The following is a 57094-nucleotide window of genomic DNA, read 5'->3' on the forward strand; positions in this document are numbered from 1 at the left end:
ACCACCGATCCTGACCACCTTCTATAGAGGAACTATCGAGAGCATCCTGAGCAGCTGTATCACTGCCTGGTTTGGGAACTGTGCCATATCGGACCGCAAGACCCTACAGCGGATAGCGGGAACAGCGGAGAAGATCATCGGGGTCTCTCTCCCCCCTATTAAGGACATCTACAACACACGCTGCATTCGCAAAGCCACCAGCATTGTGGCTGATTGGACACACCCCTCTCACACACTCTTCACACTCCTGCCATCTGGAAAAAGGTACCGAAGCATTCGGGCACACACATCCCGACTGTGCAACAGCTTTTTTCCACAAGCCATCCGTCTCCTCAACAAAAAGGGACTGGACTGATAAACACCCCCCCCCCCCCCCCCCCCCCCCCACACACACACACACACACACACACACACACACACACACTCTATCACTCAGCTCAACTCAACTACCTCAAAGCATCAACCTGTAAATGCTCTTTTTGCACAATATTATTATGTTTACTGTCCAACACTACCTACATACCAAGTATGTTTACTGTTACCTTTGCACTACCTACCTAGTTAGATAGTTAGTTTTAGTTAGATAGTTTTTGTTTTTTGTTAATTTATGTTGTAATTTATGTTAGGTCAGTCTGTCCTGTCTCTAGTTAGCTAGTTTAGTGTTTTTCTGTTAATTTATGTTGTAAATTTATTTATGTTGCATGTAGCACCTTGGTCCTGGAGGAACGTTGTTTCGCTTCACTGTGTACAAACTGTATATGGTTGAAGTGACAATAAAGCCAACTTGACTTGACTTGACTTGAAAACAATGTTGTTTTGTGCATAACAAAGAGCTCACAATTGTGCAGTCAAAATGTAAACTAACAGACGCTGAGCATAATAACAAAGACAGATTTCACAGCTGCTCTGTTCCCAACTTCTACTGCGTGACTGACAGCCTGGAGTTTGAAATCCTCTTCGTAACCATGTCTCTGAACAGGTGCCATTTATGGTCCTTATACACACACAATACGGTAATATTACGTTGAAGCACAGTACGTATCACTCCGCGAGGCTCCTCGGTAGCCGTAATGCTCCGACAATCCATCAAGCGGTGCAGCTCCGTAGCTTACCAAAGTCGTACTCAAACATTTATTGACAGATTGCTGAGCGCTGTGTATCACATAAAATCGGCTCGCGGTCATCAAGCACAACCAGAATTCATACAAAAGGCGCACAGTCAACTTTTGAGAAAATGAAAGGATTTTAGGCCGTGCAGCCCCTGTGGGCTGCATAGCGTTAGCGTGGTTAGCTCGTTAACACGTTGACAGCGTCCAGCCCCACGCAGGGGGTGATGCACAGTAACTCGATAACGGAGATTTGCCGTGTCCATCTTGTCGCTGCCTGCAGGTGGGGGAGGAGGGGGAGTTGTGTTCAGTGAAGGAGAGGCGAGGTCGAGTAACGTTGCGTAGAGACAAAAGTGGACGAAAGAGAGGCAAACTTGTGGTATAATTAGTATAATTATAACGTAACATAGACTATATCAGTATTGTCACATCTTATATCTCGTATAAAAATATATCGATATTTTAAAAAAACTCGATATATCGCCCAGCCCTAGGGTGATGATATCTCCCCCCTGACCTGGCGTCCTGGCTCTCCCTATGTTGGAGTGCTGCACAGCAGCTGTGGTGCTCATGGTCAGATGCAGGTACATCAACTGTAGCAGAGATGAATTTGCATTTACGATGTTTAGAGTGGTTTAAATTTAGGTTTAAATTCACTGCTTGTCTCCTACATAAGAGATTCAAACTAAATACATTCATTAGAATTTAATAATAATATTTGTATCCTCATCAAATTAATTTAGCACAAGGTTCAGTTACCTTTGTACAAACGTAGTGAGCAGAATCGTCCTTGAGCTTTTTACTTTCTTACTTTGAGTACATTTCAGAGCCTGTACTTTTTTACTTTTACTTGAGTAAAAAAGTTGCTTCAGTACTTTTACTGGAGTATTTTTTTAACACAGGTATCTGTACTTCTGCTTCAGTAAAGGAAGTCTGTACGTATTCTGTTGATCGTCCTGTTCCTATAAAGGTCATTATTAGACCTCTGTGAGTCATACCTCTGATACTTTTAATAAATATACCGTCTTATAAACATGGAACAGAGATAAATAGTAATATACAAGCATCAGACTTTGGAGATCACTACACACTGAGACATTTGACTTTTTTATACCCATTTAGAACTTATTTATTTATTACTACTGAATTTAGTTTAGTGACTGAGTATCAGTAGTTCTGATTGAATGATGTATATGCTGTGTTTTTACTCGGTGTTATATATTTAAAATTTCTGTGTTAATATATTTTGTTTTCTGTAGATTTATGATTCTCTGTAACTGATTTTAATTTTATTTCTGGCTTTTCTTTTGCGGTGCTCTGGAGCCAGCACATAGACGAGCTGCATTAATGTGTATGCACGTGCTCCGTCCAGGGAATTTAAATGAATTGAAGTCTTTGAAGAGAAATATAAATGTTATCTTATGGCACATTATTACCTTGTGCAGCCACAGACGCTATGTGGCTGCACTTTGATATGTTTGTGTTATATTTGGTGTGAATTAAGAAAACTGTTCATAAAAAGGTTCCTTTGATGTGCTTTTCCTGTAGTTTTCCTGTAGTTTATAGCGTTTGACCTTTTGCGTTGCTGAGTCCTCCTCCAACAACAGTCTAGGGCTGAGACTTTGACCTGAGCCCTCATTAATGCCCTAATAAGAGCTGGAGACAGTTTCATTGGTAATAATTAAAGTTTGGTTCATTTCAGGCATCGTTGCTGGGGCTTTGGCCCCAGTGGGCCCCCGTAGAGTTCGGAGACATCCTGGCCTGGTTGAAGGTTAAATAAAGGTGCTCTTGTCACCCTCTCACCCCCGACAAACCAGCAGGATCTCGTCCTGCTTTGGCTCCGTTGTCCTGGCTTAAGCAAACAAATACCTCGCTTAATTGCGCGTTGGGATTTGTGATTTGTCGGGGACGCAGAGGTCTTTGTTCGTCTGTGGGTGTCACGCTCGCAGACGCCGCCGTAGTATCTGTATCCTGGCATATGATGCACGCTGAGGGCGACACATTTGTAAATCTTAAAGCTGTTTGGTACAATGGAGCATGTGTGGATTAGGCCTATTTAATAATGCAAGCACAAAGGCTCTCTGTTATTTTAAGTCTTTATGGGATTTCATCGTGTGTGTGTATACAGCGGTATCGACAGGAAAGGGTGTCTCACACTCACGCACACACACACACACTCCCAGTTCCTTTCCCATTGTAATTCCTTTAATTAAAGTGATTTTATTCATAGGCACACAGCTGGCACCGGCTACTTTCCATTAGCCATCTGAGTGGCCGCTCGGTTCGGTGGGAGGACGCGCGCTGGGGCCGCTTCCTATGGAGCGCACAGTACTATTTTCATCTCCCAGCTGAGTTTGTTGTGTGTTTTGAATTTATTAATCATTGATTTTAATGTGCCGCCTCTTGACAGTGGCAGCTACCCACGCATTAATTAATTCCCGCTTCCCAGCCTTACAAAATGGCATTTAAAAAACAATGAGAGGTCGGCCGGTGTTTCCTCTGACCTATAAATGGAAGCCGTCAAAAAGCAAAATGTCAAAATTTGCTTTTATTTGTTCTTCTCTTGGCACATTTTTATTGCCTGCCTTTTATTTGATAGAGCGAGATAGAAACGAGGTTATTTTAGGTGTGCGGGAAACGATGTGTAAATACAGTTGTGTCACCTTTAATATTCTGCTCGTCTTTTTGGGAGGTTGCGAAATGCAATAATGTCTCTTTTGTTAGGCACGTTTTCCCCGCGTGCACCTGCTTTGCATACGGCATCTGCCAGCAGCGCTCTCAAAGGAGCCCGGGGTCTTAAGTTGAGGATAAAGGTGCATTGCCATCGACAATAGGTAGTGTGTGTTTATCCTTTGAGGTCTTAAACAAGTACGTGTACAAAGATTTCCCTTCGCTGAATTGGCGGAAATAGAAAAAGGCAGATTAGATCTTAAATGAAGCATATGGTTGGTGGAATTTGAATAGAGTTGGGATTTGAATGTATTTACGGAACTATATTCTGTTTTTATTTATTGAGCAGACCTGAATTGTTCATCCATTTAAATGAGTGACTGGTCTGCGTGTTTGAAGAGATAAAAGCTCGCTCTCATAATCCTTATTGACACTGCGGGAGGCGTAAAGACAGCTATTGGTAAGTCCCCGCAGCGCCCTGCCCCACAGAAAGGGCCTCATCCGCGGTTACAGCTAAAGATTTCCTGACAGATTGCTCTCCGCAGATTGATTAGCACACGTTGGGAGAGAGCAACTTCCCAAACTGCGTGTCTCCACAAGGGAGGGGGCGCTGGATGCGCAGGGCTTATCGCGCACTTTGAAAAGCGTTCCCGCTCTCAGTTAAAGGGAGAAAAGGCTGTAACCCGACGGGGCCCCCGCCGAGCTGCGGCACGAAACCGCGAACGGTGCTGCCAGCTGCACGAGATAATTCGCGTCACCTCTGTCGTGCTGCAAACAGCTGGAGCGCGGGGAGAAAGAACCCGGAGCCCGGCGAGGCCGGGAGGCGGGTTTACCAGCAGCCATGTTGGTTTGAGACGGACTTCTGAGCAGCAAAGCACGGATAATCGTTCCCGTGCAAACGCTCTGTTTGACACGTTCAATTAGAAAACAATCGGCGCTTTGAAGAGAGACCGTCCCCGCTGTTAGTGCACCTACGAAGCCCCGAAGCCGCCGGCCTTCCTCCCCCTCCTCCCCTTCCTGCTCCTGGCCTCTGAAGGGGGAGAGAGAGAGAGAGAGACATCGATCAACGAGCGCCCGCCCCGCCTCCTGTCTCCTGCCTCCTGCCTCGCATTGTTTTTATCTCATCTCGCAACCCTGTTGCCATGGCACTGAAGATGGCACTTCAACCCTTGTGCTTAATGATCTCTTGGATGATAGCCTACTCGTCAGACATTCATGCCCTGCTCTGTTGAAACGCTCGACAGAGAGGAATGAGCCGCGCTGGTGGAGGGAGGGCTGCTTATTTGAACATTTTATTCCGAGCCTAACTGGTAGTGAACACGGTGTTATGGGTTATTTACCAAATGAGCTGTCTTAAACAGCTCTTTGTGCGCCCTTCCTGGCCGGCTCAGATGGACGCAGACAGACAGAGAGCTGCGTTGCTTTTGTTTCCCAGCGTTACTTTGAAAGCTGTCCCTCTTTTCTGGCAGTTCGGAGCTGGCTGAGAGATTAACGCTCATATAAATAGCTGTCACTGATTTGACTAAGAGAACACTTTGTGTCATTATGAAGGCAGAAAATCCTAATTGGGGAAATTGGAACACAAAAAAGAGCCGAGCGTTCAATTCATATCCGTAATCCGCCACGTTGCATGAAATCGAGGGTGTCACGTTACAATGCTCGATTTTAGTCATCGCTGCGATTGAGACAAAGGTGGCGCCTGGAGCCATCACGCGGTGCTGCTAAGTGTGGGAATGTGCCATTTTCCGATGGCGCGTTTGGCATCCCGTCTGCGCTGCTGTGTGAGGAAGGCCTGCAGAGGGAGGCGCAGGAAGCCGCTCTGAATCTGCCCAAGGAAACGCTCGCCGCCCCTCCCCCGTTATTTAAATATGGATTCGTGCGTCGCGCTCAGTCAGACGCATTAGCGACTGCTTATTGATTGAGATTCCTGGAAAAGAGAAGATCTGCTGCTCGGCTCTTTGATCACAGCCGACCTGTTACTCGTCCGTCTGCGTGGCGAGGTGGCCCTCTGCGTGCTTCACCGGGTTGCGCTCCCATCTTGACAGGTGTATTGTGACCCAAGCCTAAACAGGTAGGCTTTAGTAGCTGAAGAGAAGCAGTGAGAGCAGAGCACAGAGATCCTACCTGCCTCCGGTGGTGATGTTTAGGCACTAAAACTGCTCGGGCAGGTTTAGGAGCAGGTGGATCTTTGGGTTCATAACAGCAGCCGGGCCGTCCACGTGAGTCTGGAGATCAGTTAAGAACACGAGATGATCTGGGTAAAACCTTCATACCTTGACTATGACGCTCTCAGTCCTCTGCTGCTTTTATTTTGACAGCGACTCAAGCCAAAGCTGAAATGTTTGCCCAGTTTTCTTCCTGGTGCGACTCTCTGCATGTGTACAGAATATCTGCATCACCTTCCTGCTCCTCTAAACTCTCAGATTAAATGATTTAAGGACATGTTGATGGATGAGTTAAACTCTGATGGAAGAGTGCGGCGACTTCTCTAAAGTTCGGTGAGAGGAGAAGTCAAAAATAGCGGCGTTTAGTTAAACGTCTTTAGTCTCCTGAATGCAGACAGGCGGTGATATGAAGCGACTTAATCCTCTCCTCCCTCACAATGAAAAACACACTCCTCTTTTTATCTGCTTTTATCTCCTTTTGTGCCGGAGAGCTTTAAAGAATCAGCATCTTTATCTCTCCCCTCCTCCCATAATGCAATAGGGCGAATGCTTCCTGCGTGTCATAAATATGGTATTGAAAGGTCCAATTGAATTAAACTAAAAGATCTGGGAAGAAAATGGGAAGTACTCTCACTTTTCCCCTTCTCATTTTTGACGGCGGGAATTTCTGTAAATTGACACTGAAATGGTCTGTCTCGCCTTCCTCGCCCTCGCCTCCTCTCGCAGCTCCTCCCGCCCCCTCGGCGCTGTCGGATAACGCGTATATTAAGAGGCTCTGGGCAAAGCATGCTGAAATGGGACGAAATGGGAATACAGTAAATGAGATGCCCATTGTCTGGCAGATAACATTTCTCCTCATCATAGTGCCTCGCTGATTTTTCTCCACATCTGACGCCTGATTGGTGGATAGACACCTCAGATTACCTGACCTTGGCTTTCCCGTGTCACACACACACACACACACACACATGCACGCGCAGTGTATAAAATCTGAATTTCTACCAAGTGTTGGCAAGCGCTCCCCCCTAACATGGAGAGGAATGCTTGGATGGATGAAGGCCTCAGACTTGGAGGTGATAACGGTCATCTTCACTGCTTCATGCTGCAGACCGCCCTGGTTCCAGCTGGAGGTCATCGCTCACTGAAGCCAACAGAACCACGTCATCTGCAAAAAGCAGAGTGGAGAGCCTGAAACCTCTGAACAGGAGAGCCTCCGCCGCTTGATGTGTAGAAATTCTGACCATGTTGAACAACAGTGGTGACCAAGGGCGGGCCTGACGAAGCCTAACTTACTTCCTTCAGCACCGTCAGAGGGGTCGGCAGTGATTACTCATCTGTTATCTAACTACAGTCCTCCCAAAAAGTCGATCGCGTTCACCTGGACGTGGCTTTTTTAGTGGGAGTAACGTTTTGTCACTGAATCCAAGAGACTCAGTCTCAAACGCTGCATCCAGATGAACGGGTTCGACTTTTTGGGATTTACTTACCTGGATGGTTGAGCATGCATTGAGACATTGTAACTACAGTCCTGTTTGCATTTATTAATGATCTGGTTATAACAGCCTTTACTTCAAAGTGTATGAAACGTGACGCACTGGCGGTCTTACCTCATTTCTTTGGGGTCAAAATGACTCCAGGTAAAAGTGGTCAAAAGCGAATTTTAGGAAACGTCATCAATCATGAGACGATGCGGGTTTAATTTTTACAGAGTTACACAATTTTGAAATGTTCCAGTTTCAATGCAGTCCAAGCTGGTGCTGCGGTTGTACCCCATCCTCCCTGACAGGATCCCCCGAGGACTGTGCTCAAACACCCTCTCCGAGATCTCTTGTCCTTGAGAGGATGAAGATCCGATCCAGTCCGAGGTTCGACTACCGGGATTCTCCGCTCCGCTGGCATTGAGCTCCATTGGTGATCTTATTAAAAACGGGAAACACTATTCCAGTCTGCCAATCCCAAATCCGTATCTGTTTTCTCACAATCTTGTAGAGGCAGGTCAACATCCCCACACCCACCCGAGCACCCTGCCACTGCCTCGGTGAACACCCCCATCCCATCCAGTCTAAAACAAGGTGAGAATATAAAACTACAGTAAGTCTGTGGAAAAGCTCAGTGCAGCTGTGTGAGTGGAACAGAAGGAGCTGGCTGTTAGTGCGCAGACGAGCTGAGGTAAACTGTTCAGCGCTCTGAACGGAAACCTCGGAAATGAATTCAAACGTGCTTAAAAAAAATAATTTTCATGCTAATTTCTCACATATGTGGCCGTTTGCTGCTTTCGAGCGCGCTCTGTAAATGTGGCGAGCGCGTGGGATGTTCGGCAGCCGAGGAAGAAACACGAATTTCCCACTGATACCTGTGAAATGTAGGTTAGATGTTTCATGGAACTTGCATCAGTGTTTAGTGATTGTCATTTCTGCGGCAGCGCGGCATTATGGGGATTCTCTTCCTTCGAGTGGCAACTGTCAGGGAATATTTTGGTGTGTGTGAAAAAAGGGAGATGCCTTGAATACACATGCTATTAATAATTAACTCTGTGCTTTATTCCCCTTTGAAAGTTATTATGCAGAATTAATATTTCATACGGGTACAGGCCCTACATGACAACTGTGCTAAGACAAAGGATAGTAAAGGCGCAAAGTTTGACAAGTCTGTCTGGGCTTGCTCTAAAATTATTGGCCTTCATCTTATATTTAGCATTCAAGAGATGCCATGAGATGAATCTCTATTTTTGTTCCCTCTCTTATTCACCAATTCTTCTTTCCCACCCCTATGTGCTCCATTTTGAATGAACACTCGCAGCGGCAGGCCTCCTCTTTGGAGATGGGGGACTGTCATTAGCCCTTCAGGCTCTTGTGATCCACATCGGTCCTTAACACTTGGACCCTGCAGCCACTTGGAGATCTCCGGAGAGATGGCAGTGCTCCACCTTTCCTCCGCGATGCTTCGGGGACGTGTCATCGAAGTGTGTCTGATGGCATCTCTCGCACTGATGCATTTTCCGTTCTTTACAGCTTTTTATCATCTTTGCATTTAAGTGCGAGGCAGAGGGAGGATGTATGCCGTCAGTCGCTTCCTGAATCGTCAGGGCTTCGAGTTAATGTCGAGCTCACGGCACGCAGAAAATCTGGTCTCATTTAAGCAGTGAATTAGATATAAAATTGTGCCGTGTTGGTAGCGTGTGGGATTTGACCCGTAGTGTCGTAGCTCTTTGAGAGTCACGTGACTATTATCACCAAATCTTTTAACCAGGAAGATAACAAAGGTTCAAAGTCCAGAAATGATCACAACGTTATCATAATAAGCTAGAAATATCCTAAAATAAGAGTGGAAAATAATCAAACACGTTAGCAGCAGCTGTGCTGTTACAGGCCGACTGAAGCTCATTCCAAACGTGTGGTCACACCAGAACTTTCATATTAAAAAAGGTAATACGTTTTAGCCCAAACTTCAGAGTTTTTCTACTCTTAGATCTGAGTCACAGAGAAAGGATAGAAGCCCCGCCCATCTGCAGCCAGGAGACAGCTGGCCTGCAAGGGGGAGGAGCTAAAACGGCCCAGGATCAGGTACAGAAGGATCATTATGATCTTTGAATCATGCAGAGCTGCCCTGTGACAGATCTGATTTGTTTTTAAGGGAAAAGCTGTGATTTTTCTGAGACGTTGTTAATTATGAGACCCGCAGTCATGCTTTCTGCTGCAGCGCTCTGACCTGTGGCTCACACACCGGGCCTCAAACGTCGCATCTCCCCCTTTAAATTTCAAACATCTCTCTGTCTCTACACGCCCCCTCCCCCCTCGTCTCCGTCCTCCCCTCTCGTCTGACTCTCTTGTCTCATGATATGCCACAGAGAGACACAATTATCCACTTCATTTGAGTCGTGGTGCTAATGGCGGCCTCTTGGGGAGTTGGGTGATAGGTAGCAGTAATTGTAAATGGTGTAATGAGTGTGGAACGGCCACAATGTAGCGCTCCGCCATTACAGGTGACCCCCTCCTGCCCACCTCGCCGACGTCGCACCAACAACAAGTGAGCCCCCCTCCCCCCGCGGTCCTCCCACCTCTCCTTCAGGGTTCAGCAGAGACAGAGGAAACATTAGCCTCACAGACCATTACTCCCAAGTGGTTTGGCTGCTGCTCCTTCTCGCCTCGTTGTGCGGGCGGCCCCCTCACCTCCCCTTTCACTTCTCACATAATCGGACTTTTTTTTTGGTTTTTCTTCTAACTTTTGAATTTTTGCTGATGGATGAAATTAACCCCGTCCCTCCTGGATTCATTTTGACGTTCTCCATGTCTCCGCATGTTTAGACTTGAATTTTGTGGATGTGGATGGAGAGAGCACATCTGGAAGGGAAACCCTTCCTGCTCTGTGGATGTTTGAATGAGTCTGCATGTGGGTGACCAGGTGTGTCTCTTTATGCAAACCACTTTCAATCCTTGAAAGAATCAAAGTTATCTTTGTTTTTGCATGCAATAAAATAATGTGTTTTTTTAAATAGGCAGTATATAACTTACAGAAGTCAAACTGTGAGTTTGGCCTAAAACGAGCTGTGCTGATCTACAGCTCATCCCAGACCAAATCAATCAAACCTGAATCCCACCTGACATCCTCAGAATCAGCTCATAAAACATTTTTTACAGCATTTTTGATCCACATAAGTGCTGCATATGCTCATATTACCCAGCTGATATTAGCATGTGCAATAGTTAGCGAGTCAGAACAGGTGGAAACAGGTGAAAGGTCTCATTTCCTCCTATTTTTGATCCCAGAACCATCTTCTAGCTGTAATTTTGTCCAGATTTAACCACCAGTAACTTTGCATGTCTTTGTTAAACAGTCGTTTTAGACCTTAAAGTTTAAAGGAACTGATTCTGAGAGCTCATTCTTCTCAGAATGAAACTTTAACTGTGGTTTGTGCTTTTAAAATAATACTCAGATAAAATGAGAACTCATCCTTCACACAACCGATACCAAACCTGTGACCTTCAGACAAACTCAGCATCAGTCCCACGCAGACAGACGCTCTGATTCTTCAAAACACCAACATAACAAATCAGTGCAGTGATTTGGCGACGGTTGGACTGACGGAGAGTTCAGACACAAAGTTTTTGAGCTGCTTAGATGATGCAGATTTTACCAAGAGATAAAAACAGAGGTGAATATGTGGCTTTGACTATGCAGGAATCCAGGAATAATGCCTGGATTTGAGCGTGTACACATGAGATACACCAATCAGGTTTAACGTTCTGAGCACTGACAGGTGAACACTGATTATCTCACCTGTTAGTGGGCGGGATATATCAGGGAACAGGTGAACATTTTTTAATAGAATAGAAGTAGTGCAAACAGAAGACTTGGTCTGAGTGTAGAGTCCATGTGTGAGCAGTCAGAGTGCCCATGCTGACCCCGTCCACCACCAAAAAGCCAACAATGTGAGCATGAACTGGACCACAGAGCATGGAAGGAGGTGAACTCGTCTCACGTGGATGGCCAGGTGTGTGTGTGCATCGCTTACCTGGGGAACACCTGACACCAGGAAGAAGGCGAGCCGATGGGGGCAGTCTGATGGTCTGGGGGATGTTCTGCTGGGAAACCTTGGATCCTGCACTGTTGCAGACAGTGTACACCCTTTCATGGAAACGGTGCTCCCTGATGGCTGTAGTCTCTTTCAGCAGGATAATGCACTAATGCACAGAAACGGTTCAGGAACGGTTTGAGGAGCACAACAACCAGTTTGAGGTGTTGACTTGGCCTCCAGATTCCCCGGATCTCGGTCCAGTGGAGCATCTGTGGGATGTGCTGGACACACAGACCGATCCACGGAGGCCAACCTCACAGCTTACAGGACTGACAGGACCTGCTGCTGACACGTTGGTGCAGATACCACAGCACGCCTTCAGGGGTCGAACGGAGGCCACGCCTTGACGGGTCAGGGGGACCGACGCAGGTGATCATAATGTTATGTCTGCTAAAAGTTTATATCTGTATAAACGTTTGTTGTTACTCCCCAGCCACAGCCTGATCCTTCCCTCCCTCCATACTGAATCTCAGTTTAACTGTCTGTAACCTGTTGCAGTTCCACCACTAACAGGCAGGGGGCAGCGCAGGCGATAAACGAGCAAACGCATCTTTAAACGAGCAGCTTTGTTGTTGCTTAGAGAAGGAAAGAGGAGTGGTTCCTCTCCACTGGGTGATGACATCACCCAGAGGAGTGGTTCCTCTCCACTGGGTGATGACATCACCGCACCTGTGAGGAGACAGGTGAGCGAACGTGCCGACGCTCCCCAATTATCACAAGTGACACCGTGTCAGCAAATTAGATCGTTGCTCAACGACGCCTGGAGTGTCGGTGAGCAGCGGGAGGCCCGGCAGACCTCCAGCAGCATCCATCTGACACACACACACACACACACACACACACACACACACACACCTTCCCTGCTATTCCTTTTATGTCTCTCACGCACACGAACACACACTCATGGACATTACCTGCCTCTCAGCCCAAGTTACCTTCATGTGATTTATGACTTATTGCTGTCATTAATCAGCACACATGTGGCTCTGCTGGCTGTCTGAAATATTACACAACTTGTGCGAGGCCTTTAAATGTCTGATGTGAAGCAGGTCGACTCGTTTGGTGCTGCAGACAATTAAAGAATAAAGGAAACACACCTAGCTCGCTGCATGATGGAAAAGCTGTGCTCACTGGAAACGCTGAAAGCGTGCTCAGGGCTCCTTAAACTAAATCCAAATGAGTTTTATATGATTGCACTTCAGTGGGAATAAAAGCAGCTCTGTGTTTGTGTGCTGCAGGTTTGTCACACTCTGAAGATTGGTGAAATTATGGAGACACACAGTTTGGTCCAATCTTGAAGCAGTGGATCGACTGATCTGATCTGTTGTCTTAGGTTACTGTGCAGAAGTCTGAACTCTGACCTGTGAATCATTCAAGCATAAAAAGGCTCCTCACCTGTGGCACAAACCTGTGTTGTGTCTGCAGATAACAGACAGCTGAGCACAGAGCTAGTTTTAAATTTCATCTGTTATTTTTTGTTCCCAGCAGCAGTCGCACAAACACATCGTTTGTTCACATTTCTTTAGTCGAATCTATGAAATATAGCAAAGAAAAGACAGTTTGACATAAAAAGAGCTGTTAGCATATCTCAGCATGGTGTCCTTAAAAAAATCTGAGGACACAGGACAGAAGAAAAACTGTGAAACCATCTACAGCAGATGAACAGAATCTGAAAGTCACCTAACAGAAAAAGACCTGACGCAGGACCTGAGAGGTCCAGCAGCCATCTGTGAAACACGGTTTCAGCTGCAGGTCAGTCAGTGCTGATGGAGATCTCTGTTAAACTGATGAACTCAGAGAAAGTCCATCGGAGTTTGAGCCACCATCCAGGAACATCTGGAAACATCTGGGTGTTTTATGTTTCATGGCAGTGATCCCAAACACACTGCCACTCATGGATCGCTCTCCCCAGAGCCAGACCTCAGCATCACTAAAGCAGTGTGGGATCATCCTGACAGAGAACACAACATCCAGAGAAGAGCTTTGAGTGTCCTTCAGGGAGCCTGGAAACTATTCCTGAAGATCCTCTCAGAGCTGACAGAGAGCTGCTCACACCAAAGATTCACCTTTCAGAACATACAAACTCTGTTTTTGTCTTATATGCTGTGTTTTCATGAATGTTTGCATGTTTCAATAAATCGCTGCAGTTATTTCTAACAAAATATAAAGAGGTGAGGGCTGGCTTAAGACTTTTGCACAGCATTGTGTCTCCTGAAGGTTCATATTAAACGTGGCCCAGGTTTCTAGTGATAAGGTTAGTGCTCTGAACACTCAGTTTGGCACAGTAGTTTGGTCGTTAGACGGAGCGTGTGCGTACACATGAAGTGTGTCTGTGTGTCCAGAGTGTAACGCTAATGGAGACGCCACCTTCAAAGTAAAAGCTGTGGCTTTGGAGACGAACGGCTCCGTTTATGATTTGTCTCTCAAATTTCTTCGCCACTCGGAGAGCAGTTGGCGAGCGACTGCAGGCAAGTGTGATTTTTGTGTTGGTTTTTGTTTTTGTTTTAATTTCTTTTTGTTTCTTGTGGGGTTTTTTTAAAAAAATTTTAAATTTTTTTTTGTTTTTTTATGTTTATGTTTTTTATGGGTTTTTTTAAAAAACATTTTTTGTGGTTTTAATTTTGTGGTTTTTTTGTGTTTTTTGTGTTTTTTATGTTTTATGTTTTTTGTGTTTAATTTTTCTTACATTTTTTTAAAATCTTATTTATGTTTTTGTGTTTTTATGTTTCTTATGGGGTTTTTAATTTTTTAATTTTTATTTATTTTATTTTTTTGTGTTTTTGTGTGTTTTGTGTGTTTTGGCACTGACGTGCGCCGTTTCATGTTTGGTTTTGTAAACAAACTGAACCAAATGATATTTTGGTTATTTAATAAAATGTAACTAATATCTAAACACACCAACATTTAAATTCTCCATCTTCAAAGTGATGACATCATTTCCTCTTATCGATGTCGCTGACATCTACTCTGGTGCAGAGATGCATTAAAGTTTTGGTGGAACAGCAGATTTTTAACCCTGAGTCTTTCCTTCCCCCTGAGCAGAGACGTGTCTGTCTGAGCGGACGTGAGAAATGACGTCAGATTAAAGCAGAAAATATGAAAATATATTTGTTCTATTAACACATTTGAGAAGACCTGTCAGATGGAGAAGCTGCTGCAGAGCTTCTTTCCTCCCATCAGATAAATGTTTGACTAAAGCTGCACGTCAGATTATTGTCTGATAATTATAATTAATAATTTTATGTGTCTTGTTTTCTTTGAACTGCTGAAAATGTCTGAAACACGTTTCAGTGGTCGGGCCGTCGTCCTTTCCTCTGTTTCCTTTAAACTCTGTTCAGCTGGGATTTTATTTCAGCCAATCTCTTTTGTTTTGAGCTGTTTTGTGAGTTTTGCGCCGTATCAGGATTTTTACTTATTGAGCTGCTTTGTTTTCTTTGGTTTTATTGAGCTTTGGCTGAGTTTACCTTATTGAGCCTTTTTGTTTTCACATGCTCTGATTTTATTTTGGTATTATATTCAGAATCAGAGCATCTCGCCTTCCTGCAGCACGATCTGTTCAGACTAAAACATTTATGCATGTTTGAAACATGTCACATGTATTTATTTTTTTTACTTGCGTCTCAGTCTTTGGTAACAGCAGCATTACAGCTTTTTTCCGACTCCTCTCTTAAACTCCAGTTTAAGTGTAATTTTCTTTCACCGCACCGTGGGGTGTTCACATTATTCTGTCCACCTCCTGTCCTTGTTGTGCTGGACAGGGCGTGAGGTTGTGGTGCGCTTCATCCAGCAGGGGGTGCTATTAGCACTCGTTTGCGAGCCGAGGCCTTCGGGGAAAGACGGCTGAAATGCCAGCACTGCCTACAGAGACAGAAGGATGGGGGACGGGGGGCGGCGTTGGAGGGGTGGCGGTGGTCTGTGGAGCCGTAGCATCAGACATGTAGCGTTAACAGAGTCGGGAGAAGCTGATTGTTATTCAAAGTTCTGTATGTCAGGGTCGTTAAACGAGTCGATGACGGGGATTTGAGCTGCAGCTCGATCCCACGCCGCCGTTCCCGCGCTATTCCCTCAACATATGTGTCTGAATGGGAAATAAATCACGGTTCATCATCGGCGTCTCCAAACACTCCGTCACACTTCCATCTCCTCCATTCTCTTCTATTTTTAGGTTTCATGCAGACATTAAATCAGCCGTCCCTAACATCACCCCCTCCTCAGAATATTCTGGCTCTGGTCAAGTGGAAGAAAAAAAAACACCCCCCACTGATGTACAGTTAAAGAAACGAGCCCCCCCACCCCCCTCCATCTCCCTTTTATTTAAAGTGAGCAAGGAACATTATCAGGCTGGGCCCAGCCGAGCAGAAACATTCCCTAACCCCAACCTTCCTGCTGACCCCTCCCTCGCTTTTAACAACTGCCGACATAGTTTGGCTCTGTTATGTGATCATGCTTGGATGAAATCTGTCAAACAGCTCCCTGAGTTATTAGGCTGTCTGCGCCTGACCTTTCCGCAATCAAAGATATATGACTTAAGGGCTCGGATTTGCCATGGCAACGGCTCCAATTTGCCGCCGTGAGAAAAGGTCTAATTGTTGCAGAAATTTAATGATCTAGCCCCGACATCAGGGGCTGTGAGATTTTATGAACTGTTTACGCTATAATTTTCTTTTGTTAATGCATTCCGCCTTAACCCCTTCCCCGCTGGCTGCCTGCAGGGAGGGGAGGAGTGTGTGTGTGTGTGTGTGTGTGTGCAAGGGGGGTCGGGTTAGGGAGGGCGGCGGTGATGAGGAGGAGGAGGAGGAGGAGGGGGGCGTTTTCTGCCCCCAACCTGTTAGCTTATGTGTCTGGCGCCTCTTTAAAAAGGGCAGTTTTGTCTTTAAGAAAAGCAGCTGCCTGCCGCATTATCTGCTCTCAGCAATGTAGACATCAGTAATATATTCTACAAGGTCAAAGACAACTGAGATTAAAATGTCTAATCAGTTAATTTGTTTTATTGAGAAGGACTGCCGTGTGATTGGACACACAGAGAGATAGAGGGAGATGTGGAGGAGGGGTGGAGGAATATGGAGAGATGGAAAGATGGAGGGGAAGAGGGTATTTTGACTGAGCTTGATGCTGGAAAATATGGCCGTGCCACTCAGTTAGAGCATGTTGATGAAGCTCTGACACCCTTTGTTTTTCTCCCTCGTCTCCCCCCCCCCTCCTCCTCCTCCTCCTCCTCCCGTCTCGCCCTCTCCCCTCTCTCTCCACTCATTTTCAATCTATGGCACATTCATACAAGACTGATTTTATTAGTTGCTGAAATAGACTTATATTTTATATCTCATTAAATATTCAAAATAAATTCAGCATATTTGAGCTGTTCATACATATTCAGTTTCTGTAACTAGGATCAGAATATTTTGATTGAGCCCGTACAGCAGAGACACTTTGAATTTCTTTTTGTGTGCAGATAATTCCATTCAGAGGAATGAGTTGAATCACAATTGATCTCATTGTTTTCTTTTCCCCCCCACTTACAATTAAATGAGCAGGAATATATTTCTGTGGATGAAGTGGCTGCAGAAGGTGTGTGTTTGTGCAGGACGTCTCAGAAACGGCGAAAAATCTCGGCCGCCGTACGAACGCACGACACCACCGCGATGACCCTTAATGCCTCGTTATGACCTGTGCCGGCCTGTGATGGAGAGCTTTCTGATTATTTCACCGAACGAGCGACACGCCGAGTCAGGATGCCGAGCGGTCAGTCTGACAGTTTTTATCGTTCGAATAAAGAGTGTTCGGTGATTTCTGCCGGCCGACTGAAAACGAATCTGCTCTAAATGCTGAAGTCGTTTCCGTTTCAAGCTTTTACACGATTCACACGAAACATCTGACCCGAGGATGCCGCGCTGGCGTCGGGGTGTAAAAACCATCAGATTTTATTATTTAAATCAGCAAACGACAGGATAGAATAAAATGTTTTTACTGACAACAGTCAGGAGTTCCTCTTTCAGCTGCAGGATCTTTACACAAAGAACTGAAAGTAAAGAAATGAAAAAATATTGAATGGATGTTAAAAATCAAATTATTGTCTTTGATTAAAAAAACACCACCATTGCTTTTTTATTTTTATTTATCTGTTACAGTTTTCTGAATGTAGAGGTTTCAAACATGTGGTCCACGGGGCAAAACCGGCCCGCCCAGTGAGTGAAAACTGCAGATCAATAACTGGAGTTTATGAACTCAGGGCTGTTCCAGCTGTGCTGTTTGCAGAATGTATGAAGAGCTCTGTGGATGATGATGAAGAAGAAATCATCAATAATCACAAGTTTATGAATAATCACAGAGACTAAATGTGCAAAAACATTATCACCATTAATCATCTGTGTTCTACATGGATGCTTCGTTAAATGTGAACAATGGCTTTAACAGTCTGAGATCAGACTGAGGCGTCACATGACAGTAAGGTCATGTGACTGTACGGAAACTCCACGGCTCTGAATTCCTGCGCGAGGAAAACTGGAATGTTTCTAACTGCTCATGAGTGATGCTGGTGAGGCGTGCACATGCACAGTCTGATGTCACATATCAACATGATGTCATTGCAACTGACCAATCAGGTTTGGGATGTCATGACTCATTTAATGATATTTTTCTAAAGCTAATGAGACCAGTGTAGTGTGCTAACCTCGACGAACGTTTGGTTTACGGCGGGACACAAACGTGTCACTCGTTCCTGTTTGTTATTCTCGGACTCTCCCAGAGCAGCTTTGCATGATTCACAGTTCAAAATGATCCTTCTTTATATGATGCCAGGCCGCGGTGCAGCCCCTCCGCTCATCCTCGGAAACAAGCTCCTTTAGCTTCTCCCACTTTAAAATAAACTTAAAGTACACAATAAACAGGTGGGTGGAGCTTCTGTCCCTCTCTGTGACATCATCCAGATCAAGGAATAGAAAAAGTTGGGATAAACTGAGTGTTCTGGAAACTGGTCATGTTTAATCCGAGCCGTGTTTCATACGTGTGTGGATGCGGCTCAGACACGTTAAAGACTTTTCAGTGAAGTGGGATCATTAAAACGTCTCCTCTCCTGCTTCATGCTTACACTTTGAGACAAATGTGTTTGCTGCTTTTTCCTCGTGAGTAAATGTGTGTCTGTGAATGTGACCTCCATTAGGAGCAGCTGAGGAGATCCATCCAGGGGCAGTTTGTTTTCCAGAGAGGAGCAGCAATGGCGGACGGCCCTTGATTTATTAGAACCATGCGCCCGGTGACCATGATGAAGTGCATTTCCATTTTAAAAGACTATACGGCTTCATCTGGGGGGGGGGAGTTAAAGAGCAGAGTACGGCTGATGATGAGAGAGCTGAAGACGAGCGGGGAAGTCGGCTCCAGATAAATTCTAAAAACATATTTTCTGGGTGAAACGGTGTTTTTAGGAGGACGCCGATGTTAGATATTTAATCCTGTGTAAGTTGTTAGCAGAGAGTAATGCCGCATTCATAAGCATGAAAACATTTCGGGACAGTCGCTGCCAAACCTTTGCAATCATGCAAGGCTTGTGTAATGAAAGGAGGCGTGCACAGCGTGGACTTTACTTTTAAAACGAGCAACGCGGCGCACGTGGACACCTTCACACGGAGGCTGACAAACTGGCTCTCATCTGCGCAGTGATGGAGTGTTTCTTAAATGAAAATACACCTGTCTTTAGGACAAATATGTGCCACTAATTACCTGTCTAACCTAAATCTCTGGCTGCCAGATGTTGCAAAAACACAGAGAGACAGAGACAAATTGCAGCATGCTGTCGTAGCGCTGCACGTAAATATAGTAGTGGCTTAAATCATCTTTTCCTTGACCCTGTTTGGCTGCTTGTTCAATGTGATTCTGCAGTGTGCTGAGCCAGTAGGAACCTAATTGTAAAGATAGGCTAAGGTATCACAGGATCACATAATCTCTCTCCTTCTGTCGCAGCGCCTCTCTCTCCTTGGCCTGACCGAGCCATAAGCAGGATTACATTTTGATCTCTATCCTTGTTTCTAATTCAGATTTCTATTTCAGTTATGTTGACTTCTCCTCCTCCTCCGTTGAACACACGAGTAGATGATGATCTGCTGAAGACCTTGAAAAACTTTCCATCCCGGAGATAAAGCAGGGCTCCTGCGGCTTCACGCGAGTTACATTCAGGACTCTTTGAAGCTGCTTAGAAAGACGTTTGAGATTAACTCAACAACCCAAACCAAAGGAAACGCTGTTGCTTCCTGACGGCTCGAGTTGAAGTGAAACCTCTGTGGGTCCCGCTGCCTTCATTCCCGCCATGAACAGTTGGAAATATTTTTTTATTAGAGATGTTTTCTTCCCTAATGAAGCTCTGCAGCTCGTTCACATTTACAGCTCTGCAGGTCGGAGCTCTGAACGCGTGAAGGACGTCTGTAAAAAGCTTTACAGCGTAGACTGTAAATAAAAGATGTACACCGCCACTATGACATCACCAGCTGGTTTGTGAAGCTTGGACCTCCAAACTTCAGAGACTGAGACCATGAACTCATCAGGAAGGTGTTCACAGAGCTCAGAGGGGCGTGACTACAAATGTGCAAAATGATCCCTGTGAGCGCCGCCTGGTCCAATCAGAGACGGGATCAGAGGATGAGGATAAAAATATAAGGAACATAAAAAGAAATCTGATTTAGCACAGAGCGGTAAAATATACATTTGAGCTCATTATTTTATTCCATTGTACGTTACAAAGAATTCAGCGCTGCCCATCTTTTATATACACACTGTAGTTATGCTCCTGGTTCTGTCTCTGTGTTAGAGAAGCAGTCTGACCCCTGACCTCTGACATCAGGAGTCTGACCCCTGACCTGTGACATCACCAAAACTCTTGTATGAGGTCTGCAATAATATTACCAAGAGGAAGACGTGCACAGTAATTTTCTGCTTTTAGAAAACCTCCCCCTCGTCCCTGCCTCAGTGAAGTAGTAGTAATAACAGCACAAACAGCCATGTTCAGCTTTTACTTAAAGGACAGGATAATGAGACGGAGGATCTATTTGCTCAGTGTAATGTGTGTGTCTCCAGACGCTGTTAATACGTGTGGACCTCTCTCTGTCAGCCTGGAGAGAGGTGGGAGGGCTCGTCTTTATATCCTCTCCACCGATTCACTGAAACGACTTCTGACCGCTGCAGGAATTTGGGAGCGTGTTGAGCTGGATGTTTCGGGGTTAAGAGGCGCCCACTTATTGGTGCACCAACCTGCCAATCTTAATCACAGATACCCAACATGCAGCAAAGGTAAATATGTCCATTAAAGGCCCCGAGGGGGCGGATTATGAGCGGCCAGCGGCCTATGAAATGCAGATTCTGCCGCTCAGGATGCTGCACACACCGCTCTCCTGTGTGATATCAGCCATGAGCGCTCATTCTAATTATTTGGGCAAATGTACTAATTAGCTATCAGGTGACCCTCCCTCACCACCACCACCCCCATCCTCACTTATCATCCTCCCCCGACATCTTTTGTATTCAAAATAGCTTCCAAGCATGGTTGGAATTTTTTAGGCCATCAGCAAATATTTACCAGTTCCATCTCATTATGTTTCAGGCTAAAATGCTGGCTGTGAATATCTTAAGGCCCCGAGTACACGCCATCTAAACTTTGCCTTGACCTTTTGTTGCTGCCTGCACTGGCAATTGAGCTGCAGCGTCCGTCTGCACACACACACACACACACACACACACACTAATGTGCACACACACATGCACACACACACTCTCTCTCTCTCCCTCACACACACACACACACACATGTCTGGTTTGCTGTCCTCGTGGGGACATCTCATTGACATAATGCTTCCCTAAACCTAACCTAACTGTAACCCTGACACTAAAACCACATTTTGAAATTCCTTCAAACTCGTGGGGACAGGGATAGCATTCCAGCTTTTGGTCCTCACAAAGATATGTAAACAGGCACACACACACACACACTCTGTGTCATCGTGTCTCGCTGCTGCTTCGCAGTGGACTTGAGACCAAAGCAAACTGATGATTATGCATATGCACCTTCCTCTGCACGGTTAGCCCTGCCACCGCTGCCTCCCGCTCTGATCAATGCATTAACTTACATCGTGTTCCATATATCTGCTTTAGCACGGCCGGCGGAAATGCTGACAGCCCTCCTTTCTTTGGATTTGGCGATTAGCAGCTCGGGCCTTGTCAATACAATAGTAATGAATGGGCCAGATAAATGTGATTTGGGGGCATAATCATTTTTTTGTGATAGTATGATATTGCTGGTGTGCATTTTTTGCTTAAAAAGCAGAGTGATTAATCAATAATTAATTTTGAAGCAGGGGCACTGATAGAGGCAAAACGATGAAAACATTCGCCATAAATCTGCACTTTATCGCCGCTATTATCGAAGGATTCGTGACAACAGCTCGTCAGTCTTGGTAAGTATGTTGTGAGCGCTGCACGCTTCACAGAATGTCTGAGAGAAAATACTCACGTGTCTTATTTACTGCCTAATGTCTCTTTATGCAGCAGATATTTGTGTACTTATCAATGTCTTTTAAGCCGAGCCGCTCCGAGATCACGGAGGAGACTGATCCTCTTTCATCGAAGCTTTGGGACGCCGTCCCGAGCTTCCTTTTGTGAGCTGCTCACGTCAAACTCTCCACGTACGGTGAAATGTGTGTGTGGGTGATTCTCGAGGGAATGGTTTCGTAGTTTCACGCCTGTTTGTGAGTGCAGCGCTTTCACCTGTGTGAACGGCAGCACGGCCTCTTTCAAAAACAGCCCAAACGATGCAAACTTTAAACCTTATACGAGTAATACTCAGTAACGGGTTATAAGGGCGTCATGGAGGGAGACGTGACCCACAGAGACCGAAGAGTTGTAAACACGTTTATTTCTGCTGCAAAGTTTAAGCGCGGACTGACTCACTGCTGCCTCTGCTGGACGACAGAGGAACTGCAGGTCTGGGCTGCTTTTTGGGGGTTTGACGCCTCATGGCGCTAGCGTAAGTCTAATAATCGGCTGTCTTACAGTAAGTTGGATTGCAGGGATGTTCCCTGAAACGCTGAGTCCAGTATCAGCCCTGATCCATCTCCGTGCTTCGCTGCAGCGTCTCCGACTCGTAATCCACATTGGAAAAACAAAAAGACCCCAAAATATCCCAGCACATCATCATTTTAGATGTATAGAGCTGTGTGTATGTGTGTGTTGGGGGACAATGGTGTGAATTTAAAGACAATGCCGTGTTCTTGGCAGGACTTTGATGCTGAGCCAAGTCCCGTCGTTCCCAGAGGTATTTACCCTCGTCTCTTCCTACCGCATTGTTAAACACTACCTCTGTACGTTTTTATAACACTATTGTTAAGCTCAATAGACTTTTATTTGGCTGCTGCGCCCCTCCCTCCCTCCCTGCACTCCTTCTGTCTGGCTAGCTGTGCTTGTGTGTTTGCATTGCCCCGTCCTTTCACCTGGAAGTGTCTAGGTGTGTATTTATAGTTCCTTAGACAGTAGACATGAGACCCAAGACCAAACATCCTCTTCCTCTCTGGAAGCTGCAGAGACCGCAGAAGAAAAACGTTGACTCTGAGATGTCGTCCGCCTCTTCTCGCTGCGCTTTTTTTAGAGAAAAATGCAGATTTGTGTCGCTTCGGTGGTGCAGTTATTATAAAAGGATTAAACCACAGTAACCCAGCAGAGCATCTTCGCTGTTTCTCACTGTTTCCATGACCCGTTTCTAATACTCACATTCTTAATCATCTGCACAGATTAACACGTGAAAGCAGAAGATCGATAAAAACAGAGTTTCATTTAATCTAAGAAAGTTTTTCACACGTTACTCCCTGATTTTTGTTCAGACCCAAACATGTCGGGCAGGTTTCTGCTGCTCACAATGGGCCGCACACGGTTAAGGTAACAAGAAGTCACCACGTTTATTTCTGATTATTTTATAAATGAAATCACATTTGTTTGTTTGGTGTGTTTGAGGTCAACAGGACCAAAAGAGTTCGGCTTCATGTGAGCGCCGACTGCCTCGTGTAGACCCGAGGTGTCCGAGGCTTCTCTGTTTTTTAAGGTGATTTGATAGAAAAGGAGGAACGCGGCTGAGTTTGTGCAAGAGTTGCTGTTTTATGTTTGTGGCGGCGACAGCGTGTCCTCGACAGCTCGCTTCAGTGTGACTGTGAGCGTCTCTGACTCTTCGACTCGTATCGGACACGGCACGCTCACAGCCTACGCTCATACAGATGAACTACAGAGTTTTTTAGGGGACTTGGGGGTAAATTTTTTAGTTAAATTAATTTATACAGCGACAAATCACAACAACAGTCTCCTCAAGGTGCTTTATTTTGTAAGGTACACCCTACAATAATACATACAGAGAAAAAGCCAACAATCATATGACCCTCTATGAGCAAGCACTTTGGCGACAGTGGGAAGGAAAAACTCCCTTTTAACAGGAAGAAACCTCTGGCAGAACCAGGCTCAGGGAGGGGCGGGGCCATCTGAGAGATGGAAGACGGGATAAAGACATGCTGTGGACACAGAAAACACCACAAATTATTTAACTGGCACGTGTTTATATTTTGTCCATGAATGTGGATCCATGACCTATAATTTTGTTGTGCACGTACAACGACAATAAAGGGCTATTGTATTCTGTTCTATTGTATTTATTGCAAAGTCTTGATATTATTTAATATGTTAAAATAGAGGGTGTTTAAAAATTGATTTTTTACACAAACATTAGTTTAACTCAGTTTAAACTGAATGTTTTTGATCTGGCTGTAGCTCCGATTGGGACGGGTCATAAAACAGAACCTTACTGACATCTAGTGGTGAGACTTTGCAGACGGTACCTTTAGTATCAAACAGCGCTTTGTTTCTGCCTGAAGACCGCCATCACCTGATCAGATCCTTCATGCAGCCCAACAAACAGAGCTCAGGCATCTTGCATGGTCTGTGAGTCTGTATTGAGCTGCAGTTAATAAAGTTATAAGGATTTGTATGAATAAATCTGAGTTGTTGGTAACTCCTAGTGAAGACTTAAAGTTTGGTTTAAAGTTGGCTGAGACAGTGAGACGGGCTGCTGTGAGCATCAGCAGTGACACGTCTGGATCAGTGTGTCCTCGTCTTTAAATGCTTTCACATAAAAGCCGCAGACATGAGTTTGTAAGCAGAGTTCGAGCCGCGGCGTCGGTCGGTGGCGTTTCAGTGATTAACAGCCGTCAGCGAAACATTCTGAGCAAACCTGAATGACCGAGCCGAGTGAGAGAATAAAAGATGGAAGAGGAACCCGAGTCGGCGAGAACATGTGAAAAGATCTCAGCTGAAAGAGTGGACGGCAACTTAATTACACACACACAGAAAAACACATTCCCACTGTGACAGGAGGCGTTCAAATACCTGTGCAGACGTGCAGCAGAGCTTATGGCACCCCGTCTGCAGGACTGCATCGTTGGAGCTGCCCCCGCGTTAGTGTATAACCGTTTTTCTGTTTTTAAGGCTTCTTTCATTTTGAAAAAACACGATAAGTTCAGGAAGCCAGCGTCTGATTAATGAAACACTACAAAGGATACGTTTTACCTTTCCACTTTGAATCTTAAGGCCTACATTAAAAACATTTTTTGGCTGCGTAATTTTGCAGGGTTGAATTCATAGATCTGAACAAACAGATCAAAGCGACCAATCAGATCGCTGCATTTGGCAACAAGTGAGCTCGTAGCTCAAGTCGTGGACCTCATTGAATCAGACGCCTCGTGAGATGTGGTCCCAGCTCTGCTAACAGGAGCTCAGACTGACTGAAATCCTGAAATATGGACAAAAAGCTCCGACTCTGGGATCGAACCAGGAAATCCTCCCTGCTGCTCCTGAGAAACACGTGATCTCCGTTTCTCGGTCCAGAAACATCAGGACCAGCTCATCTTTGCTTCATGTCCACTTCTGTCACAGTGGGTTCAGTGGGTTTTTGAGGATAACTTTTGTGTTTACATATGTTACCCGACAAGTTTGGAACCAAAAAACTGGAATTTTGTGTTGTTTTTTTGCTTGTCGTGTAAAGGTCTTTATTCTGAGCTGTCCTTTGTTTCTTACGTCTTTCTCCATCTGAGAGCGAACTCGTTGCACACTCATGAGCCCTCCGTGCCTTCAGCTTGAACGCTGATTGTATTTGTTCAAACGCTGATTTTGAAATGAGCTGAAACGTAAAAATAAAGCACCTCTGCTTGAGTTCACGCTCCTTCTGTGTTATAGTTAGACGCTGAACTTCCACGACCCCAGCTTTATTGACATCTGCAGAGTGAACACATAGCAGGGAGGAGAAGGAAAAAGGAAGTGTGCACGTGGACCTCGGGGTGACTTTAGCATCTGATTCAGTGAACGAGGGTCAGCTGGGCCCAACACCGAGTTGCAGCGCACGAAAAACAAATGTAAACCAGATTTAAGGATTCAGCGACTGCCGAGGTTTATTAGAACCCCGACAGCCTCACTCGGTCGAGATAGATAAATATACAGATAGATGAGGAAGGAAGGAAGGAAGGAAGAAAGGAAGTGAGTGTAGAGGAGAGGGGGTGAGGACAGTTGTGCTTCAGCCATCTGCTGTTTCTCAGCAGCAGCCGAAGAAGAAGAAGGTGAAGTCTGTCTGCATCTCCTCTGGCTGCACATCACAGGCCCACGGCTGGCCCACGGTCGGCCCGCTGTCACACTGAGTGTGTGTGTACGAGCGTGTGTGTGTGCATTATGTGGCCAGCGTGGACCCCAGACACGAGCTGGTCTGCCTGATTTAATGAGAAGGGCCGGGCAGGCGCTCTCACTCTCGCACACACAGAGTCTCACAAACATAGCCTCACACACACACACACACTCTCACACAGACACACACTCTCTCACACACACACACACACACACACACACACACACACACACTCTCTCACACACACTCACTCACTCACACACACACACACACACACTCTCTCACACACACTCTCTCACACACACACACACACACACACACACACACACTCTCTCTCACACACACACACACACACACACACACTCTCTCACTCACACACACACACACACACACAGACACACACTCTCACACAGACACACACTCTCACACACACACACACACACACACACACACACACAGACACACACTCTCACACACACACACACAGACACACACTCTCACACACACACACACACACACACACACAGACACACACACAGACACACTCTCACACACACACACACACACACACACTCTCTCACTCACACACACACACTCACACACTCTGCCCGCCGTGCCCAACCTATTTCCCGCCGCCAAAATCACACACGCTCGCTGAAACTCACACGACTCTCCTGGAAAACGTGGAAAAATGCGCCCCGTCCTGTCCTGCGAGCTTTCTGCACGTCTTTGAGGAATTTGGGGGCGGGTTGAAAGAAACGGGGGCAGAAAATGTCGACGTGCGTTCGAGCGGCTGGCCGGCGAGCGCCGCGGCGGCGTTTTAATGATGCATCTGCTTGTGTCAAATGATTCTGGGCACATGGCGACACCCAGGGCTGCTGGCCCTCTTTGATAGCACGCACACGCCTTCTTGAAAATGCCCACTTCTGTCCTCGTGCACGCGCTCAGAGCGGTGCAGCGGGCAGCGGTTCACTCGGGCCCCCTCTGGTGCTGCGGTGGCTGGTTTTAATGTCCCTGCCTAATGATCTGGCACACGTCAAAAGGTAAATGATAATTTGCTTTAAGTGGACCGTTTAGGCGGAAAAGCCTTGTAGGGCTTAGCTGTCTGTTTACCTCGAGCAGGCCGACAGATTTCATTTCAAACCCGAGAGCAACCACGAGCGCGCTGACTGTCGCGCCGATGGGTCCATGAAGGCGTCCAGGAGAGGACTGAAGGCGGTTCAGCTGGATGCCGGCGCGCGGACACAACAGAGGAGAAAATCTCTTCTTTTGTTTTTTTCTGCGGCTGTGAAAGCACGTTCTGAGGAGACGGCGTGAGCATCCAGCTTTGGCGTCTCTTTGTAGGAGAAATGTGCGCGGTTTCAAATGAGTGTCTCATCAGTGAAAAGGCCTCATTATCACGTTTGTATACTGTCTCCATTCAGCCCTCGTCAGGCTTTGTAAGCACAAAAAGTGCTAAAGCAGTGTGTTTTTTCTTCAGGAGTTCCTCGTGTGACGATGTGACGAGCGAGCTGAAAGTAAACGTCTCAACACGATGACACGTCAGGACTGAAGTGGCGAAAACACAGCTGATTGCATTTTGGTGGCGCCACAAACAGAGAACATCACGCGGCCGACGGCTTCTGCTTAAACTCAGACTGGCGGGGGGGCGGCGGGGGTTGGAAGCCCTTCACAATGTGAATGAAGTGAGGAAGGAAGGCAGCGTAACAGCAGCGCAGAACAAAGTCGACGAGCTGAGACTAAACATGAAAGAAAGGTGAGGAAAAGAGACGACAGCAGATTAGATCCACCTGACAGCTGATCACAACACGTGGCTGAAGGCTGGATGTCTTGTCCCCTCTCCTCTCTCTCCTGCCTCCCTCTCGCTTTCATCCTGCCTCCTTTTCATCCCCTCTTTTTCTCCTCAGCTCAAATATTGTTCACAATCATCGCTCACACATCCGCACCTTCAGCCTCTCTCTCCTGTTTCTACTGAACAAAACATAAAAGTTTTACCTCATTCGGAGGAAATCTGACATTAAGGAAAAAGCGTTTAAACACGTTTGGATTCCTGGCTGTAAAAATGGAATTTAGCCTGGGGGGGGGGGGCTCTGGAAGGAGTGCGAGGAATGACTTTGTGTATGCGAGCATTCCTGTGTATGCCGATTTTACACTTCAAATGTTATTTTGCAGTTTGCAGCAGAAGGAAATGTCACCAAACCGAACGTCCACATTTCTGACTGAGTTTGTCGACTACAGCGAGCGTTTCACTCTGTCAAGGGTCAGAATAAACGTGTTTAGAAGTGTTTGATACATCCATCTGTTTTCTGCTGTCTGGGTCGTGTGGGCAGCAGAGAAGCTCAATCCTCCCTTCTCCATGTCCACCCCTCCCAGCTCATGCAGGACAGGTAATCTCTCCAGGTGTCCTGGGTCTGCCTCCTGGTACAACGTGTGAAACACCTCGCCTAGGAGGCGTTCAGGAGGGATCCAGGTCAAGCGGCAGCTCTACTCAGCCCTTCACGAATGACCAAGTCCAGACACCCGTCAGAGGAAGCTTCCAGAGCTCGTGGTCGTCGGTTAGGGTGGGAACGCAAATCGACGGGTACATGAGCAGCTCTCCCCTCACGCTCACACACAAAACCCTGACGTACCTGCACTCCTAGAGGTCACCGCCTGATGAAGCCAGGAGAACCACATCATCTGCAAAAGGCAGAAAATATCCTGAGTCAACAAACGGTCCTGGTGTTACTGTCGCTTCTCATGGCGACAGCAGCAACACTGAACTCAGGCTCACTGCTTTTCTTCTTCAGCGTTGACCGAAGCCACGTCAGACCTAGATTGTCTGAGCTCACGTCTAATATGAGAAAATCAACGTGACAAAGGGACAGCGTGGAAACAACAACCTGTGACATCACAGCACGCCAGAGCAGCCATCTTTACAGCAGCCTCTGTGTTATCCTCTTTATCTCTTACTTGGCCTAAACTGGTGGGAAATGGCATGCTTTTAAAAAGCGATGGTGCTAAAGTGATGGGGAAATGTGATTTCCAGGCATAAGTGGTACATGTGTGTGGTTGGAGTAGCCGTGGGGGAAAGGAGAAGCTGTTGCTTTAGCTGATGATTTCTTCCTGCGAGGAGAGGGGAGGCCCTGGGGGCACGAAGCCTCAGGAAACGCATGGATATCTCTTAAGAGGCTGTAATGGAGTGTGCAAGATGGAAAAAGTGTATTTGTAGCATAAAGTTCACTTCATGATCACTTAACTGAGCAGATCAGGGCGAAGAGGAGGATGTTACTGTGTTCACACACTCCTCTTAAAGCTTTCAGCATATTACAAGAAAAGCTTCATGCTGATCCTGATCCTGCACAGAGCAGCTTTAAGGGAGGTTGGAGGCTGTCCCGGGCCCCCAAAGACCCCAGAGACCCCAGAGACCCGATCTGAAGTATCCGAATCTCTGTCGTGGAAGATGATGCAAATATTAGAGCTGCAGCTGCTGATTGTTTTAATGTAAACTCACATTTTTGCTTAATATTCTACAAATGACATGAATTTACAACCGTGTTAATCTAGAGCGCTGACATGACTAGTGTCTGTGGCTCCGCCCACAAATGTCATGTTACTTCCTGTTATTGATCCAGAGGAAAAAGTAACGAGGTAGATATGTTTGAAACCACACCGCTCAGACTGCCCTCAGCTCTGCTCTTAATGTCCTGATTGGCTCATACGCTTCCTGTTAGCCTGCTGATTGGCTCTTTTAGATTTTAGAGGACCCAGGTGATCTGCACGAGAGTCCTGACCCCACAGCCGAGGTTCAGCCTGGACGAGCCTGCACAGCAGGAGGGCTGTGCCGTATCGTCCGGCATGTCTGAGAGCGAGCACACGCTTCTTCAGCATCCGCCCAGAATGCAAAGTATGCAGGAAAACTGGGAAGCTGGGAATGACCTGAGTACGGCCAAGCTAGCAGGAGATGCTAGCAGCTGGTGAGGTGTCACCCGAAGGTAAAGGCACGGATCCACCGAGTGAGGATCTATGTGACAGGAAGGAAATGTTGGTGGAGGTTAGTGGTGTGTTTAGGTGGTGAAAGTGTGGTGGCCCGACCGACCACGCAACATCCCAGGTAGGAAATGTTTTTCAGGTTCGTTCTGTGACAGTGCGCCGCAGATTTCAGGGTTCATCCTTTTAAAAGCAGGTTCCAAAATAAGAGCATACAACCTGGAGGACTGACTCTAACATATCAAACATTAATGACGTCTCAGCGGGCGGGGTTTGCAGAAATCAGGTAACGTAACCGCGAGACAATCCAGATTCTTTATCCATCTGATTGGCTGTTCACAGCACTTCCTACTTTGGAAGATATGTCATCATGTGATCAACATGACCTATCACGTGGTTTTCATGTGCACCACTCACTGCGACAACAGGAAGTGACATCATTTTTGTGGGAATTTTCCAAAGTTTGGTCCAAAAATTGCACCACAGCATGTAAAGATAAGCTCTGGCACGTTTGCTCTGTGGTATGCAATAATAGGCTACGTTATGTATTAAGCAGTTCTTTTATACTTTTGCTCCTATTTTCCAGGGAAACACGACCTGAGCTACATCTGTGTTTGTGTTTGACTTCTGCTGAGTCACTGCTGTTGCACTACGATGCTGCTGCCACCTGCTTTCAGTAGATTCACTGAATTAGAAAGCTTGTCATCGGTGACAGCAGCTCTGTGGAAAGCACGATGTCCTTCATTTACTGCAAGCATCATGTCAGCATTATTCAGTATTTTTTTCTGTATGGTCATAAATATCATTGTTGCAAATGTTCCTGAAATATCAGGATATAGTTTTGTTTCCTGTTGCAGTGTGTGACTGATTTAGCCTCAAAAACATCTTTATATGACTGTCTCTATATTTAAAAATGATGTTAGTCATACGGTGCTGCAGACAGGCAAAACTGTAACGACCGTCTTTGTCCAGCACAGAGGGACGTACCTGTATCAGCTGAGCAGGTAAACAGCGATGAGTCGAAACATTCGCCGGTTCTTTATTTCCTGTCTCATAGTTTTTTACAGCATTAGTTACCGTAGGAGGTAGGAGGCGGAGCTAACCCTGCTCTGGTTCTTTTCACAGGCTGACTTTTCTGAGCCTGGTTCTGGTGGAGGTTTCTTCCTGTTAAAAGAGCCTTTTTCCTCCCCACTGTCACCAAGTGCTTGCTGATCGAGGGTCGTCTGATTGCTGAGTTTTCTCTGTATTATCTGATCGTGCTAAATAGATAAAACTGAAGCGCTCGGGTCACCTGAAACGTCTCAGGGCTGTTATTTGGTCATTTATTCTGATGCTTTAGAACTGCACAGCAGACTTTTGTCTTCACAGGTTTTCACTCATAATTTCTTTCCGTTTTATTTCCATCCATCCATTCATTTTGTTTTTTGCCATCACTCCATCTATGAAAGAGAAACATTTCTCACCACACGTGGAAAATAGAGCCACCCAGAGCGGGTTTAATGACAGCGAGCGGCTCACTGGGGGTAAATTGGTGGGCTTCTCCTTTAAAGTGGCTGAAGTCAGTTTGTTTTTCCAGCTGAAATTAATTCTCAGTTTCTGCAAACATTTCCTGGAAAGTGAAAGTTTCTGATTGTCCACTTTTAGCATGCGTGTGTGTGTGTGTGTGTGTGTGTGTGTGTGTGTGTGTGTGGTTTTGGTGGCCTCCGCCCAATTCAATTTATTTAAAGACACTGACTAACTCCAATTACGTGGGACCCCTCCTTTGATACGCTGTTTTCCTTTCTTCGCCAGCCATCTTTGATTCCTGGGCCGATCCGCCTCCTCGCGCACACAGCTGCCTCCTCGCTTGTTGTTCTTGGCAGCACATCCAAAAGTCCTGCAGCCTTTCTGCGGTCCCCTCAAAAACAAGAGGGACATCAAAAGGTTTCTGCAGGGCTCTGTCGACATGAACAGAGCTAAACCCTGCTCGTGTCTTAGAGTGGATTGTCTGTATGTGAGGAGCAGCGAGGGGGGTGGTGGAAGCGCAGACCCTCTTTGGCCCTTTGTGTGTAAACGGAGGCTAAGGGCCCTCTCGTTTTCCAGCATGAAGAGCCCCAAGGTTAAAGCTCAGCCACTGATCCCATTCCAGCAGCCGCATTCCTGCCTGCTTCCTCCTCCTCGTGTCATTCCCTGCCATGCTGGTCCTTCGTTGTTGGCCTGACACAAACAGGTTGACCTTTACAAAAGCTGACTGCATTAAAGGCTAAAAAATAGTAACTCCTCAAAGTGCTGTGCATTTTATTACACTTAGCCAAAGATCATTCTCCAGGCTGAAAAATGGAAGCAACGCACCATTAAATAACATGCAGTTCCTCAAATGTCCAGCAGAGGCAGCAGCGAGTTGGTCCCCATACACTCCCAGCTGAGAGAAACGTGTTTACAGCCGGATACAACTGTTTGGTCTCTGTTCATAATTTCCTCCTTCATAACACCTGAACAGGGGGAGGATGTTTCTATAAGTCACTTTGTATTGTTAGGGGTGTGGCCTCTGACTGACAGGTCTGTAGACGTCTGTGGCTCAGGACAGGGTGGGCTTAGAGTCGCCTGCTAACACGCCAGGTTAAACAACACTCGTGTGTGTGTGTGTGAGAACGAGGCTTGTAGTGAGAAAGCGCTCAAACTGAGCAGAATATATAAACTCTATTTAAATTTAAATATATATAAATGTATAAATACCACTCCACTTACCACTTACTGCAGCTAACTGGAGTCCCTGTCCTAGACCTCTGGATCATGATGGAGCCTTTTTAATTAAATTATCTGACAAATACACTGAAGTTCTGTGTCTGAGTGATGATCCCATAGAGTCTGACAATCATGCTAGCATGAGCCGATCTTTGCACCCTCTCACCCAAATATGGTCACTTCTGGAGACAAAAAAAGAAAAGCAGAATGGCACCGGCCCCAAAGCTGATGTCTTTGGATTCAGCTGGAAGAACCACGTTCAGTGACCTCTGTGGTATAATGAGGCGAGATGGCTTTGACTCTTTTGATTTGCTGTGAAAAACCACAAATAACGACTATAGCAGCACGCTGTCCTCCAAACTGTGATGTGATGTGCCTGTTTGAGAGCTTTTCAGATCTGAAATACATTCATGTTTCTGCAGAGCAGTTTAAATATTTCCAGAGTCTTTGAGGTGGATCTCGCTGTAGAGAAAAGGTGACTCGTTGGGCGGGTGCTGCTAAGCACAACAGCAGGCTGTTCTCTGCATATGTCTGCTTACTGGGTGTAAATGTATTTAGCTGTTGTGTTGTGGCCCTGCAACACATCCTGTGTGATAATAGACCTGGCACAGGCAGGCCGGGGAGGGGGGGGCTTTGCACAGAGGAGGGCGTTGATGGGACCCTGCATGTGTGTGGCATATACATATTCACATGGACACATATACATGTTTATATGCGTGTGTGTGTGTGTGTGTGTGTGTGTGTCTGGGCCCTTCGGTTACCAGGGAAATGGATGTGTTGGCCTCATCAGAGTCTCCAGCTGGTGGAGAGGCTTCGGAAGCGGCGCCTTGGCAGTAGCCCGGTCAGGGGGGAGTTTGCATCTGTGCTGCCTTGGCACTGCACAGGATCGGGGTTGTGGTGGATGGAGATGGATGGAGGGGAGGTGGGGGTCTGGGTGGAGGAGTCTGAGTGTGTGTGTGCAGTTTTGTGCGTTAAAGGTTGAAGGCGCCACTGCCTTTTCACCTCTTTACAAATCCTCACCTTGTGATTAGAGACACAGTCACTGGTCTTTCTGTCCTGGTGAGGACGTCAGTGACGTCACAGCTGAACACCAAGCCTGACATCAATTTAACTGTAGCTCAGTCTGTCAGTGCAGTGATGTCACAGCAGCCATATTCTTGGTCACATGATGTCATTAAAAAGGCTTCAACAGCACAAACACGGTCCGGAGGTCCAGTTAGCTGAGGTGACGCCCAGCAGACAGCTAGCAGCTACAGCCGCCTGTGTTCTCATGCAGCAACCTCCGTCCCTGAAGGATGGAGCTAGCTAGCTGACAAGATACGAGATTGATCTTTATATGACAGTCACGAGGGGAAAATGTTTCCGTAGCAACCAGAGGTTGCCAGGGTCGTCAGGGCCCGGTCTGACTGAGGCCTAACTCAGCGCTCCACCCTCTCATCAACATTTGCGCTACTTTTCCCTTAAATCAGAGCTGCAGTGTTTCTATCGTTTTCCCATTTTGATGGTTTAAATGGGAGGGTCGTAATTTTCCCATCAAACATTTCTAAAACATTTCAGAGACGGCAGCTTTGACACAGAACAGCGGTATTTGATGTCCTGACAGGGAGAGCAAGTTAGATTATCTGGCGTTTCAGTGGCTGTTCAGCATTGCATAAAGTCGTCGTCTGCGGACGGCGTCCAAGAAAAAAAAGCTCACAAACGGCACAAAACTAAAAGATTAAACTTTGCCAAAGAACATGAGAAGAAGCCTGACAAATATTGGCAGCACATTTCTGGTCAGATAAACCCCCCGAAATTTGTGTGGATCAGATGGAGTCCAGGATGTTTGGCTCGGTCCTGGCAGGAAACAGCAGAGTGACTGCACAATGGCCAAGGTGAAACATGGAGGTGGACGCGCGTTCATACGGGGCTGAAACACATGTACGGGTGATTTATAGGCACTAGCGTGAAGCAGGTTTGTGTGTCCAAACGCTGAAGGAAGAGGAGACGGCTGCCAGCGTTATGTTTGGCAGCAGAGGAAGTTTCTAGAAGTGACGGTGCTTCCAGACGTGCCTTGTGAACAATCGCACAGGTTTTAAAAAGAGACGCGAGCGAATGCGGTCACCTGACCCGAACGCATCCAAACACGCTTTAGAGGTAAAGGAGGAGCAACATACACGCCTCACACAAAGAGCAGCTCCCTGCCAAGCACTGCAGACTGGACCAGAAATGATCACAAGCACAGAAATGCTGGAAATAATTCAGCTGTGCTCTCAGTAAAAGTCCATTTCTGTCCCCACAGGTGCAGTCCACACCTGTAGTGTGACACCTAACAAGGTTGTTTTCAGCAAACTGAAAGTAGGTGTGAAAAAGCAAAATGAATCTCTTTGTCAGTTTGAGGTAGACGTGTTTGAGAATGGGACGTCGTGTCGTAATGCCTGATTTTAACGTGTCCCCGACAACCAGCGCACTGTCAAAACCTCACAAGCTAACCCCGAACATCTTCAAACAATAGAAACGCAGCTGCTCTCAACCTGAAAATACAGGGTGGGCCATTTATATGGATACACCGTAATAACATGGGAATGGTTGGTGATATTAAAGTCCTGTTTGTGGCACATTAGTATATGTGAGGGGGCAAACTCCTCAAGATGGGTGGTGACCATGGTGGCCATTTAGAAGTCGGCCATCTTGGATATAACTTTTGTTTTTTCAATAGGAAGAGGGCCATGTGACACATCAAACTTATTGGTAATGTCACAAGAAAAACAATGGTGTGCTTGGTTTCAACGTAACTTTATTCTTTCATGAGTTATTTACAAGTTTCTCTTTGTTCACAGCCATTGACATGTCGAAGAGGTTAACACGTGAGGAACGGATCGAAATTGTGTTGATATCTGGTGAACACAGTAACCGGGTCATTGCAGCAGATTTCAATGCAAGACACCCTACGAGACCACCCATCCCCCATGCTACAGTTAGCAAACTGCTTGCTAAGTTTCGTGAAACTGGTTCAGTGTTGGATTTGCCAAAATGTGGACGCAAGAAAACTGTCACTAATGAAGAAACATCAGTGGCTGTCCTAGCTTCATTCAGCAAGAGCCCACAGCGTAGCACTCGCCACATGTCACAAATGGCACCCTTACAAACTCCAGCTACTGCAGCATCTCAACGAGGATGACCCAGATCGGCGCACAGAATTTGCAGAATGGGCAAAACAAAAATTGGAACAGGACCCTCAGTTCACGCAGAAGATTTTGTTCAGTGATGAGACAAACTTTTATGTGAATGGTGAAGTTAACAAACAAAACCACCGCTATTGGCCTGACACTAACCCACATTGGATGGATCCATCCAAGACTGCTGGAACAACAAAAGTGATGGTTTGGTGTGGTATATGGGGTACACCGATAGTGGGTCCATTCTTCATCAATGGAAACCTCAAGGCCACTGGATATTTGAAATTGCTACATGATGATGTGTTTCCCTCTTTATGCACTGAAGCTGGCACGTTCCCTGAGTTTTTCCAGCAAGATGGTGCACCACCACATTATGGGTGCCAGGTCCGAGCATTCCTAGATGAACAGTTTCCTGGAAAGTGGATTGGTCGTCGTGGGCCAGTTGAATGGCCCCCAAGGTCTCCCGATCTGACCCCCTTAGACTTTTATCTTTGGGGTCATCTGAAGGTAATTGTCTATGGTGTGAAGATACGAGATGTGCAGCACCTGAAACTACAGATACTGGATGCCTGTGCTGGCATTTCTCCTGCGGTGTTGCTATCAGTGTGTGAAGAGTGGGAGAAGAGGGTTGCATTGACAATCCAACACAATGGGCAGCACATTGAACACATTTTATAAGTGGTCAGAAACTTGTAAATAACTCATGAAAGAATAAAGTTACATTGAAACCAAGCACACCATTGTTTTTCTTGTGACATTACCAATAAGTTTGATGTGTCACATGGCCCTCTTCCTATTGAAAAAAACAAAAGTTGTATCCAAGATGGCCGACTTCTAAATGGCCACCATGGTCACCGCCCATCTTGAGGAGTTTGCCCCCTCACATATACTAATGTGCCACAAACAGGACTTTAATATCACCAACCATTCCCATGTTATTACGGTGTATCCATATAAATGGCCCACCCTGTACAAAAACTCAAACTAACGATAAACTGACCTGCGCCCCCCCAGGGGTGAGTACTGGGCCTCGGGCACCCATGGGAACGCTTTCCAGGGTCAAAGGGGACGAAATACAAAAAGAATGATGTCAAGTATTAATTTTACTTTTAAGGTTTGCTGATTTACGTTGAATAAAAAGTATTTATTAGATTGTGAGACGGCACGACGGTGCAGAGGTTTCCTCCGAACACTTGGGCATTAGCATAGCCGTGATTCCAGCGTGACATGAGATGGACACGAGGTCAAAGGACACAGGTAAGAGTAGAAGGAAATGTACTAGTAAAACTGCTGGCGGCCTCTAATATTTGACCGCTATCCTGGGTGAGACCTTTCTCGAGTTACTGTGTTCACAAATTTAGGTGTCCACGCCACCCACAATACCCTTTCAGCCTTTAGGGTAAAAAGAACCACACCCTCGGTTCCCACCATCCATTTTCCTAACGGTGTCTCCAATCCCAGCTCGTAGGCATTTGTTCACCAGTTTATGGCAAAATATTTGAGGGTTTTCTTGTTACTACAGGTAAGGTATAAAAAATACATTTAAATTTAAATGTAATGCCCTTTCTCCCCTGTTTAATCCCTGAGATGTTTTTATTTAACCTCTATATCTGCAGGTAGTCCCACTGAGACCCAATGTCTCATTTGCAGGAGAGACCTGTTTTATATATTAGTCATCAATATCATTAGTTACTGTAACCTCTGGTTTTCTTCCACAGCGTGTCTTTTACCGCCTTCACCCCCAACCACGCGGTCGCCCCTCCCTCAGCCTGGTTCTGCAGGAGGTTTCTTCCTGTTAAATGTGAGATCTTCCTTCCCACTGTCACCAGGTGCTGCTCATAGGGGGTCATGTGATTGTTGGTTGTAGGTTCTTTAAATTACAATATTAAGCACCTTGATGCAGCTGGTGTCATGATTTGGTGCTATATAAATAAAATTTAGCTGGAAATGTAATATCTTGTAGTTTTTCTACACATTAAAGAAATGCAGCAGCAGTAATTGAAAGAAATCCTTCAGCACAGCTCTTTGGGCTGACATTGTAAGTAGTGAATGTGTAAACTGACAAAAAGGTTACTGTGGACCCAAAATAAAAAACAGACGTTTCTCTATCAGTGAAAAAACAGGAAGATTTTATTGATCTTTTACTTTGGTGTAAAATCACTGAAGGAACCGCCTCGAATGCCCTCCTTTACTTTCTCCAAAGCCGTCCAGTGGGCCGGCCGATTCTGGCCCCCGAGCCTTATGTTTGACAACCCTTCTTTGGAACATTTTGACCTTTGACCTTTGATTTCCTGCTTCAAAAACGTCAGTGCATATTTACACTGCAGAGCTCCGAACCTCACATCTGTATCCACATCTGAGGCTGCAGGGCCGTCAGCTAAGCCCTGTTTAGCTGACGGTGTGTGAAAGTCAGGCTGTGTGTGTGTGTGTGTGTGTGTGTGTGTGTGTGTGTGTGTGTGTGGGTTGATTTGCTGCGTGGAGAGTTTCTGGTGCTTCACTTCCATGTTCAACAGCATGTTTGCGTGTCTCAGCTCAGAGCGTCTCTCAGCCTAATCCGTCCTTATCTCCCAGTGCGACAACACAACAAGAGGATCTTTAAAGAAGACATTTCTCTTTTCCACGGCGCCGAGCTGCTCCACTGATACTGTTTCACTGCTCGCCGCCTGCGCTCGTGTGTGTGTGTGTGTGTGTGTGTGTGTGTGTGTGTGTGTGTGTGGGCTCTTCCTGCAGATTAATTTGAGCGCACACAGCAGACGAGTGCTTTTACTCCGAGTGTGTGTGGTTTTCTTTGACCTGAGCTCGTGTGCATGTGTTGTCATTCCAAAGCTCCTCCAACATCAAACTCAGACTAAAGGTTGTCTGCGAGTCTTGACATTAGATAAATGCCTGGTCTGGTTGTACACACAGCTGCACCAATTCTCCGATAGGTCTCTCTCTCTCTCTCCATCCGGGCTGATCTAATGACTCATAGGAATGCATCGAGCCGCTTGTCAGAGATCAATCATCTTCCTCAGGTCGTTCTACCGATTGTTTGAGGAGTGGGCCATTAGAGAGGAACTGTTTGGAGGTGTTTTGTGAACCTAAGTGGCTCCAAAGGTCAGCCAGAGCGAGAGACGAAGGTAAAGAGTGAGAGAGCAACAGAAGAAAAAGTGTGTGTGTGTGTGTGTGAGGCTCAGACAGGTAGGGTATGTGCAGGTGGAAAGACGGGCCTTGTCAGCCCTGTTGCGTGACTCCGCTGCCCTTTGTTAGTATGAATCCTTAAACAGCTCACCACGAGTACGGAACCTGAGATTAATAATTCCCACGCACCGCCTGACATCTATTCCTGATCTGAAATATGCATGGCAGAGAAAAAGAAAGAGACGAGAGGATGAGGAGGGGGGGGCGAGGAAGATGGTGGCTGCGCAGCCTTTTGCAGGAGCGATGGATTCTGTTTTATGTGGCCTGTCAATAGCGCCTAATGAGGAAACCCACCTGTGATTTGCGTTGTGCAGTGAGCGAAACCTCTGGCCGTAAACTGCCAACACGAGGTGCTATCAACTTTTCAAAGGTCCTGCCTCCTGAAGCAGCCACAGCCTGGCTTTTGAAAAGAGTTGAGAGATGGTGTAATTTAAAGTTGTTCAGTTACCGGATAGAAGATGTTTCTTTTTTCTTTATTCTGAAAGAGATTGTGTGTGTGTGTGCTTTGAAAAGAAATGGACTGGGATTTCAGCAGAAACAACAATTGATGATTAAAAGGTTTTATTGCCACGCTTTCTGCAGAGTTACAATCATAATGCTGAGGTCATTTGAACAGCCCGAAACTTTGCCGCTCACTGGATGCAGGAAGTGAAATGCTGCCGCGTCTCATTTTTAAAACTGAAGAGGTGAGCCGAGACGACACCAGATATGAAACCTGACTTTCTGTTGAGGTTTGGCTTTTAAACCTGCTGTCTGACAGTAATCTGACCGCTGCGGTTGAAGCCGTGTTGATAAGTGGAAGCTGATTTAAGGCGGTTGCAGCTCGCCAGTAATTGGCAGTGCGGCGAAGACCTCGTCTGCGATCGGGAAGCACTTCATAGGAGAGAGCTGAATTAAAATCAGCTGTTTAGCAGCCAGCGTAAAGGCAGGTTTGCGGTGCGAGGACGTGATGAATAGCTTCAAGTTTCAGATGAGAAAGGGAGTAAAAGAAAGCGCTGCTAATAAAAGTGTTCGGCTGGGGAAAACCGCATCCTCCAGCCATCAAACCCGAGGCCAGAAACTCATCATTTCTCTGGGATATGACTGCGAAACAAAGGCCACCGTAAATACACAGCCAGGCAATTACTGCATTTCCTTTGGCTGCTAGTTTATATTCCTAATGCTACTTCAATCTATGCTTTTGTTTGTTTATTCATTTTTCCCCTCGTTTTTTTGGGTTTTTTTGGTCGTTCCTTCCCCTTTGTGAGAACGGGGGAAAGTAGGGCGCTCACTTTGCAATTACGACTCGAGCCCGGACTACTTCTTTATAAGGCGCTGAATTATTTTGTTTTAAAAACAAACAAACAAAAAAGCGACTTTCAACCGGCGAGAATATTTAATTGTTTTTTGATTACTTACGAACGGACCATGGGAATAGGCCTTTGTAAATATTTAAACAGATTCAGCATGATGCCAGATTTCCATTCTGCCATTAATGTTTTTATATTATTGTTATTGTCATATGGGTTTAACTTTCACTCTGAAAATGTACCAAGCGCAGAGGAAACAAAGGAAAAAGCAGACGTATGGCTTTCTGTCCTGTCAGTTCAGGCGAGGGCAGAGGAACGGCTCCCCGCGCTTCCTCCGCCGCACAGTGGGTGGCAGCAGCGAGCAGGAAGCCCCGGCAGAAGGCTGCCACTCACTGATTATAATTTATGATCCATTTCCATTATAGGTGGGGTGTGCAGAGACAGTTACAGTAATAATTATCTGGACTGAAGTGTTTCCAAGGCAACCGGCGTACCCCCACCCCCTGCTCCCCCTCACATGGAGAATGCGGGTGCGGGTGTGTGTGTGTGTGTGTGCATTGCTTAACATGGTGAAATAAGGGTAGGCATGGGACCTTGCTACCAAGCTCAGCTTTGCTTTGAGCCACACAGTTACACAGTGTGTGTGTGTGTGTGTGTGTGTGCTTGCAGTGTAAAATTTAATATCTTCATTACACTGTAAACAGCATCCTTACGCAAATTGGTGTATTTAATTCCAACTATTTATATGAGTTTCTGAAGCTTACCTGCAGATATTAGTTCACTGATTTTTTTTTTTTTTTGAATGTGGTCCAATTGGTACAGCCCCCACCCCCCCACCCTGCCAAAAACAAAGAATAACGTAATATTAAAATAAAAAACTAAGAGAAAGCACTGAGGAACAGTCAGTAGTTTTATTATGTTATTCAATAAAAAAGATCATTTACTAGTTTGTAGTTTGTGGAGGCGTCCATGTTCTCCCACTATTTGAAAAAGGAAATCTTTTTGAATAATCCCGTTTTACATACTGAAGATATGAAGACTCATATTTTAGAGAAAGGGCCCCCCCTACCAAAGAAAGGCTAACAGCAGCTAACATTAGCACTTATTAGCAGTTTAGCACATCCTCACAGCTCACCTCAGTATGGCTGTAATGGTTCAGTTGGTCAGAAGTGATCTTCTCTGACTCGCTGTCACAACGTGTTGCAGCCTCCTCCACAGTAAGTAAAGCTGCTCACTCGGCATTGACAGCTGAGGTAAACAGCAAACTTCCACAGATAGGGAAAAACTCCCGGGTGGATCTGAATCTGGTTAAACCATAAAACAGGAAATGAAGAGTGTCCCGTAGGAGCACTGCTGAAACAGTTCTGACCTTTTGGAAATGTGACGATCATGATTTAAACCGTGTTCTTATTTATCGTACGCTAACTGTCCCAACCCAAGCTAACGCTGGTATATTCAGTCAGTTTTTATTTCATGTACAGCGCTTAGTTTTATTATTCTTAAAGTTTATTATTCTTAAAAACAAATACTACTTTAAAAAATCTAAAACTAAAAACTTTAATGTTTAATGTTGTTAAGGGAAAATCCCAAACAGAAGTCTGCCAAGGTAAACAGAAACACAGTGAGACAAAATACTTAATCACATGTACATGGGTGAACGTCTCAAGTGAGAGTCACACAGTGTACTTCTTTATTCGTGCATTTATAGTCACTGGTGCCCACACAACAGGGCGGCGTATTTTCGCTCTTCTAAGAAAAATGACTATACAACAGTATGTGGCTATCTTACTGGAACATTCCGCTCCTCTTTTATCAAGACATGTTACACAGGCGTGCTCTCCCGTCCAGCAGGCCGTCCAAGGACGAGCTTCTGGCAAGCAATATGAATCACAAACAGCAATGCATTTAACAAAAATCTTTTCACAAATGTTCAACCATTAAAACAAATTTTTCTGTTGAGAATGCAATAAATAACGAGAATTTGGCATCTTAAACAAAATTATCAGTAACATGTTTTACTACTTGTTTTTGGTAAAGCAGTAAATGTGAAAATCCATGGAAAACAACAATAAGTATGTTTTAGCATTTTCCCTGCATTATTGTAGGGTCTGGACTTTGAGGCAACTGTTGTTGTGTTTTGATACTACATACATAAAATTTAATTGAAAACTGAAGATTACAAATCTGATTTTTGGCAACATAAAAAGTTAACCAGTTTAGAGCAGCGTCAGCCTTAAATTCGTTTGTGAAGCTCTGTAACTTTAAAATCTCAGATGGTTTTCTTGCTCAGGTCCTGATTATGATCCGAATATCTTCACACTCACATGGACGTTGGCAACAAACTTAAAATAAATAATTTGTGTTTTTGTAGGTTTTTGAACAGTCATGGCTGGAGACTTCATTTTTGGAGGTTTTTTATTTTTACTATAATGAATTTGACAAAAACACAATGAGCAAAGTTAAATATAAAACTGACTGTCAGCCTTACTTTACATCTCAGAAAACTGTGGATGAAGTCAAATACTTTATGTAACACGTAGTGACGAAGAGTGCGACCCTGCCAGCCCACAGGTCAGTCTGCAAACCTGTGACGGAGCCCGTCTTATTGTTTCTCTGATAATTATGAAACCGCAGGAACAAAAACCTGGACGTCAGCAACAGGATCGCCCTGCCTGTAAATAAAAGGATTTGTTGTTTCATTAACCGTGCCGTTAAACCTCCAGTCGACTCCCAAAAATAAACTCAGAGTTCCACTGAAGTGTCACACACTATTACCAATTACACAAGTACCACTAAACGTGGGAAAGCAAGCAGAGAGCACATTGATTACGTGTTATGATGCTGCTTCGGAGCCGTCTGGAGGAGTCTGTGGGACCAACCTTTCATCCTACTGCACAGAACATTAGCATAATGTATACTGAGTCAGACACCCCGGAATAAACCTGTGGATACGAGCCCCATAAAAGGGGTCGTTTGCCAGCCGCCGCACCCGCTGAAGTAACTGGCAATGTGCAGAATTAAAAGGGAAGGCCTGTGTTCATACATCGACAGTTATAAAGACCTTTTCAGACGTGATGGGACACTTGTGGAAAGAGTGGCAAATTATATCTGGTTTGGCGTGTGTGAGAGGAAGCGGTGACAGAGAGTCTAATTTTCCTGTAGGCTGGCCCGGAGGACTGATAAGGTGTGATGGTACAGGTAAGAAATGTAAGGCAGCAGCGGCTGAAACGGTCACGGGGCTCCAGCAGAGCAGCTTGGCATGATTAGCAGTCCATAATAATCCTTCTTTCTCATACCGTGCGGTTTTTATTTTAGCTTGTTTTAATTGAGCAGCAGGTGGGTGGGGCTTCTAATATGACCATATATGAATGTCCTCTCTCTACAGCAGAGGAAAGTGTGATAAACTGAGTGTTTAGAGCTGCTACAGGGATTACTGCGCGCACACTGAGCTCATTATTAGAAACAGGAACAGGAGCTATATGGCAGGACACGCTCAGATGGACAAAGCTGTCCAAAAGAATCAGTTCCCACATTAGCCATGAATGCTGTATAGGTTCAGGAACAGTAAAGCTTACGTTTAATATGTTTCTACTGTCCTCACCTGACTCAATACCAGGAGCTGCAGAGATTTAAAACTACAGTGTTTGAGAGCAACACAGTTTTAGAAAACACTGCTTACGTCTTTATTGTTATGCAGATGACACGCAGATATATCTATCTGTGAAGTCAGATCATACACGTCAACTACTTTATGTCTTAAAGACATAAAGACCTGGATGGCCGCTAACTTTCTGCTTCTTAATTCAGATCAAACTGAGGTTATTGTACTCGGCCCTGAAAATCTTAGAAATATGGTATCTAAGCAGATTCTTACTCTGGATGGCATTACCTTGGCCTCCAGTAATGCTGTGAGGAACCTTGGAGTCATTTTTGACCAGGACATGTCCTTCAACGCACATATTAAACAAATATGTAAGACTGCTTTCTTCCATTTGTGCAACATCTCTAAAATTAGAAATATCATCTTCCCCCAGATTTATTACTTCCAGGCAGGATGATTGCAAAAAAGCTCTTTCATGTACGTTGTCCTGAATAATGAGGCCACGTCATATAGACAAATATTTTATAATAAAAGGTTTTTTATAACCTGTTATTTTAAAGTGAAGTAACAGCCAACATTAGCTAAACGCTACCAGCACAGCTGGTTCACTAACTGACATTTTCAGCTTTAACAACACGATGAAGTGAAAACTGCACGCTGGTGTTTGGGATGACGGTCATTAATAATAGGATACCCATGTTCAGAATCAGAAAACATATTGATCCCTGCAGGACAACTGCTTCCTCGCACATGTTTGACACACTAATGATGATATAATAATGATAATAATAAAAACAATGATGCAGATGGGGCAGAATCATTATGGAGAGTACATAAAATGGAAGTGTATAAAGGGATTACTTTAATGTAGATAAAGTTCAGAGGTAAAATAAAATAAATGTTTTGTAAAAACTTAAAATGTTTTAGAGGCTGTAGATTTTTGATGGCTTCAGGAGAGATGGAGGAATTGCATCCTGGGCGGTGACAGGAAGGAGGGGCCTCCTGTGGTGCCCTGAGGGTCTGTCTGCGATGCACTCGCCCCTACATAAAATAATCTGATATTCAAATGCTGAGTTTGTTGTTCTGTCAACATCTTAGTATCATCTCAAAAACATGAAGACTCGAGCAGCAGATCTGTGACGGTGTGAGCGAGATGCACCGCCCGCTGTGTATGTTACTGTACGCTATCTGTGGGCGGAGGGCAGTCCCAGGAGCAGATTGTGTGCTAACTGGTGGAGGACGGCATAAGCACCGCCAGCAGGGGTGAATTAGAAACAGGATCAGCGGCCTCAGGCGATGCAGGGTTATTGCCGCCTGGCCAGACCCTCCCCTCCCTCCTCCTCCCTTGTGCCTCCCCTGTTTCCGAACAGTAACACACACACACACACACACACACACACACACACACTTTGGTAAGGGCAGAGTGTGTGTGTGTGTGTGTGTGTGTGTGTGTGTGTGATGGCGGCTGATGTGTCACCAGCAGGCATACAGATGGATGGTAGTAAACACACCCTGATGAGAGCAGGTTGGCACATGTAAAAACTGAGGCTCTCTCTCTCACACACACACACACACACACACACACACACACACATATATGTAAAACAGGGCTTGGTTCAAATCAACTTTATTGTCACCAATAGCACGTGCAGGCACACAGATATATTAAAAAAAGGACCGGAGCCTTTTGGTGGTGTGTGGTGTTCAGTTTTTCTGTGCTGTGAAAGAAACGTGAAAATCTTTTTGAATCTTTTCATCGTTGATTTAAAAATGACTGAAAGACTCTCCAAACACTCCGTATGAAAGGCAGAAATAATGTTTAATTATAATGATAATTATAATCTCCTCCTTCATAACACCTGCACTGCGGAAGGATGTTTATAACTCACCTGTTTATTTGTTATGCATCATTAGGGGTGTGGCCTCTTTGACTGACAGGTGGCTGTAGCTGCTAGCTTCACCTGAGCTGGACCTCTGGACCGTGTTTGTGCAGTTGGAGCCTTTTAATCACATCATGTGACGAATAATATGGCTTTTTACCTATTCAGGATTTTATTTTACTGTTACTGAGCACGAATTAGCAGATGTCTGCGTCTGTGGATGCACACTGATACCCAAACTGGTTAGCATTAGCTGCTTAGCCTAGTTTAACTGCCTGTTTTTTTCTTCTGCTGACTAGAGTGCAGCGACATGTGAACGTGTGGTCGTCAGGTGAGGGTTAGGGCAGACTGCACAGGTGTGTTTGGCGTCTCAGGTTTGTCTGCGTTACCGTCAGCATGGTGGCAAACAGCTAGCCGCTGAGCACGCTGTCACTTTGTGACATTAATGAGACCAAAACGTCTAAAATGAACATTGTGTTTGACTCATTAAGACGTGAAACCATCACCTCAGGTGTTTTTACTGGTTTGAGGTAGCAGCAGGCACATTTTTGTCATAGACTTTGTTTTATGACCAGCGGAGTCGCCCCCTGCTGGTCAGGTTTATAGCAGGTTACAGACCAGCAAGATGTGTGCATGTTTTAGACAACCTGCAATCCATCACACATCCACGTGCACCACAAACGGAATATAAATCTGTGGGAAACGCTGAGCTGACTGACTCGCACCTCGCCGTTTCGTGCCCCTGTGGAGGTGTGGCTGTTAAAATACTGATCTTTACATCAGTGTTGGCTAACATCTCATCAAACTGCGAGGTGTCTGTGTATTCCTGAGGATGGCTGAAATCAGCCTCCTGTCAGGCTAATACGTTTAGCAGTGAAGGATGTGACGCTGGATAGGTGACATTAGCGTGGTGTTCACGGAGCAGTAAAGCCGAGCAGCGACTGAGCTCCTGGAACAGATTGATGAGCCAAAACTCTGTATTTCTGTCCCTCGCCTCCTTCCTTCCTTCCATCCTTCCCTCCTTCTCGCAGCCCCCTCGCTCGTCTCTCGGGGTGTTTTGTTTGTTTGCTGGGTGGTGTGGTGCCTTTAAGAGAGCACTGTGCCTGCTTCTCCGGGCCTAATGTCATTACTCTGTACAAACTTGGTGTGACAGAGGCAGGAGGCGCCCACAGATTGATGACATTTTATTGTTATTGCAGTGCCACTATTAACTGTTCACCACTCCTGCTTCTGCTGCTGAGGGCTCCTACCTACAGAGAGGGGGGGGGGGGCACAAAAACAGCAAATTGAAAACATCGCAACTGTGATACAGAGAAAAATGATTAATTTAAGTATAAAATTGCTATTTTGATGTTGTATTTTCTGTCGTGCATTTTCATACTCTGGTGTTACTCTGGTGTTACAGACCCAGCAGCGATCTGCTGCACATTTCACCGCGTGGAGACAAATATTTAACTTGGCTGCTTTTACAAATGTGTTCTCATTTTAAAGGCACGGTGGTCACAATGTTTAAAATTCATAATTATGTCTAATGCACGCACCGCTGTGTGATTACCAGGCACACAGTTGCACAGTTGTGTACAGTATAAAGCAGAGAATGAGCTATTTCATTTATTAATGGCACAAAATGCACCTGATGTACATTAGAATAAAAAAACATTTATGGTATTAACTGCTCGTCCGTCTGTTCTTCATATCAGTTACACAGAAAAGGCACGAGGGGCCAGTCTGCACTTTAAGCCTGATTATGGTACACTGAATTATGGGTAAATTTAAAAAAAGACACTGCTCAGCTGGGTTTAACCCGCCAGAAAATGTGAGTGTAAAACAGGAAAAAGGCTCAAAGACGATGAAGCAAAGCGCTGAGGAAGCAGTCGCCTCTGATTGGAGGATAAACGTGGTGACGAGTCTATGGTTATCTGGCTCGTGTTTAATGATGCCGCTCGCTCTTGAACCTGTGTGAGCTTGCCGCATGTTTGTGACATGACGCAGCAGATGTGGGGGATAAAGGACATATTCAGATGTATTATTAGTTCTTTATATATCACATTACTGAACCTGGAGACGTTTTTCATACACAAAAAGAAAAGATTCATGGACCTGTCTGACTTAACGAGGCACAATCAGCAAAACCAGTTACAAATAATTCAGTCGCTGCGCTGCTCATTTTCTTTTGGCTCTGGCTCAAACCGGGTGCCCTCACGCCGCAGAAGCGCCGCTGACCTGCTGTAAGATGGCGGCGGCGGTCTTTGTACCGAAGCCCTCTGTGTGTGTGTGTGTGTGTTTGTGTTGGCATCTGGTTACAGAGGCCACCCGCAGCTTGGCGCCGATCCATCACCCTCATCAGGATTGGCACTTGTTGATGACATCATCAGTCAGGCCTGCTGTCAGTGTCCCGTGTTTGTTGCTGATTCAGCCGAGCAGGTTGCACACGCTGAGCGCGCATGTTTGAAACGTCGCACTGTTAAAGCACACGTCTGTAACGTTTGTATGACAAACTGATATAACCACAATCACCTTTAAGCCCCGCCCACCAACACGCTTCAGGAAGTGTCCATATTTGGATGGGAGGGCGCAGTGCTTTGCTATCAGCTAATGCTAGCTGACATGGCTGTCACGCGGCTCGGACGCAGACACCTGCTGATCAGTCCCACCCACAGCTACCTGTGGACGTTTGGACAGTGAGGTTTTCATCCAGCTGCTGTATGATGTAATTAAAGGGTAATAATTCAGTTTGGTCTTTGCTCTGGTGTTGCCATGAATGCGACCGTCTACCAAAGACTTCTCAGCCAGCGATGTGACTTAAAGACATGATCATCGTTACCTGGATAACCTGCACGGAAGCCGGGATCAGGTGAGCGCCCTCCACCCGTGGGCTCGGGTGGATGTGTAGCTATTTTCTTCTTCTGTGACGCTCCCTGCCTCTGGTGAACCATCGAGGGCTTATTTCAGACAAACAAAAATGCTTCTATCCAAATTAAATTTGCCATGCTCAGCGCCGCTGCTGTCTTACACGCACAATCTGATCTCCTGCTTTATATCTCTGATGCGCTGTAGAATATGTTCTTATTATTTATTCCGCTGCCACGATGTTCCTTCATTGTTAGTACTTATTTGTTTTATTACTCTTTATTATTTGCTGTGTTTTCTTCATGTAATCTGTGTCTTTCCTGTTCTTATCTGCAGTGGATTATTGTCTGCGCTGCGCCAACAACTCCATTTCCTCACAGGGATCATTAAAGTCTGATCTTATCTAATCAAATTTTTTGTTTATTTGCTGTGGAAAATGTGGAAGTTTAGCAGAAGCGGTGGAAGCCCTCAGTGAAATTAGCAGCAAGTTTCCATCCGTCGTGTCGTCCCCGGATAATACTGCCCCGTCCACTCGTTTCCGTCAGCAGAGATTCGCTGAGTGAATCACTGTCAGGTGGGTAATTCTACACGGAGCGTGTACAAATGATGCTGAAAAGTTGGAAAGTTTGTGAGTGGGATTTAGCGGGAAGAAAGACGGATAAACAAAGAGAGGAAGCCAGAGACAAAGTGAGGTGTGGGCCAGGGACAGACTTGATGGGATTTTAGAAATCTATGAGGCTGATGATGAATGTCTGAAATAGGTTTGTCTGCCCATTGAAAAGCCATTTGTTTTCATTAGCTCGCAATGCTAGGGTAAGTCTACGGTGGGGACAGAGAGTGGGTGGCTGAAGCTTATGCTGAGGATAGTCATTATGGGATGGACCTCGCTAGCTAAAGACATTAGCCCAATGCTACACTGGTCCGTGTTCCTGCTGCTTAGCAAAGCTGCGGTCCAGACGTGAAAAGCGCTGAGCCTGCGTGACATTTACAGGACCTGAAAAATGGATCCTGAAATGACCTTTGCTCCAGTTTCCGTCTTCAATGTATGACTGGAGTTCATGAAAAAAGTGCGTCAGGGCTGCAAATGGGCTGCTCGCTCTAAACATCACAGTCAAACCAGACCGTCCTGAAACAGTCGCCAAAAACAAGCAGTTTACGTACGTCATGTTTTATTTCGTCCCCACCTCTGATTTGTTTATTTAACCTTTGTTCCCTCGAGGTTAAAACCATTTCTCAGGTGTCACCCGGCCCCACGGCGAAGCTGTGACACACCCGGTCGTGCAGTCTGTGTGGGACATGCTAGCCTGACATCTGGATATATCTAACATGCGGGTTAAAGTTTTCTTTGATATATTTTTACTGAAGGCGGTTTTTTAAACGTCTCCTCTCTCCTCTTTCACATCGCAGCCACTCTTAACAGTCTGCTTATCATCTCCGAGTGTCTTTTTGCCCCACGTTTCTGTGATGTGTGTTCTTTCCTATAAACTGGGAGGCAGTTAAGATGTGTGAAAATGCCGAGCAGTCCCACATAAACTTGGATCTGTTGGATTTGCCAGCTTGCAAATAATCCCTAAAAGGTGCCATTTGTGGGCTTTTTCTTTGCAATTAGCGCCCAAATCTAACGGACGTCTGCTCACACTTTACATATCTCCTTAAATTTATGCGTCCCAGAGCGAGCAGACCCTCGAGGACTCATCATCGCGGCAGGTACACCGCAGCAGTGTTTGCGTAAAGAGCCTCATTCACTCACATCGCGGCGATACGTGCAGCGCGGCAAAGACGGTAACTTGAGTCACGTTTTAAAATAAAACAGCAGCCCAGCTAATGCACATCTATCTCTCAGTGCATTTATCTATCAAATCTTATCCCCATCTGCAGCGAGATCTTCTGTAATAAAGCACGATAGTGGTGAAGCAGGCAGTGTGAACATCTCTGAATTGGCCTTTTCTAGTCTGAAAGGTTTTGTTCATGTGGAGCTGAGAGTGGCCAGAATCAATAAGAGAGAAAAATAGGAAAATGACATGGCTCTCTCCAGATGAAAGATCTAATCTCCAATATCCATTTACAGCTCAGGGCCGAACACTAAAGCAGCAACACTGCATCCTAGTTAGAGCACAAACAGCAGATGAGTGTCCACATTCATCTTTAAAGTGTCCTTAACAATGCCGCTGATTCTCGGGACGTGCCGCTTTGCTTTTGTGCTTTTGGTTTTAAGCTCCTAACGTCCTTGTCGTGGCGCGGCGACGGCGCTGACTCGGGCGTGGATTTGCCGCTGACACAAAGTCGTGTTTCTGACACAGCTTTCACTTAGATGTGATGACAATTTAATGCCGTCAGCGCAGTGGTCCTGCTTAAACTATTTCAATTTCATTGCATTTGTGCTGCTCTTTCTTCCCCGAGCTTCACTCGAACACTGGCTCGCTCACATTAACAAACACTGACACGCATGTATTAAAAGCAGCATTCGGGGGCCCGAGACTTTTTTCGCTCGCTGTTTGGTTTCATTCTTTCTATCTCCTGCTTCCCTCCTCTTCCTCCTCCTCCTTCTTCATCGCTTCCTTCTGAAGGAGAGGCGCCTTTGTAGTTTCTGTCTGCTCTTATCAGTCCTGGCATGAAGCACTCGCCTCTGCCACTGTCCTCATGTTCTCTGCAAGCTCCCACTTTTGTGTTGCCTAATGAACTCTGACCAAAATTAGACATACTTTTCAACTTTTAAACTGAAGGAGCCCCTTCAATGGTTCCTTTGTGAAGTGCTGCCACCGCTGTGAAGGGAGGGTGTGCGACTGAATGTGTGTGTGTGTGTCAGAAAGTAGAGGAATGCTGGGCTGTTTTGTGGTAGACATGAGGAATTTAGGCCTGAGCTTCATTCAGCCCTCAGGCGACAGGGAAGTGGTGTGATCTCCCTCTCTTTTCTCTGTCCACAAACATACACTCAGACATGAAAGCTTCACTCAACCATCCATCCACTCCTAGAAATAAATGCCCACTGGTGAACAGGGCTGTCGGAATCATCCAGCAATCACGGTTCATTATTTTTTTTTAAAAAAACAAGTCCTGTTCAGACAGTTCAAATAGAGCATCACATCCTCGGCGGGGAGGTGAAGATATTGGATGAGATGTTCGATAACCAAAAGCAAGTCCAGTCGTCTTCATTAAAAACACTTGAGATCTGCAAGTGGGCAAACCAGTAAAACAACCCGTGGCTCTGTGAGGGTTTCTTCTTACCAATCACTGACTCCTCCTCTGGATGCTGGTGTGACTCTAACAGAATCATCATTTCCAAAATGAACGCTGTGCTTCATTTGGTCAGGCTTGAAACCAAAGATTTAAACAACAGTCGCCTCAGGCACTTTATATTATAAACACCCTACAATAATACAGAGAAAACCCCAACAAGCAGTTGACCCCCACGAGCAACCACTTGGTGACAGTGGGAAGGAAAAACCCTTTTTTAATGGGAAGAAACCTGCAGCAGGACCAGGCTCAGGGAGGGGCGGGGCCATCTGCTGCGACCGGTCGAGGATGAGGCGAGGAAAATAGAACAAAGACAGGCTGTGGAAGAGAGCCGCACAATAATATTAACTAATGATTAAATGCAGAGAGGCGTATAAACACACAGTGAGTGAAGAAAAAACACACAGTGCATCATGGGAATCCCCCATTCAGTGCTCCATTGGGGTGATACGGTACTATAAGGTCATTAAGATAAGATGGGGCCTGATTATTTAAGACATGGATTTAACAGGGAGCCAATGAAGGGAAGCCAATACAGGAGAAATCTGCTCTCTCTTTCTAGTCCCTGTCAGGACTCTTGCTGCAGCATTTTGGATTAGCTGAGGGCACAAATGGAAGAAAGCAGTCTTACATATTTGTTTAATATGTGCATTGAAGGACATGTCCTGGTCAAAAATGACTCCAAGGTTCCTCACAGTGTTACTGGAGGCCAAGGTAATGCCATCCAGAGTAAAAATCTGGTTTGATACCATATTTCTAAGATTTTCAGGGCCGAGTACAATAACCTCAGTTTGATCTGAATTAAGAAGCAGAAAGTTAGCGGCCATCCAGGTCTTTATGTCTTTAAGACATTCCTGCAGTTTAACTAATTGGTGTGTGTTACCTGGCTTCATGGACAGATAGAGCTGGGTGTCATCTGCATAGCAGTGAAAATTTATGCTATGTCTTCTAATGATGCTGCCTAAGGGAAGCATGTATAATGTAAACAGAATTGGTCCTAGCACTGAACCCTGTGGAACACCATAATTGACCTCAGTGTGTGAAGAGGACTCTCCATTTACATGTACAAATTGGAGTCTATTAGATAGATATGATACAAACCACTGCAGTGCAGTACCTGTAATACCTACAGCATGTTCTAATCACTCTAATAGGATATTATGGTCAACAGCATCGAACGCTGCACTGAGGTCTAGCAGGACAAGCACAGAGATGAGTCCACTGTCAGAGGCCATAAGAAGATCATTTGTAACCTTCACTAAAGCTGTTTCTGTGCTGTGACGAGCTCTGAAACCTGACTGAAACTCTTCAAATAAGCCATTCCTCTGCAGATGATCTGTTAGCTGTTTGACAACTACTCTTTCAAGGATGTTTGATATGAAAGGAAGGTTGGAGATTGGCCTATAATTAGCTAAGACAGCTGGGTCTAGAGATGCTTTTTGAGTAAAGGTTTAACTACAGCCACCTTGAAGGCCTGTGGTACATAGCCGATTATTATAGAGGAAAGAGTTCAGAGACCAGGTGAGCAGTGTGTTTGTGTAGGTTCTCAGTAATTCAGGTCATGGTAGACTTGACCTCTTGAACTGAAGGCAGCTGGGCTTCTTACCTTTGCTCATGTTGTTTTCTCTTTGCAAAGAGAGTTTTTCAACAATAATTATTTTATATTGTACATGATGGCATCTTGTTCTGGAGCCATTTTCTGATCCTATTCAGGCTAATTAATACAAATTAATACTATAATTTCATTAGCTGGCCCCACGTCCTCATTTGAGGTTTGACAGCATTTTAGGAGGTAAAGTTGAATGCTTGAACATGAACTGAGCTGCGGTTTGAGGAAGGCCTCGAAGGGGACTGGCGACGGCTCCCGGGCCTGGCAGATCCACATGGACTAAATAGAAATGAAGTTAAAGAATTGAGAACAAGGAGGGAGGGAGGGTGGGGCACGTAAACGAGAATGAACAGCTTGCAGAACTGGGGGAACCTATATCGATGACAGCCGGAAGGAGTGTGTTTGGAGGCGTGGTCCCGCTCCTGAAATTCCGATACATAATCTCCAATAAAATTGTTGTTTTTAAAGTCAGACATCCTGTAACATCAGTCTGTGTGGTTATAGCTGGAGATTCAGACAGAAGCAGCTTTTCTATAAGACTTAATGCTTTACACCACTGTCCATCAACACAAAGCTCAAAAATCTAATTTTTTATCGCTTTGTTTCGGTGTGAACAAACCGTGTGCTGTCGGGGCAGCAGATACAAGAATCTGCTTGACAACAGGAAACGCATCGATTCAAATTACGCCTTATTTTTCACGGTCAAATTAATTTCCATTATTTTGCTCCGTGATTCCTATCCCTGCTCTTTCTGCTCCCTCCCCTCACCAGCAGCTGGCCTCACCCCTCAATGTGAGGAGGAGGAGGGGTGAGGAGGATTATAAATCAAGGTAAACAGTGGCTGTTTAACCCCTGCTATGATGTCATTTCCAGCAGAGCAGCAACATGCTGCTCTCCTCTCCTCTGCTCTCAGCTCCACTGTACATCGCTAGCATGCATGTCACTTTGTGCACACGCTCAGAGGCACACAGCTCCCTACCTAACACTCCCTGAGCACTTGACATATGGCTATTAAGCCGGGCTGGGGGGTATGCTGGGGATGCAGAGGATGCTAGACTTTAACACACAAACACACCATAAGCACCAAATATTACACAAAGTGCGCCATACAAGCACTAAAACACACCACACTATGCTAAGAGAGTGAGCAAAAGCAACATTTGCACCTACGGTCATTGTCACACAGGTTTGTGACCCGTTGTCAACATTTGTAGCTCATTTATAGAAAACTAATTCCAGGCTGTTCATTTCTTTCCTTTAAATCAGGGGCTGTCAAAGCTTTTATGACTGGGTGTGGTTTTTAAACTCTTTCCCTAACTCTTTTTCACAAATCAGCGTTGGGCCGTTTGTGGAGAATAACGTTGGTTTGTCTTTTCTCGTTGTAGCACGCAGCAGGAAGTGGACCGCTTCAGATGTGCTCTCGCTACAGGAAATGCAGGTTTCAGTGTGCGAGCTGAACGTGTGACAACCGACGGGCCGTCACCTGTTCTCACACACACCTCTGACCGACGATGAGAACGAAATGAACAATATAAAATTATTTATTCCAAAAGAAATTCCTGCGTTACGAAACAGCTAAAAAAAACCCGCATACGGTGCAAAGAAATGTCTCATCGAGGGTCAAAAATAAATAAATACAACAAGTGAAAGTCAAAATAAAATGCTGCAGAAAAATGAATAAATAAAAATGTCTTAGTGAGAAATGAGCAGAGCAGTCCAGTGCTGTTTCACGGCTGATGATGAAACAATCGTGACTTTTTTGTCTCTTAGTTCGTGATTCTGGCCACAAATGCAAGAGTTTGTTTTATTAAAAAAACAAACTTGACTCAGGGTCTGCCGTGAAGCTGAAAGATGAGCCATCGCTAAAGCATCTTGTGGACTCAAGCGTGGACACAGCGTCAAATGACAAACCTGCGTTTGTTGGTTCGTCTCGTTCTCTGTGATCACGGTCTTGCAGTCTAGAGTCAGGGCTGCATCATATCAAACGTAGTGTCATTGCTATAGCAACGCCTTCTGTTTGACAAAGCCGGGCATGTCTGAGAGCGAGAGCACGATGATTCAGGACCTATGAAGGAGCTTCTTCATCGTCCTCCAACATTCTGTTTGTTGTTGGATATTTTCTGCATGGTTTTTATTTTTGGTTTCTTTACTTTTTCTTTTCTTTTCAGTTTTTCTTTGGTCACGTTTATTTTGTGCCCGTGTCGTTTCCTGTCTTACTTTGTTGTCTTTGTGGTTGCTGTTGAGTTTTGAGTCCTCTGTCTTGTTATCTGATTGTTTTCAGCCGTTTGTCATTTTTGCCCAGCTGTTTCTTTTCCCGTTTGTTGGAATCTTTTCTTCTTTACTCCATCGTCTGAGTTTGTGTTTTTGGGTCCAAACCTTTCACTACACAACACGCTCGACTTCTGCTGTGTTTAATGTTTAGTCACTACTGTTGCACTAAGATGATGCTGCCCCCTGGTTTCAGTAGATTCACACTTTGATTAGAAAGTGTGTCATTAGTGTCAGCAGGATAGAAAATGCCCTTCATTTATTTACACTTAGAAACACTGCAACCAGCAAGTGTCAGTAAAATATCAGGATTTTTTTACCCAATGTCCTGAGTTCCTGTCACATCCATCCGGGAATGCTGGCAGCACGGTGGCTCGGCTGACACTCATGGGTCATTTAGTTTGTTTGGCTGGTCCCGAGGCCACGCCCACATTGTTAATGTCAAAATTTCCTCTGTCTGTTTGAATCAAAGTCGGTCACATTTCAATTTAATGAGGTGTTATCCGACTAATCAGTGAACTTGTTCACGCGGTCTTCATGTTCAGATGTTAGCCTGCGCTCTCCTCGTGCTTTGACTCAAAATAAAAAGCTGTGGAAAAAATGTCAGTTAGAGACGGTGAAGCTGTCGTCAACAGGTCCACTAATAAAAGTGTCAGCAAAAACTCACAATGTAGAGAAACATCTGTCTGTGTGGAAATAATTTGAACATCTGGGTTCGTGGAGGTGTGAGCAGTGTTCTTTTCACCCGGTGATGAAAGGGGCGTGGCCTGAGCACAGTGAACAGGTCAGTTTTTACTTTTTTTTGGTTTTTCAGAAGCTGTCAAAACCAAACTGTGGCTGTTTAGATGAATTTCACAGCAATGGCGGTCTTTTGTTTGCTTTTTATCAAAATGTTAGCAAAAATTGTAAAGAAGCATTTTTTTGTTTGTTTTAGCAAAGATGCTTCTACAAATACCCAAAACGTAAAGATCTGCCGCAGAATTTCAAAGCCGGCGGCTCAGATCTGTGGAAATAAAACACTGGCTTATTTCTCGAGTGAGTTTCATGAATTCAGTCTGGCGGTTTTTACAGACCGACCGAGCAAACGAGGCTGCAGGAGCGATCGTCCCAGATGATTCTGGTGATGATTTTCA

The 57094-nt window shown here is 45.4% G+C and overlaps 1 long non-coding RNA gene across 1 annotated transcript; it reads left to right on the forward strand.

Moving 5' to 3' along the window:
- The first annotated feature begins 21552 nt into the window (after nucleotides 1-21552).
- On the forward strand, nucleotides 21553-29065 carry LOC109203236 (uncharacterized). The gene is made up of 3 exons (XR_003220929.1): nucleotides 21553-21949; nucleotides 27680-27955; nucleotides 28573-29065. It is a non-coding gene; the product is annotated as an uncharacterized LOC109203236 (long non-coding RNA).
- The last annotated feature ends 28029 nt before the right edge of the window (nucleotides 29066-57094 follow it).

The sequence above is a fragment of the Oreochromis niloticus genome, linkage group LG1 (genome assembly GCF_001858045.2).
Source record: "Oreochromis niloticus isolate F11D_XX linkage group LG1, O_niloticus_UMD_NMBU, whole genome shotgun sequence".
Lineage (NCBI taxonomy): Eukaryota > Metazoa > Chordata > Actinopteri > Cichliformes > Cichlidae > Oreochromis > Oreochromis niloticus.